Source organism: Quercus robur, chromosome 3 (assembly GCF_932294415.1).
Source record: "Quercus robur chromosome 3, dhQueRobu3.1, whole genome shotgun sequence".
In the NCBI taxonomy this organism is placed as follows: Eukaryota; Viridiplantae; Streptophyta; class Magnoliopsida; order Fagales; family Fagaceae; genus Quercus; species Quercus robur.
The window spans coordinates 11,817,878-11,889,545 of record NC_065536.1 but is presented as its reverse complement, the minus strand read 5'-3'; the positions used below and the strand labels follow the sequence as shown (position 1 = coordinate 11,889,545).

The window sequence follows — 71,668 nt, the reverse complement described above, 5'->3', positions numbered from 1 at the left end:
GTGTTTTGCATACAGCATGAGTGAGCTATTTAGTTTGTCTATGCATCATGGTGGATATTTTACTGATAACCCTCGAAAATATGTGAGAGGTAAAGTGGATATAGTGGACAATTGTGACCCTGATAGGTGGTCCAAGACAGAGATTGAGGGTATATGCAAGGAGTTTGGGTACACCTCTGTGAGCAGGATTTGGTATAAAATGCCTGGTAGTGATCTAGAGAGAGCTAATTTTCATTTGATAGTTGATGATGATGATGTAATGTTTATGACAAATTTAGTGATTGGTCATGAAGAAGTTCATGTGTTTTTAGAGCATCCTGTGGATAATCCTATACTAGTGGATGAAGATGAGCATGTTGGGGCAGATGTGCAGCCATTGGCAGTGGAACAAAACCTTTTAGGATGTGGCAGTAATGATGATGGCAATAATGATGAAGGTAGTGACAATAGTAATTCTGGTAGTGAAGATTATAACAGTAATAATGAGGATAATAATGAGGATCACATTGAAGTAAATGCTGAACAAGCCTACTCTAGGAAAGAAAGTAACACACCAATGGTTGAGGAGGTTGATAATGATGATTTTATTGAGGTTGATGCTGAAGAGGTGTATTCTAGGAGAGCAAGTAAGGAACCTATGACTCAGTACCCATCTGAGGATAAGGATGTAGTTGATAGCAGTGACAATGGAAGAGGTGATGGTAAAGGAAGTGGCCTAGAGGATGAAGATGTAGTGAATCCTGATAAGAGGGAGTTTGTGGAGGATAGTAGTGATAGTTGGGATGGTTCTAATGAGGATGTTACTGAACCAGTACAAATGGGTGCTGGTGTAATAAACTCTGATTATGAGAGTAAGGAGTTGCACAGTCTTAAGGAACTATCATCTGACGATAATATTGGGGATGATACTGATGATAGCTCTGAGGATGAACTGAAAACACCTGCGGGAAAGAGAAGGGGACAAAAGAGGACATTCCCAGTGTTTAAGCCAGTTGCTAAGGCTGAACATATCAGATTTGAGAAAGATATGTTGTTCACAACAACTAAGCAATTCAAAGAAGTTATAACTGATTATGCAGTTCATGGTGGCTAGGGGATTAGGTTTGCAAAAAATGATTTGCAGAGGGTAAGAGCAATTTGCCAGGAAAACTGCAAGTTTGTGGTATATCTAGCAAAGCTGCCAAGAGAGAAAAAAGTGTTACACAACCCAATCATATTTTATTACTTACGAATGAAAAGGTGAATACTAAGAAATAATTCATTCGTAAGGACACTTTTTTCAAAAGGTTGCGTAAATTTTATTATATATGTTTTACGAATTGATGTGTTACATATAATAAATTATTTCTTATGATTGGAATCACTTACGAATGAAAAGGTGAAGTGTTACACAACCCACTCTCATCTTTACAATATTCATGGAGCACAATCAGGTACACTTTTTTCGCTTTCCTATTCTTTGTTCCAAAATATCTAAACATGGCTTTGCTTTACTTTGCTTTTATATAGTTCCAGTGGTCGGGACGATGCACTGTGGAGTCGAACGTTGCTCATCCAAGAAGAAATTACAGACCTCCATTACGCTAAAAAAATTGTGATCCTTCATGTTCATGAACTATGGCTAGGTCGCTAGCTTTCTGGTATTCAGGCCGGGCCTATGACCCCCATAAGAGAAAGGCTTCCAAATGTCAGGGCAATAAATGATTTTTTTTTTTTTTAATGAGTTGTGCATATTTTCCTTCATTATTAAGAAAGCCAAAAATAATTGAGTAATGTAAGAGTAATTGTAATTTTTATTATATATGTTTTACGAATTGATGTGTTACCAATCATAAGAAATGATTTAAATTCGCATTTTTAACTTGTTAAAGTGCCAACAATCACATTTATTGTCACATAGTTTGAGCATCTACATCAGTCTATGTATTTTCTAAAGGACAAAACTTAGATACAATACTTCAGGTGTTGTTCCTTAAGTTTAGGGTTGTCCACGGGTCGGTCCAGGTCGAGTTTGTGCCCAACCCGGAACCAACCCGTCGGAATCGGGTGACAAAAAAATGCATTCGTCACTGACCGCCGGAATAATTGAGTTGAGCGGATCAAACCATCAACAGGTGACGGGCGGGTTGGTCGGAGTCATAGACCTAAGAACATGGCGAGAAAACGATGAAAAAAATACAGATCCGGTGAAAATTTCATCGGATTCTATGAGATTTCGCCAGATCCAGCGAAAATCTCACCGAATTCGATGAGATTTCACTAGACCCGGTCAAAATCTCACCAAATCCAAGTGAAATATCACCAGAATCTAGGTTTTTTCCCCGGAACCTAGAAAATTTGGCTAGAATCTGGAAATTTTTGCTAGAATCTATGTATCTTTCGATCGGTTCAGGTTTTTCGAGTTTTAGGGGAGGAAAACCAAAACTGACCTGCCGAAATCGATTTCTGGTGGTGAAGACTCACCGCCGACCGTCGAAGTAGTCAAGCTAGCCGGCGTCAGATCAAATCCGATCGGTTTCTTTGGGTGGGTCGGGTCTATGGATCATTCTGGACAGCCCTACTTAGGTTCCCCACTTAAGATTGAGTCATGTGACTACTTAACAAAAAAAATACACTTCCATCTTATGAGGAAAAATCCACATGGCAAAATCTTAAGAGGGAAACCTAAGGAACAACACCTAAGTACTATACCTAAGTCTTGCCCTTTTCTAAATACAGTTTTCAAAAAACTATATCCTATTTTACTAATTAAAACAGGATTTTGAAAATGGTTAAAGAAGTGTTTTCAAGATACAAAAAATGTTTTTAATGATATAGTTGTAAATAAATTGAAAACAATGGACCTCACATATTTGTCCAAACTCTTTCATCTCTTAAATTAAGGAGTTTAACCTTATCACAAAAAGAATTCTCACACTTCAAATTTGAAACTTATCATTTAAAAAAAAAAATGATGAGGTTTATTCCCTTATCATTATCTACAAAAAAAAAAATTCTACAGGTTCTACATGTTACTTTTTATAAATATTTTTTTTAATATCAAAAATAGAAATGGTCTCCGAAACAATTATTTTTGTTTTTAGTATTTTGAAAATTGTTCTTAAAAGTGGGAGCCAAACACATAAAATATAAAAATTATTATCTAAAAACTAGTTATAAGCTCAATGTTTTTAAAATTGTATTTATACTGTTTTGAAAACAAAAACAAAAATTCTCCTACCAATTAGACCCTTAGCCAAACAATAAATTCAAGTGTGGGATCCACCATTTTACAAATTGTAAAACAAAAAAATTATATTTAAATACTCTTACCAAATAGCCTCTTAGACAGAAATTTATGCATAAATTGATGTAAATGCTCTAAATATTTTGTAATAACAATTCACAGTAACTTTAATATTTTCCCACAAAAGTAGGTACAATTATTCAAATGAATTGCATTCATTTTTTCTTGGAAAACATGTGAACTTGTGAGGCAACTATTTTCCTTAACTTGAGAGGGGGGGAAAGTTGTAAAAAATGATGTAATGGTAAAATTTCTTTACAACCTTAATGGTTTGTTACATATTTAACTCAAAATTCATGTTACTGTCGTAAATGATAATTGCATGTATGTGTGTAATCTTTAGTTCTTTCCATTTCATATCTAATTAGTGAGCTCCCAAGATGCCAAGGCTGATGACAGGAGATAGCAGAACCAAACCTTCTTAATGACATAAAAGCTTAAAAAAATATTGCATAATCTCGCTAAGGAGGGGTTGATACCCGTTTTTGTTAAATCATGCCCAAAGGCCCAATGAAAGGAAAAGCCCAAAACCGGCCCAAGGAACAACTTAAAAAGGAAGCAAAGAAAAAACAATTGGGCCAAATTCAAGAGCCCAAACAGGTACCCATTGAAAATAAAGAATAAGGCCCAAAGTGGGCCCACAAGCCCTCTTTAGGGCAAAGGCAACGCATAGGAGTTAGTCATGGTAGAATGGCCATTCTTGAAGAGTAAAATAAGCCGTAAAAGGACCAAAAGCGCAAGAACAAATCCAGTAAAAAAATGGGGAGAAAGGACCAGCAGGTCCGGTCCAACAAGATATAAAATGGCAAGCCCAAAAGGCTCATACCGCGCTAATGCAAGAGGTGCAAATAAGCCTCAATTCTGCTAGGGTAAAAATAGTAAAATGCCACCAGGAACCGGCAGCAAAATATGCATGGGAAAGAAGAAGACAAAGGAAGAAAGCAAAGTGGAGTGGCCGGAATCCACTGTTGCTACAAAATGAAACATCTGTTATGCTTCCCACTGTTTTCTTATCATGTTCGGGGATGTCAAACCTGTGCTTTATTCTCCATCCGAAGCTTCACTGGTTGTTTTTTTCTCTGCACATACACAGAGAGCCAGGACTTGTTCAAGTAATACAAATTCTGGGATGTGATAGAGAAAATTCTAATCATGAGTAAATATGGTGGGAAGCATAACAGATGTCATTTTTCCAGCAAAATCCAGCTTGCTTGCCGAAGTTCCTTTCTCTATTCCTTGTCTCTATGCATACATTCATATGGAATCTTGATGGTGTACTTGAAGTTGTAGTAATAGTTACGTACACATGATTTTTTAGCAACTAGTTTCATTTATTCTTTGCTGGATTTTTGGGACAAAAGTTGCAAGTGATCTTATTATAGAAGGTTGGATATTCAAGCTTTTAATTGTACAAGGTGCACTCAATTACTCTGTTCTCCATAAAAAAATGAAGAATCAATCTTTCTCTGTGTGACAATTGTAAAACTGGAATCAAGCAGAATCTCCATTACAAATATTGACTCATATTGATTGTTTGCCGTATGGTGTCCTGAATGAATTCATGCAACTCTATTTTGCTGCAACTCAAGCTCCTTGGAAATTTTCAACTAGTGTAAAAAATAAGAAATTTTAAAACCTTTTTTTTTTTTTTTTTTGAGAATCACAAAAAAAATGTTGCTACATCTTAACTGCCTTTGCTTAATATTTCAACTCAACTTGACTACGCCTTAATTCTAATTAAATTGGCATTGGCTATAAATTCTCATCAAATAATCATTTAAGATATTCAATTGGTGTAAAATTTTAACTAATAAACTGAAAATCATATCTTTGATAATCATACAAGATATCAGGTTCAAATTCGTTACAACTTCAACTAAATTTAACTTTAATGTCAACTTCCTATGGTCTCAAGAAATGTGCTTTTGATTTGGCAAAAAAAAAAAAAAGAAATGTGCTTTTGAATGTACTATTATACCAAAGAAGCAATGGCAAACGAGACAATAGCCACTTTATTCAACTAGACAAACTTCCAGGAGGAACAAAAACTTTTTTATTATTAGTTAAATTTTGTTATGGATGTAGGGTTGATTTAATGGCATCCGATTTTCTTTCGTTATATTATGTTGCTCATTCCTCGGGAATAAGTGATGATATTGAACAAGGAAATCTAATAATGTATTGCCCAAAACCAAGGATTTTCTAAGCTTATTAATACAATAATACTTGCATAGTGGAAAGAAACTTAACTGATTTTCAAAAGCTTTGAATCCATTTTTCCACGGGTCAAAGAGTTTGCTACTCATGAAACATCTTCAAATCATGTGTAGCTCCCCCCCTTCTCTTTGCCTCTGCCTTTTTTGCAGTTCAATGAACTACGCATGATCATACAAGCTCTGATCTCATCCCTGTTGTTTTGATTGTTTGAATCTCTTTGATAAATTGATCCAATGAATGAAACATCTTCATACCACTAATTTTCAAGTCTATCTTCAAGCTTTGAGTTCTTAGCATTATTTTCTAGAACATTCAAGTACAGTACATCATCGCCAAACCAAAGTGCTTTTAGCTTTGTGCAGGCCATCTATGCAATGTCTTATGGAGCAGTGTAGCGATTTAATTAGCGAATGAGCTAGCTACCCAAACTAGCAGGCTCAATTGCTATCTGGAGCTACTCTTTAAGAAATCTATGAACTCAGAGAAGGACTAGAATTTATTTCTAATTTGCTGTAGGTTTGAACTTAATTATTTCATATCCACCACAACCATTGCTTCATTAATTAGGATATGATTGTGATATGGAGCGGATACTAGGACTTGTATGCAATTTGACAACAACTTACCTCGAGGTCAAAATATTTTTTTTATTTATTTTTTTTCAAATCAAGATTCAAAATTTTCTTAAACTGAAAAGAAGTCATTACAAACTAAGGCTTCAATCAGTCAATGCCTGGCGAACACCAGCCATATAAACCAGTAAATTAGAAGAGGCTACAGCTCTCCTAGCTTAGGCATGATCAACCTTGTTTCCATTTCTTCCCACATGAGCAACAGAGTAACAATCCATATTTTTGGCCATCAACTTAGCTTCCTGCGGAATAAATTCAACAGGTGACAGATTCACATCCGAGTCATTTAGAATTTTCATTACCACTACTGTGTCGCCTTCTATATCCGTTTTCCATATTCCAATTTTGAGAGCGAATTCAATGGCCCTGTTAGCAGCTAATGCCTCCACCATTGCTACAGAACCTTGGAAAGGAATTCTTTGCGAAAGCACCCCCACGACCTGACCAAGATGGTTACAAATCAACCACCAATAAGCCCATCTCATTAGTACCGGCCTTCTTGAGGTCAATAATGTTAGTAACAGTAAATGCTATTGTTGAATTAGAGCAAGATATGGAAATTCACTTAATGACATAACTGGCAAAGAGAAAAAGACTCTTAAAAGGTAAAATCTTTAACATGAATGATCTAATAAGGAATCAAGCACAGATGAGGAAAATCACTAATGAAAAACAAACGGCATGAATAATTTTCCAAATATAAAAGCAAGTTTTGGTCAATTCCTTCCACCTCCTTTCTTTCTTCTGCTTCAATTCTAGATCATTTCCATGATGAAGAAAATGGCAAGGGATGGAAGTGGCATAGGAGAAGATAGTAGCAACAAGGATAAGGAAGTTTGTAGCAAGTTGCCAGAAGATAGCAACTCTTGGCCATTTAGGATTAGACTTACAACAGATCATCTTTGTTGGCATAGCCTCAAGATTTCACCTTCAAAGGAATTTGAAGAACACATTTTAGGTAACATGAATGAGGCTAGCCGTAAAGCTCTGAAAGCATGGCTTCCTGTTGAAATATCAATTTATGATGTTGACACTTGTGAAACGTACCCTGGAAAATTGGCAAAGAAAGAGTCATTCTGGTTCAAACCAACACCATTTTCTTATGAGAAGCCAAGAAAAGAAAAAACAATGATAGAGCAGCCAACTTATTATGATTGGGAAGAGGCAAGGAAAGAGTTTGCTTATTCGATTGAGCCTTTTAGACAACTTGTAAATAAGAGGAATCTCAACTATAACTAAGAAATTGGATTGCGATGGTCAGGTACCAAAGCTGTTGAGAAGTTGGAATTTTCAGTTTTATATGTACCAAGGTTGTACTTAAGCAGCTTAAGAATTTGAAAGGTATGTGGAACAAATTTCAGACGCATGATAAATTTTAGTTTAAAAAATGAGAGCATACATAAGTGCTAGGCTGCTAGCTAGTGAGAAGTTTCGAATGAAAGGATTATGTTTCTGTACTTTGTGATTTCTGCTTTTACCATAAGTAATTTTGTTGATTCTTTGATATTTGGAAAAAAAAAAAAAAATCATTTTCCAATGTGCAGGTTATGCAAGTAAAAGAAAATTGTGTAAAATAGAATTAGTGTTCCTTCCTTTCTTTTTTTTTTCTTTTTTGGTAAAGAGGAGATTTCGTAGTCTAATAAATTGAGTAGATTTCGTAGTCTAATAAATTGAGTAATAGTGGCATTATTCAAAGAACACTAGAATTGATTCACCTTTATAACAACTATCCCTTTTATAAATTTGATTAAATTGTTTTTTTTTCCCCATTTGTTTTTAATGTACATTCTAGTATTTTATGTTTTTTTTTTTTTTAATTTAAAACTTTTATTCTTGCATAAACTTTACACTCATTGGCATTACAGCTATGCTACAACAAGAGCGCTTGGTACCCCCCCCCCCCCCCCTCTTTCCCTCTTTTTTATACCATTATTTTACATGTAAAGCTGTACTTTGATATAAACAAAGAAAAAGAAGTACTTATTTTTCAATCTGAAACTGGCTAAATTTAATTCTGGCACAAGTAAATGCAAATGCTTGAAACGCATAGCAAAGGCCAAAGATCCAACACAGCATCAGATTCGCAGTGCTTAAGAAAAAGCTGAACAAATTGGACTTCATGTGGTTTAGATTTTGTGCTACTTTATAATTGACGGTCCATCTTCATATTGGGGGACCAATCTCTTTGTCTCTGCAGATAATGACAACAGTTTGTACTTATTTTCAGCTTGTTGAACTGAATTTACCAAATAACTTTATTTCAGCTACCCTTGGGAGCCTGAAGTCTTGATTGGTTCTTGCAAAATTATATCTGTCTAGCCTGGTTGTGGTTGATGACTAATGATGACTAAACATATATGATGCTTTCCTTAATTGGGGTTTGAATCAGCATTTTTATTAGTAATGCATTTACATTGTGGGTTTTATTGCCTTATTCCACTGCACACCCTGAACCTCATCGCCCATTCTCTCATTTTGGAAAGCTAAGACAAGTGTGTGTGTGTGTGAAAAGCACTAGCATATGAAACAAGGATAATTAGTTTATCTGAATTTACTAAATATCTTATAGTTTTTGGGGTAAAAAAAAAAAACACAGATTTATTGAAGGTTTGAAAGTTATGTAGGAACGTAGGATTTAATCTTATTTTTGTTAAATCTCATAGATTTAAGAGGTAAAAGATGACTTCCATATATTGTATATTCCATATATTTAATCACATGACCCATTTAATAATAACTTGACTATATATATATATATATATATATATTGATAGATACAATCAAGCCTAAGACACCAATTGATTTTTTATGTACTCAAAGGTCGCCCAACATAATCTAGGGCCTAAGGCAAAAAACTTATGCGAGACCTTTAATATGTATATATTAATTAAACAATTTGGATATACACCACTATAAGTTTCTTTAAAAAACCTTCTCCCCTCTCCCCGTATGTGTGCGTTAAAATACTTAATATTCTAAGAAAAATATTAATTAAACAAAATTATTTAATACAAATCAAATCAAGGTTAATTTGATACATTAAATACATAATTTGATGAATAATAACAACTAAACTAATGTTAATTTCATATAGAGAATAAAATATCATAGTCGAACTATAAATATTAATAAAAATAAATAAAAATATTTACGATTAAAAGATATACTTTATTTTGGATATATGACGATACATGGTTAAGTAAAATTGTAATCTAATTTTTATTTTTATATCTTGTATTTAAGAGAGAGAGAGAGAGAGATAGATATTATTTGGTGTGTGACTTTGTCGGATATCATTTTACAAAAATTAAAGTCTCAAACTATTAAAAGAGATTAATCTATAATTGATTATTTAACACATTTGCAACATCTTTTTGAAACATTTTATGGTTTCAATTGGGTTAAGGTTTTACTGGTCTTGTATTTTGAGATTCTTAATAGAATTTTTTTTTTTTAAAAAGTGCTAATTAAAAACACTATAAAATGTACAAAATATAATGTGACATTAATTCTTATTGATGAACTTTAGTTTAACTAATGAATGTTTATATCACTTTTTGTGATTAATAATATGGCAATTTGTAAACCAAAAATAAAATTTGTAGTATCTTTAACATTACTAAAAAAAATGTACAACATTTAAAAAATATATATAATTTAATAAAAAAAATTGGACATTTAACCATGGATAGTGGAGCCTTTTTCCCTAAGGAAATTTTATTTTTTAGTGGGGCCTTAGGCCTAACTTGCCTAAGCCTTGGGCGGGCCTTAGATGTAGACTTGTCAAAACAAAATGTGACTATTAAATGGATTATGTGACTATGTATTAGAATCCTATGAGATTCGTGAAATCTTCAATTAAAAACTATTGACTATCATTTTAGGGCTACTCCCGATAAATTCTTTCTTGTAATTATTATGATATGAGATAAGATGACTGAGTACACCTGAGATCATAGTTAAGTACTCAAAAAACTTCTAAATACTCGCATTAGTTAATAAAATAAACTTTGTATTAATAATCTGATAGATTATAACTCAAATAACACTTGTTAGTATTTCTAATAGAGACATGCAGGATTCAAAAACTTCTCACTCGCCCAATTAAGCTTGAAGCAATGACACAACTTCAAGTAACTCGTCTCAAAACAACTAGATCCCAAACATAGAGGTGATAAATCATCTAACTCCTAGTCTAACAAAAACCTTTCTCACCTCTCATAAATCCCTATGTTACAAATCTTCCCCAAACCAATTCCATATCTATTTATGAACTAACTTAACAACTTCTATTCCAGTTGATTATCCTACGTGCTGCTCATGTTTAACTCACGTGATTTTTTTTTTTTTTTTCCTTTTTTGGACAAGTAACCCCTAGTAATTGTGTGGAAATGATTGTGTACGCTCAGAGTTCCATAAATGCATATTCTCTCCTCTCACATGAATAGTGAGTCTCACTAATTAAATTCATAATAAAACCTATTATTTATATGTGAGGAAAAAGTACGCATTTATAATACTCCGACACTGCTTAATAATTTTCCGTAATTGTGTACCTTTTTAACAAATACATATATGGGTTTGCTAAAAGATTGTACTTCGTACTTTGTAGCTTTGGCACTGAAAAAAAAAACACAAACAATGAACCAGGAGGCCAACAAGAGCAACTCTCACGCTTCAGGGGACCCTTCCAACCCATGTCCCATCTGCCTCGGACCCATCCTTCAAGATTCCTATCTTGACAAATGTTTCCGTACGTTTCTTCTCTACCTCTGTGTCTGTGTTTGGTTGCCGAGAAAATTACTAAAAGGAAAAAGAAAACATTTTGGTGTTTTGGGACTTTTTGCATTCCCTTCATGTTAGTTTCCAAATTGTGAAAATTTTACAAAGATTGGAAATTTGGGTTTCCTTAGCAATCAAATGGAGCATCGATTTTCTTTGTTATCAGTGTTATAAGCTAGAGGCTGTTCTTTTTTCCTTTCTTTGTTCGATTTCATGAGTTTGGTTTCTCCAAAACCTTACCAATTGTGATATAAAGAAACCCTTTTGAGCTTTCTCGTTGTTTTTTTTCAATTATCTTGTTGAAATTTGGTTTATATGAAATATGATCTAAAATTTTTGTTTAAGTTAATTGTCTGTTGCAGTTTCTTTTTTCCCAGGTGAAAGAATTGTGTGATGAAATAATCAGTGTAGTTTCATGAAATTGAGAGTCATTGAAACAATACTAAGATGATAGATTCATTCTCAAAAGCTATAATCTATATAGTAGAAAAGAATGCAATCCCCTCTCTTTATAGCATATACGTTTTATGATTTACATAGTTTGAAAGCCTTCTTATTGAAAAGAAACTAAGAGCAGCCAATTGTCGATTGGGACATGTAATGGTAAGTAATTTTAAGTATTGAAGACTAGGAAAACATTACCTATTTTTTTATGGTGATATGTTTGCAGCCGTTTTGTGAGTGTGGTGCTGATGGGGGTGGGGGTTTTGCCATTTTGCTCATTTGAAATCTAATGGTTTGGAATAATTTTCCTCTAAACTGATTTGAAGAAAAATTTGGTGCTAGAGAAAATAAGCACTTGGGAAACTAGGGTGGGATGGCTAATAATAATATATTCTTGGCAGGATTTTAACTATTCTCCAATTATTCTTTCTGAGCATAAGTTATACTTGCTTATTGTAACAAGGATAGTTATATGCAAGTCTGTTTGTATTCTGTGGGAGTGGTGATGTTGGGAAAATCTCAGTAAGCTTTATATATATTTATAGAAGTAATATAAGTTTTTTTGAAATGAAAATAGCATGCATGTTCACAGGCAGTGTACTAGGGACATGGGAAAATCTCAATAAACTAAAGAACATAAGCATTTGGGAGCCTAGGGCAGGGTAGATACTTACATCTCTGTAGAATTGTGACTGTTTACAGTTTATTGTTGGCTTCTTGGAAAGGGAATTTGGGAATATTTGGATATTTGGGTTACAACTCTGTCATGTATCATGTGGTGTCTTTGGAAAGATAGACATACTTTCAAGGGAAAGGAGTTACCCATGCCACATCTCAAGTTTCTCTATCTCAAGACAATATACAAGTGTACTTCCAATTCTTCCAATTTCTCCATGACTAACTTCTTGGACCTATTTTTTAGATGTTAATCTCTTTTTCTTTGGTCCTTTTCGTTTTCCTCACTATTCTTTTATGTAGACCTCATGTACTAAGATAGCACTTTATTTTGTGCTTTTTAAATGAAATTCTATTACATGGATGTAGTTGTACCTAGTGCCCAAAGCTACAACTTTTTGTGGGGCCAAGGAGAGGTCATGTAGGCAGCCTTTCCCCCAATTTGTTTTGGAGAGGTTGATTCTCTAAATGAAATTCTATTACATATTAAAAATAAATAAAGTTATTTTGAACATCTTTCCCATATATATATATATATATATATTTTTTTTTTTTTCTTTATTACGTTGCATACAGCTCAAGAAGTTAGAATGCTATATATAAATTTTCCAATTGTGCAGGGAATTAACACATGATGGTTTTTGTTTTTGGTAATTTCCTTTTGGAATAATGAATTTACTGCTGTAAATCATATTTAGTTATTTATTAAGCCTAGTCATTCCATTTTGTGTTTCAGATAAGTTTTGTTACAATTGCATTGTACAGTGGACCAAAGTGGTTGCACGCAAGCACTCTAGCCCACCTACTTCTGTAAAATGTCCTCTGTGCAAGGTTCAGTTTTTTTCTACTGTTCTTACAATTCTACTACATGCCAGTTAGATTTCTTCTTCTTCTTCTCTTAATTTCATTTTTCTTTTGGTTTTAATTCTTTTTCCAATTCAATTGCACTCCAGTCTTCTTCCCCTTTTTTTTGGTGGGTAATAGCTTCTGGGATTAACTATGATCTAAAAAATTTTCATTCAAAGAAAGCAATATCCACTCCAAATTTCCTGATCCAGATTTGACATGTCAAATAGATTTGAAAATCAGCCCTCAATATTGCAAAAAATTATATGCATGCTCTTGTCTGGGTGGAAAAGAATGCAAAGGGCTGTTTAGATTGTGTGTCAACAATATTATCATTACTTGAGACTTGAATGGCTATTTTGTCTAATTTGCAGACAGAAAATTTTTCTATACTACATGGATATGATGGAAGTTCATTTCAACGGCATTACATTAATCGAGATTTTGGATATAGGTATCGTCCTTTTGATTTCTTTTCTTTCAGTTTTTTTTCCTCCGGCAGTTATTATATTTCTATATTTATGTTACTTCATGTAATGATGTTGCAGCTTTCTCTTAACAAGAGCACACAAGTATAGATTACAGTGCTATTACACTGAACCAGGTCTTATGCTGCTTTTCATTCTATTTATTGGTTCTTCTTAATGCTACTGTTTGTAACATTATTTCCTGACAAAATCACTATTACCTGTATTTATGCTTTTCAGTTAACCATGTGTTCAATCAGGTATTGTAGATGACATATTCAATGTACTATGGTATTGGAAATCTCATAAGTATCTTCAGCCAAACCACTGGCTCCAAAGTTGGTTGAGAAGGGAAATACAAGCTCTTATACAGGTCTGCAAATTAACCAGTCTAATGTTTCCGTATGAACACTATAAATTGATTGTAGACTATGACATAGAACGCAAGCTGCATGTAATAAAACATGTTGCTAATCCTGAATGAAGCTTTCCAACCATTTATTATCATGTTAGCATCAGCCAATTTGCATAGGTTAAATTCTAGAGGAAAAATCTGTATATCCACCAACTCCATTTTTGCTGGGCATCCAAAGCTGACTATGGCTAATCTTATTCATTAAATTGAAAAGACAAAAACAGAGACATACCATTGTTGGTAAAAGAGCACTGAATCTCACTTAAAGTGCAAAGTGTTGAGGGTAAAGCAAAGTGGAACACTTTGAATTTGGTTGGTATTAGCCCAAACCTCAAATATTTACTTAATTTTAACCTTTTAATTATAGTGTTTTAAGTTAAATTTTTTTTTTCTATTATAATTATTAAGCAAATTCACCATTTTAAAAGGATGAGAGAGAGAGAGAGAGAGAGATTCAGGCTATGGTGCATTCATGGAGAAGTTCGTTCTACAACCAAGCCCATCAGCCCATGAGCTTCCTTTGAATGCACTCACCTTTGCTGTTAAAGACATGTCAGTCCTAATAACATTCTTTCACTTTTATTCCTCTGAGTTATTATACTATCTATCACTCTTCTTTGTCCTCCAACAATTCAAAGCTTTTGTACTTGTTTTCTTTTGCTTTTAACTACTGGGTTTTCTCAATTTTTTTCTTTGGAAGTGTGTTGGTGCCTGAAAAATCATTTACAGTAAAATTCAGAGTGAGATAGTCTTTTTATGAATTTTAACTATTGGATTTAAGCCATGCTCTTTTGAAGTTTTTGTATCTATATTCTTTAATTGTGTGCACAAGCTTATGCATCAATGTCATCTATTTTTTGTGATTACCAATGTTATTTAGAAGATTTCGTGTGTTTTTGTGTGTGTGGATAACAATATCAGTAATTGGGTATTTTTATGTGTTGGTCTGCAGATTGTGTGCGTGTATTAGATTTGTCTTTTAAGTTTTTTATTTGGAAACAGATATAATGTCGATGGATATGTGACTGGGTTTGGAATTCCTGACTTGGCAAGGACTCATCCGGCATTTTGTGCTTCTTTTTTTCTTTTCTTGTAAAGATAAATAACCGATTAAATGCATTATATCTGAATACTATATATATGGGCCCTGATTTGTTATATAAATACCAATCTTATGTTGTGATACACATTGGCCCACACCTCATTATAAATTCTAGTAGGGGAAAAATAAAAAATAAAAGGAGCACACAGTCCAATATCTTTGAAAGTTATAGATGATAAGAATGAGGGTTGACAGGGAGAGTGGAAGAAAGATAACCCAATAAATGTGCTGACAATGATCTTGCATTTGACGATTATTACTTGACGTGGTGTAATGTTGCTAGAGCTGCTGGAGTTGGAGAAGAAATTTTCAACATGAGATCAAAATTAAGGTCACTAGGAAGGACAATGGATTTAAGATCTAGTTCACAAATCTTAAGTCCTAATGAGGGAGAGAGACCATTAATTTAGATGAAGTAGATGAGGAAGATGATGAAGGTTCCTATGCTTAAGATTGCATTGCATTGGTTATGTTATTCATAAAAGTCACTATTTACCATTCTAGTGCTTTTTGTTATTTGCCCTTTGGGTATATTAGGGTTTAGGGTTTAGAATTACATTGAATTGCATTGCTTATGTTATTCATAGAAGTCACTGCTTACTGTTCTAGTGCTTTTGGTTGTTTGCCTTTTGGGCATATATGATTCAACCATGTAGTACATTTTTATTATGGCTATCAAATATCATAAGTTTGTATGTTTTTAAAGCACAAGAGAATTATATGACTGTTTAACTTTGCTATTTTGAATTTATTTGCCGATTGCAACCAATCATGCTCTAAAAGTAAAATGATGCTTAATGAGATGTCTGAATGAATTTTCCTTAATCTTCTTGTGGAATTTTTTTACAGTGAAACTACATATGAGGAGGTTGTACCATATATATTACCTGTTTTATAAGGCAACTACATATTGTTGACTCTTGTTTCCCTTTTGTGACTTTATGTCTAGGAGGAAGATGTTGACATTATCCTTCATCACATACTTGGTGTGATTGTAACATCCTTGACAAGGTGATATGCTATCACTGTTTGCGTCTTCAATTGAATATGAATGGATCATGAAAAACATTCCATACTCTTCACAATCTATTTTCTCGTTCTCTTGATATTTGTTTTTGATGGAAGACAACGTGGCTTATAGCTTAAAAAAATCATTTTATTGGATGATGATATTCTATTGATTTTCACTGTGCCTGAATTTGCACCAAACACTCATTTTTCAGGAATGACCAAAAATATCATTTAAAAAGGTCTGAAACAAAACAAGAAGAGTTCAAGGCTTTAGTCTCTGACGCAGCAAGGCGTTTTCTAGGAGCAAGAACAGACCGATTTGTAAATGAGGTGGAACTATTTCTTGCCTCAGGTTTGAACATTGAAGCCTATGATGCAGTTTACATGCAGCGGTTAGGATGGAGTTATCATGGAGTCACCAGTGAGGCTTCTGAAGGAGCAGCTATTGAACAGACACCTCTAATACCTTACTTGTATATCTTTGATGAGGACTCTGATGGACCTGATTGAATTTCTTTGCAATTAAAGCACTTAGAATTGTTCTCCTTCATAATATATTGTTACTGTGCTTTGTTTTTAAAATTAGTAAAGATTGAAGAGCCTTAACTTGCATATTTTTCAAGTGCCTCACTGCAAGTTTATTGGAAGTCTGATTGACTCAGATGAGTAAAGTGACATAACATTTTGGTCTTTTTTTTCTTTTTTCTTTTTTCTTTTTTAATATAAAGAAATGGTGTTCCGACCTTTGACCATATTATTTCACTCTCTACCCTGAGATATCTTGTAAACCCCATGGAACTTGAGATTTTTGGGTTTATGATATCCTTCAAGTCTATTTTGAGTTCACCCTAGCTTAATTTGCGATCTTGTATCTATGTAATAATATTTCTCTTCTTTTTCTTCATTCTTCCATATCATAGATGGAATATTCCTGCATCAAATTTCCTGTGGATGTGGTTTGCTGTAGAAATCTTTTTTACATATCCGACCTTGTCTAGTCTTTAAAAAAAAAATTAAAAAAAAGCCCACCGAAGCAATTGCCCCAATAAATAAAGGTAGTTCCAATTGAAATTTTCCATTGAAACATGATCATGAGACTTTTTTTTTTTTTTTTTTTTCATAACATACGTGGCTTCCACGCAGGTAGATCTTACATGTTTATTTTTATGAAATATCTCACATGTTGTGAGAGGGCACCTTCTCATCCCACACTTTTCGTTGTAGTCAAAGGAATCTAGATTTGGCCTTTCCTTGTATCAAAGGAATCTAGATTTGGCTACATATCAAAGTATCCATGTGTGTTTCTTGACTTATGTTGCAAATACCAAGGCAACTTCACCCCCACCAATTATTCATAAGATTGCTACGACAGCGTTTTAACCTTGTAAAATTTTCCTTGGCAACATTCATTTCTCTACTTTAAAACGTATAGATGAGCTTCAGTCAGTCTGAGAGAGCTCAGTAGTAAATGGTAAAGAACATGGCAAGAGACTCAGACTATGGAGCTTTCATGGAGAAGTTCCTTCTACAACCAAGCCCTTCACTTCATCAGCTTCCCTTACATGGCCTCACCTTTGCTTTTAAAGACATGTGAGTCCTATCACTCTTTTTTAAGAAGAAAAATCCCCATGGTATTGGTGGATACGTGAAACTTATAAGAATAGTACTTGTTTTCATTTCTTTTATGACCTTATGCATCAAATCAATTAATGGGTTTTAACCTTGCAAAAGTCATACATCAAATTTCATGTTGGATACATGAAATTCCAAAGTACAAAAGTACCTTACTTGTTTGTGTGTTCCATTGAACTCATTCATCAAGTTAACTATTGCCTTTAATCCATGCTCTTTGATGTTTGAAAGTGTGTGTTCTGTGCCCAAATTCGTATACTAATATCAGGTAGTAGTTTATCTATGTTCTTTAAGTGGGCTTGCAAGCTTATATATGCATAAAGCTATTGTTTTTGGTTATGTATGTTCTTTAGAAGCTTGTGTGTGTGTGCGCGCATTTTCTTTAACAAGTTTTTTTATTTGGAAATAGATTTGATGTAGATGGATATGTTACTGGGTTTGGTAATCCTGACTGGGCAAGGACTCATCCGGCTGCCACATCAACAGCCCCGGCTATTTTGGCTGTCTTAAGGGGAGGTGCCACGTGTGTTGGTAAAACTGTCACGGCTGAACTGGCATACAGGTTAGTATTGAGAATAACAATAACTTCACTATTTTAGTATTAGTTCTTTTTGGGAAGGGGGTTGAGTAGAAGATGTGTAGGTTGATTCCAAATAATAATTTTGGGAAATGATAACAATTCAATTGTGTTTATACAATTTTATCTCCATGTATGAAATATCTCTAGTCCAATCAATTGTTTTCTGTGATTTCCAATTGCTTCCTAAATGGGCTGGGGCTGTCACTTAGTGGATTAGCCATCTTGGAAAAATAGGTCCTTCGAATGATCATATCATAGTTGATGGGATGTAATTGAATGACCTGTTTTGGCAGTATTAATGGAGAAAACAAACATTATGGCACACCTACAAATCCATGTGTGCCTGATCGGGTACCTGGAGGCTCTTCTAGTGGATCTGCTGTAGCAGTAGGTGCAAAGCTTGTTGATTTTGCATTAGGTGAGTTTCTGTAAAGAAAATTTTTTATGTTTCTTGGCTTGCCTTAATAGATCTAACGAAAAGGTTTTTCCTATCATAGGAACTGACACTGGAGGAAGTGTAAGAGTACCTGCATCATACTGTGGAATTCTTGGGTTCCGGCCTTCACATGATGTCATTTCTACTGCTGGAGTTATTCCTTTGGTGCAAAGTTTTGATACTGTGGGTAAGGAACAAACTGTTTGATGGCTTGAGTCAAGTTGTATGTTATATTAAAATGTAGTGGGAAAAAAGTTCAACTCTGCACTTGAAAGTATAGCAAATGCTGATGATGTTGTTCAGATTGGCAGATTAGTTTATACTGTGATAGCAAAAAAAACTTTAGTCGTTTCAGTTTTTCCTTAAGATTTCTTGACCATGTTTTTATCGTTCCAAGTTGTTATGAAATATTCGTGCACTAGCTATCCGTGTCTGCTGTATGGCATGTGTGCACGCACACACACATTCATAATAACCTATGATACTTTTGAATGACAGAGTTTAAGCATTCAGAAGTGATTTTTCCAGAACCTTAAGGTCATACTGAAATGATGAAATCATACCAACAATGATTTTTTTTACACAACAAACCAACCAATTACTGCTCCTTGTTTAATAGTATGCTACAGAAATTTCTACAGCATTGGTTGGGGGAGGATCTGATTCTTTGACACCAACTTCTCATACAGGATGGTTTGCTAGGGACCCTGTAATTTTTAATAGAGTTGGACGAGTGCTTCTACAATTACCTGATGTGGATCTTGTCAGACCCAGTCGGATAATTATTGCAGAAGATTGTTTCCAGCTTTCAGACATTCCAAAGGATCGAGTTATTCAACCTCTCGTCAAATCAGTGGACAAGTTATTTGGGAGTAAGAGCATTGACCATATGCCTAATTTATTTGTCTAAATTCTACATATGGGAGTATTCAAACACTTCATAAATTTTAAAAAGCTCTATTTGGATTTCATAGCAATTCAAGGTATTATTTGGGGTGGATTTATTGAAGTAGAATGCTGTAATCCTGAAAAAGATGTTAATTAACTAGATTCCCCTTTTAGGAACACAACAAAAGATACATCTCAAATGCAGCAAAAAGAAAAACCTTTGCTCACTAGAAATCTTTCGTCATAAAGAAAATTTTCATTATTTTCTTTGTCAAAATACGTTTTATGTGTTTAGATCAATATGTTTCTCATTCAGTGAGATTTCTCTTTATGCTTCAAATAATAATGCAGGTCATCTTGTATCGCCTGCAATCCTTGAGGACTATGTCAAGGACAAAGTTCCAAGTTTGAAACAATTCTTCAATAAAGGAAATGCAGATCAAGAGTCTCATATACCATCTTTGGAAGCCCTTTCAAGTGCCATGCGATTGATTATAGGGTGCTGATTGTCACCTCTTAATTGATTCAACAATATTGAATGATAACTTTGATATTAGTCAAAATCTTGTTAGATGAAATACTGTTCTTATATAAACATTGCCAGATGAACTTATTAACCATTCAAATAACAGGCATGAGTTCAAGAACAACCATGGTGAATGGATCAATACTGTCAAACCTGATTTGGGTCCTGGGATATCAGAACGGGTATGGGAAGCCCTTATGACAACAGATGAAAATTTGGATATTTGTCACTCTGTGAAGAGCGAAGCCCGTGCAGCTCTTATTGATCTTATTGGGGTACTCTTTATCTTTCTCTTTCTTGTAATGTTTCACAAACCAAAGATTTGGCTATATGGAAATCTGATATTCCTAAAAAAAAAATTATTTTTATTTTTATTTTTTAAATAAAAGGAAAATGTTTCCTTTGAGTAAGTAGGAGCTTAATATGTGACAATGGATATGTCTATAAAATCACATTTATATGCTTGTATGCATGCATGTATTCATCTAAATAGTTTGTTATTATCTTTCATAAAGACAAACACCCTATTTTATAAGGGCACGATTGATGCTAGAAAGTCAAAGATTTTATCTATGCATTAAAGATGTATATACTTAATGATCTTTCCTTTCTATATTTATACTTATACACACATCTAACATTCTAACTCAAATTCTTGAGGAATTAGAATTCAAATGTAGGATGTTATTGTCAACATCTCTTTAGGTTCATCTCATCGATGACATAAACAAAACCCAGAAAAATTGTATTTACGTTATTGATGATAATTATGCCAGTATATCTAGCCTATTTCTTGGAGAAATGATCCCAAGATAAAATTGGAACTATATTCTTTAAGAATTACTATTTGTTTTCAATAAAATTACCTTATATTATTTTGCTGCAAAAGCAATATTAATGTTATTTTCCAATGTGGTTTTTGTCTTCCTTCCACAAGTACCAAAAAGAGTTTGGAAAGTTTTGCTTTAAATATTTAAGGACTGGTCAGGGTAGTGAGATTCGCATATGATTATGATAACTCATGTTTGCTTTCAAAACTGAGCAACTTTTAGGAAGTAAATACCTTAACTACCTCTCCTCTCCCCTTCCAGTCACAAGAAATCCTATAGTAGCAGAAATGGTGACACCATCTCTCATTTATGAATTCAACTTTTAGTCTTTTACACTTGCTTGACTAACAATGATGATTATTCAGGATTTTGGTGTCCTAGCAATTCCCACAGTTCTGGGGCCTCCATCAAAGTTACAAACAGATCCAACTATATCAGAAAATTTTTGTGACAGGACATTCAGCTTACTGTTGATTGCATCTGCATCTGGATTTTGTCAGGTTCTCTCTCTCTCTCTGTGAGACATGGCAATCTTTTTTTTTCCTTTGTTTGTTTATGTAAGATCACCTTGGAAAAACTTGTAATTTCTTTCTGCATTTCTACAGGTTAGCATACCACTAGGGTTGTATGATAATCTTCCTGTCTCAATTTCCTTGTTGGCGACACATGGTTCAGATGGGTTCCTGCTCAATCTTGTTGAGACTCTGTATGACACTCTCAAAGAAGAGGTTGGCATTGTTGAGAAAATGGGTTCCTGAATTTTGTCTCTTCCTAATGTTCTTTTTCTTACATGCCAAATAGGCTCTTTCTCTTTCTTCTGGAAACAAATGATACTCGAAGTGGCTCTGAAATGTTTCTTATAACTACTTCATTATCATTTTATTTCATTAAATAATGCAAATCCATTTCCACTTGAATGCCTTAACTTCAAAGGCCTGGACTTTCTCAGCTCTAACTACAATTTGAGATTATTAGAGCATGTTTTACATTGGAGATTAGAGATTAGAGATTCTTTTATGGTAACAGATACAGTTGCTGATTTAGTATTTGAAATAATAATTTGATACTGGGGATTATGTTGTATAATGTGGACCAAAATGTTAGCCATTGAATAAGATGGATAGGATGATGATAACTTGGTACATTGCAGATGTATCTGAAAAACCAACTCAAGTTTATGTTTTTTTTTTTTTTTTTTTTTTTTGGCTGAGAAACTCAAGTTTATGTAAAACGTATAGCAATCACACTTTAGTATAGAAAGAGTACCTGCAAGATCAGTTATGCTTCATTTGGTTACCAAGAAGAAAAGAAAGAAGTGGTGTGACACCCAGCAAAATAAAAGAAAATCCATATTTAACCAGCGATAAGACATTTGTATTTCAAATAAATTGTCTCAAAAACCAAATTGCATGTTAAGTCATCTGATCTCCCAAAATGACCAAATGATTAACATGAGAGATTTTATGGACCAAGAAATTCCAAATATTCATTTTATTCATTGTCAATTAGTAAGATTATTAAATCAAACTTTAAGATATATATAGATTTAAATTATCCTTGCCCTTGGTCACCTCACCCAATTGGATGTTCAAAACCTATTATAATGAGGTATCATACTTTGATAATTTCACCTTCAATTTGACATTAAAGTATTTAGAACATCAAAAGCCCAAATTTGGCCTAAGTCCTAAACTTAACAATTTTAATTATTTGATTATGTTCAAAATTATAATGTTTTCACCCAATTGGCATTATAAAACCCTAATCAGATGTAAAAATTACATATTATTTCATCCGATTTTATTAAACCCTTATTTGATTGAAAAATACTAATTTTATCAATAAACCTAATATTTAAACCCCCTTTTTTTGTTAAATAATTTCACTTCGATCAAACTCAGATCTAATTGGGTGTTTAAATATTGTATTGGAACTCTTAATATAGAGAGATCAATTTAATGAATTAACAAACGGATTACAAAATCCCCAATTTATGCATGAATGATGAAACACTAACCCTAAGATGCAATTTTTAAGAATTTGTTAACAAGCCACTATTTTGATCAATTAGTGGTTTAAATCTTCAATTTGGCTCCTCAATTTTATGATTTCGTAATCAAATGAAAGAAAACATAACTAGAACATAGAAATCCCTAAAGCATGTCTTAGACCTAACCTAACTTTCAAATTTCTCCAATTTTAATTAAAGAAATCTGATTTAAGTGACATTGATCTCAAATATAGAAAGATAAGCTTGATTGAATGAAATACAAGAAGGATCCAAAATTAGTTAAAAACATGAACTTTTTTTAAAATATTTTGGCGAGCTTTGTCAGAAGCTACTAGCAACGGCACTAGGAAAAGCAGGGAAAGGGTTGGTTAGGGGCAAGAGAGGCCAACTAACACTAGTTAGTTCTTGGTTTGATCTAAAAATGCTTCATTTATGGCATTTTGGTTGTTAAAAACAATTTTCTAATCAAAAATTTTCATTTTTCGGTGACTCTACTATGACGATCCTCCTAAGAGGGAGAATTGGGCTCTAGCGTTTCTACTAGAAATTAGAATTATGGGTTTATATATCCTAGGGTGCTAGGGTTAGACGAAATATGTTTTTTTTTTTTTTTTTTTTTTGAAATCTAAATTTAAAATTTTAATTTAATTTGTGCATATTACAAATGAAATTTTCTTAAGAGAAATGAAAGAAAAGTAAAATTTTCATTAGGTTTCCTAGGAGGAGGGAAAAAAAAAGTGAAATTTATAAAAACCCTCCAATATTCCTATGTGGTCTTACTCCTAGTCTCCTACCCTTAAAATAGTAGTGAGGTCTTAAATGTACTTCTATATCCCCTTAAAATAGTACCACTAAGTGAGTGAGCTGGATAGTATCTCGATACCTTAAATGCACGAGAACTCAAGGTCTCAGTTTGGGCAAATTTTGCAACAATAGACATGCAAGAGATGATATTAGTAATCAACGATGTTGTTAGCTGAAATTAAGTATGTCCACTGTCTTCTGTATCAGCCTGATTTCTCTATGTGAAAGATGCTACAAACAAAGATAATACCTAAAACTAGCAACAAACATAGAGGTGCTACAAACCTAGGTATTATCTCTCTCTTTATTTTTATATATATATATATATATATATATATATATATATATATTTCATAGAATATGTAACTACTAATAGTAATCAATAGTACTGTTAGCTGAATTTCTCAATTTGAAACCCTGAATATAAACCAGAAGCATCCATATACCGTGAGATGATTTATCACTGGATGTTGTCCTGTTAATCTCTAATTGCAAGAACCTTATGGCGCAAGCATAGACCATCCATCTACTTCACATATACCATGAGGCTAACGAATGTGAAGAAGCACTAGCTAAAAGAGGATGTCAACAATAGAACATTTTAGAAGTTTATGAACTCTTTTATATATAAATAATATTTTCCCCTTTTATCCACACACACACACAACAACAACAACAACAACAACAACAACAACAACAACAAAAAAAAAAAAAAAAAAAAAAAAAAAAAAAAAAAAAAACCAGAAGCATCTAGATTTATGAAGTACAAAACAACTTCAGCAGGAGAGACTGAATAAACTATAAAATCTACACACTGGTATTATTGAACTAGAAAGGCCTCAAGTTCCTCCTCCTACAATTTGGACATCACAAACTGAAATAGTTGCAGAAAGTCTTCCTTCACACCTCCACACTTCTGTATTCAAGCAATAGACCCAGCCCATACATCTTGTGTAGCACTACATTCCCAAAGTGCATGAATCACAGATTCCGGACATCGTTGACATAAACCACACCTGTCCTCCTTCAGAATTTGCCATCTAACTAAATTCACCTTTAATGGCAAAATATTAAGGCAAGCCCTCCAGCCAAAAACTTTTATTTTGCTAGGAACACGGAGTTGCCAAAGCCTATTCCAGACCCGGTGATTTGCCCTCTGTTCTGAGCTCTCTTCTCTTCCATTGGTGTCTCTAGCTAGCATTCGAGCAACATGATACCCCGATTTTACCGTGTACTTTCCATTGCGATAATGCATACATGCCATTTTATCTTGCACCTGCCTCCTGCTCAATGGAATTTTAAGGATTGCCTCTGCATCAAACCGATTGTATATCATGTAAATCTGCTCAAAAAAATAAAAAAATAAAACTAATTTGATTACATTTTCTTAAGAGGCAAATATAAGTTTTATGGTGAACCACTTAGGTTAGCCTATGCTTAGGACCGTCCATCAATAACCCGACTTTGACGAATTCGGCCGACCAATAAAAGGATTTAAACCAACTATTTAGATAGGGACAGATCTTGGGCTTTTGCTTTGGCGATGTGATGGTGAGTTTTTGGCCCAATACTTTAGAGAGGTGAGGTAGGCCCAAAATAATTTGTAAAGGATATCTATGATTCTGTGTATTTTTTTCGTTGATTGAGTAAGTCTTTCTTCTTCTTCTGTTTTGGGAAAAAGAGCAGACTGAGGGTGTGTTTGGATAGAACTTATTTTGCTGAAACTAAAAACTGAAAACTGAAAACACTGTAGCAAAATAATTTTTAAATGTGTGAATAGTACTGTGGGACCCATTTTTAATGAAAAAATTGATAAAAAATGAAATTTGTGGGTCCGTGAACAGTGCATATGTGCACTGTTCACTGCAGAAAGTCAACTTTTGCGGTTACTGTTCATTGAACAGTAACCGCAATACTCAAAACGCGTGAAAACAAAAAAAAAAAAAAAAAAAAAAAAAAAAAAGGAGCAAAACGCAGCTTGGAAACGCAGAAGCTGAATACAAACACACACTGAGTAGGTGAAATATAGTAAGGTTAAAACACGTGGCATGTGGAAAAAATTGTCTCTCAATAATATGCAATCATTCAAAATAGTCCTTATCTATTAATATTTCTTTCCTCAATCCAAGCTTTAGCAGGTAATTGGGGATTGTGCTTGAAGGGAGAGCTTAGGTAGTCAAAGAACTTGTACACCATGGTTCTTTAAATAGACAAAGAAGTTGATGCTCTCAGGTTCTGAAACGGGTGGTTGCAGCAGGATAATTTTGTAGTGTTTAACAATCCCCCAACGCTTGAAATTTCTTCTTTTGTTAACTCTGATGCTACTAGTGTGTATTATGTAAGGCGTTGTGCCAGAACTATGCCTAATATGGCTTTGTAGCTTTTGTGTTTTAATAAAATTTCCAAAAAAAAAAAAAAAAAAAAAAAAAGGAACAACGATATGGAAACACGAGAAAATACAATGTAAGAAAATTCGAGAATTGTTATGCAATCCCTTTATCAATTAAGGTCCTTGAAGAATTAGGAACCTTACAGTCCCCTTTATTGAGTGATTGGCCAAACTAAAAGCAACATGATTGATTTGATGGGCAATGAATGAAAGATAATAATGGAAAAAGTGAATATCGATTGAAGAGGACAAAAAAAAGGTGATTATGCCATAGTGTTTCAGATAAGAGAAGATATAGAATTATAGAAACAAAAAACAATGGTGATCACGTGGGCTTGGCCATTGCCTATTGGTTATTGCCTACCACTTTTGCATTATCTCACTATTGCCATGTCGAGAATCAAAAGTGAAATCATCAAAGATGATAAGCGCAAATTATTGTTTTCAAGTCAAAAAAGTTGCTCTCGTGCTTAGGCACATGGTAACGAGTGGGAGTCTTGCAGTTTTCTTGCAAGAAGTGGAGTGCCTCCCCTGGGTGAGGTAGTTGGTGTCTAACTATGTGGGTTTACTAAAAGGCCTACATAGGTAGACATAGAACGAGCTTGCTAACTATGGCAGAGGAACAGAGGAGCTGTGGAAGAAACTAACGTTTATGGAGGAAGAAGACAAGGGAATAGAGCTGGATAGCAGAAGCACAAGTGCTGCAAGGAAGGTGGGGAAGTATTGTGCTGTAATGAAGATCCTATCTCAAAGGAGCATAAATGTGGATGCTCTAAGAAAGAATTTAAGAATGCTGTGGAAGCCTAATAAAGGGGTCCAGATTTTTGAAATGGAAGAGGAACTGTTCTTGGTGGAGTTCGATGATGAGAAGGATAAGAAGAAAGTGCTGGATATGTGTCCTTGGAGTTATGAGAAGCAACTAATTCTCATCCAAGAATACGTAGGAGAGTTGACTCCGAAGGAGATTGAAGTTAAATGGGCTCCTTTTTGGGTTCAGATCTATAACTTACCCTTGAACAGCAGGACAAAAGAGACAGGATGGGCCATTGGGTCGTGTTTAGGGTCAGTGCTAGATGTGGATGTAACAGAGGCCGGAGTTCAATAGGGTAAGTGTCTCCATGTTAGAGTGAAAATTGATGTTACTAAGAAATTGGTGCGAGGGAAGAAAATCTCATTAGAAGGTGGCGAGCCAAAATGGGTTCATTTTAGATATGAGAGATTACCCAATTTTTGCTACAGATGTAGGTTGCTTAGTCACTCCCTAAAAGAGTGCAGTGAAGGGCGGACTCCAGGTGAGAAGGAAGGAGAAAGTCAGCTTCAGTATGGAGCATGGCTAAGGGGGGAGCCATTACGAAGGGGAAGGAAGGAAGTATTCACACAGGGAGTAAGAAGAAACACAAGGGATTATACAGAATTTGCTGAAGGAGGTCCGTCAGTCTCGCCGGAACAACGATACACGGCAAAGGGACAAAAGGAGGAAGAAAACACTCCTGTGATTGACATGACAAGTCAGGCGGTCAGCTACCCTTTACGAGACGTGGGGGCAGTAACCACTCCTAAGCCTGTGTCAGAGAAGTTACATGAGGAAGGTAAGGTCAAAGAGATGGAAAAAAAGATAGAGGAGAAGGTAACTGATTTAGGGATATTCGGTGAGGAAAAGTCAAGTGTCAAACCCGGTTTGGTAGAAGGAATGCAGTGGGAAACATATTCTTGTTAGGGGGTAAAGCTAATACCGGAAGAAAGCTTGGAGCCACAGATTGATTTAAAAATGACAGAGGTTGGGCCGAGTGCAGATAGTCCAGACATAGGCCCATTAGCGCTAAGCTTTGACAATAAAAAAGGCTGGATAGCCGAAAACTTGGGCCCAACAAGCAGGTACTGGAAGAGGCTGGCTAGGGAAAACTGTAAGCAGGCAACTCAAGCAAGTGAAAACCCCATCAAAGGAAAGAGGGACGGCCCAATACCACTTCAAGAGCTTGACCCAAACTCAAAAAATTTAAAACACAGGAAAGGAAGTAAAGGAGGTACTTATGATCTAAATGGTCAGGAGGAAAAGGTTGGCGGTGTGGCGGTGGCTGCGATGTAGCACCGTCGAGCCAAATGAGTTTGTTAGCTTGGAACTACCGAGGATTGGGGTCATCCTTGGCAGTTCGGACACTCGCCAATGAGGTGAGAGCAAAAGATCCTCTTCTAGTTTTTCTGTCGAAGACGAAAGCCGGAAAAAATCGGATTAAAGGTATTCAAAACAAGTTGGAGTATTCTCATGGTATTACGGTTCAAAGCAATGGGCGAAGTGGAGGTTTAGCTTTATTATGGAGAGAAGGTACTGATGTGCGTTTCAAGAGCTATTCTAATTCACACATTGATGTCAAGATTCACAATGGTTCCGCTTCAACCGTGGCGTGCAACTGGGTTTTATGGGTAACCCAACGCCGCAAAAAGGTATATTTTGTGGGAACTAATGGAGTCTTGAAGGTATAGAGCTCTTTACCGTGGGTTTTTTTTTGGGATTTCAATGAAATATCCCATCCCGATGAAAAGTTTGGGGGCCAAGAGAGAGAGGCCAGACAAATGAAGGATTTCAGGGAGTGCCTAAGCCGATGTGGTCTAGTTGATTTGGGCTATGTCGGTCAAAGGAACACTTGGTGCAATGGGAGGGCAGGGGAGCAGTGAACCAAACTTCGACTGGATCGGATAGTGGCAAGCGAGAGTTGGATGGATATCTTCCTGGAAGCGAGTGTTCATCATGTTTCTATGTCAATTTCTGACCATTGCCTGCTTTCACTATTCCTTCATCGAAGAAAGCCATGTAAGCTAGCTAGGAAGAGATTCCTCTTTGAGGCCATATGGGTGCGGGAGGCAGGTTGTAGAGAGATTATTGAGGAAGTTTGGGATCTAGTGAGGAGGGCTACTGGGAATACAATTTCGGACCGCCTAAAGAATTGCCAAGAGCAACTACGGAGATGGAATTGGAAGGTGTTTGGGAATGTTAACAACACGTTGAGGCAGGAAAAAAAAAAAAAAAAAAAAAAAACCAGCTTCAACAACTGGAAGCTGTGGATGGTATTATCAATAAAGCAAAGGAAATTCAGGGACTGAAAAAGGAAATCAATGAGATTCAAATTCGGGAAGAGATTATGTGGAAACAAAGGTCTAGGGTGTTATGGCTAAAGTGGGGTGATCAAAATACGAAGTTTTTCCACGCCACAGCCAGCCAACGAAGAAGGAAAAATAGAATTGATGGCCTGCAAAATCATCAAAGGGAATGGACAAATGACCAGGAAGGTATTGAAAATATAATCTTAGAATATTTTACGAAGATTTATAGATCAGATAACCCCTTAAATTTTGATGCTAGCCTGTGTGCAATCTCTAAGCGGGTCACTCAAGAAATGAATGAGAAGCCGGTGGCAGAGTTCAAGGTAGAGGAGGTATGGCAAGCTCTACAGCAGATGCACCCCACAAAAGCCCTGGGCCCTGACGGTATGTCGGCCATCTTTTACCAAAAATATTGGGATATAATAGGATATGATGCGGTAAATTGTGTTCTAGGAGCTTTAAACTCTGGCATGTTGCCCTGTTCCCTCAATGAAACTTTTATATGTCTCATCCCAAAGGTAACTTCCCCACAGAAAATTTCAGAGTTCAGATCGATAAGCTTGTGCAATGTAGTGTATAAAATTATCTCTAAAGTGCTTGCAAATAGGTTGAAAAAAATCTTAAAGGAGGTAATTGATGAATCTCAAAGTGCATTTGTACCAGGTAGATCAATAACAGATAATGTCCTAGTCGCTTTTGAGACGATGCACTGCATACACCAGAAGAGGAAGGGTAAGGAAGTCTTATGGCAGTGAAGCTCGATATGAGCAAGGCATACGACCGAGTTGAATGGCCCTAATTGGAAGCGATAATGCGAAAAATGGGGTTTCATGAAAGGTGGATTGCTCTTATGATGATGTGTGTCAGCACGGTTTCTTACTCGGTCCTAATAAATAGGAAGCCAAAAGGGAAGATTGTTCCCTCAAGGGGCCTTAGACAAGGGGACCCAATCTCCTCATATTTGTTTCTGCTATGCGCGGAAGGGTTGTCAGCTATGTTAAAGAAAGAAGAGAGCGAAGGGCATATTAAAGGAGTGGCTGTTTGTAGAGGAGCCCCGAAGGTCTCACATTTGCTATTTGCTGATGATAGTATTATCTTTTGTAGGGCGTCAGTAGCGGAGTGTGAAAGGGTTTTGAAGGTTTTGGAAGATTATGAAACGGATTCGGGCCAGAAAATCAATAAGGAGAAAATAGCTTTATATTTTAGCAAGACCACGAGTAGAGAAGTGCAAGACCAGGTCAAGCAAAGGTTAAGGGCCGAGATAGTCAGACATCATGAGAAATACTTGGGGCTTCCACCTCTAGTAGGAAGGGGAAAGAGAAAAGCCTTCAACTGAATAAAGGATCAAGTGGGAAGGAAAATTGCGGGGTGGAAAGGTAAGCTCTTATCCAATACGGGTAGAGAGATCCTTATAAAAGTTGTCGCACAAGCCACACCTACTTACACTATGAGTATTTTCAAACTCCCGGACTCGTTGCGCAAGGATTTAAACTCAATGATGGGTAATTTCTAGTGGGGTCAGAAAGGAAAGGAAATTGGCATGGGTTTCCTGGGAGAAATTATGTAAACCAAAGGCTGAGGGTGGTATGGGGTTTAGGGATCTTAAGGCCTTCAACCTAGCACTCTTAGTAAAACAAAGTTGGAGAATTTTGCAGCAGCCAAACTCACTAATTCATATAGTTTACAAAGCCAAGTATTTTGCAAAGGAGTTGTTCTTAAATGCTCAAGTGGGGAGGAGGCCTTCTTACGCGTGGCATAGTATTTTGGCAGCAAGAGATATAATTAAAAAGGGCTCTCGGTGGTGCATAGGCAATGGGCAAAGAATCCACATTTGGAACGACAGATGGATTCCAAGTCAAAGCTCGTCCAAAGCTCTCAGTCCCTGGAAACCCCAGTCTAAGGAAGTGATGGTATCTGACCTCATTGATACAGATAGAAGGAGTTGGGATGCAGCCAAGGTTAGAAGCATTTTAATCTCGCATGAAGCTGAGATAGTGTTGGGTATTCCAATCAGCTATAGGCTACATGATGATTCGGTCATTTGGGCTGGGACCTCAAATGGAAGTTTTACAGTAAAGAGTGCTTACAGAGTTGCGCAAAATTGCCTAAAGGAGGTGTCTTCAAGGCCTGACATGGGTAGCAGCTCTGACAATTCGAAAATGAAGGCGACATGGAAGATGGTCTGGCAACTGGAATGTCCAAGCAAAATAAAACACTTTATGTGAAGGGCATGTAAGAACATCCTTCCTACTAGAAATAGGCTAAAGGTGAAGGGAGTTGATTGCGAGGACTGCTGTGCTCTGTGTGGGGCCTGTAAGACATCAGGGCATATACTTTGGGATTGTACTTTTGCGAAGGAAGTTTGGAGTGGAACTAAAATAAAACTGCCTGCTCTACCTGAACCTGTGAATGTGTTCTTGAATCTAGTTTGGGAAATTGTGGATTCTTGTTCAAATGTGAAATTGGGTGCTTTTTGCTGTGACTGCGTGGAGTTTATGGAATAACAGAAATACTGTAATACATAATGGAAATAGCAAAGGAAAGGAAGGGCTTATTAAGTTAGTGGCTAGTTATGTTGAAGAGATCAAAAGTGAGAAGACAACACAGAGGAGAGTTCACTCAAGTGTTGCACAAAAATGGACTCCACCGAAACAAGGTTGGTATAAGGTTAATATGGATGGAGCAGTGTTCAAGGAAGCGGGTTGCTATGGCATAGGAGTGGTGGTAAGGAATGAGAAGGGTTAAATCATGGGGGCGCTATGCAGAAAACTGGAGTTGCCTCTGGGAGCGTTGGAAGTAGAGGCAAAAGCTGTGGAAGAAGGGGTCCAATTTGCAAGGGATCTTAGCCTTGGTAAAATAGAAGTTGAGAGTGACTCTCAAGTGGTGGTTAACTCCTTACGCGTCCCGGGCTTGACTCAGAGTTGTGTCCGCAAGGTTATTGATGGCACAAGACTAGATTTAAGCTGGTTTAATGCGTGGCAGGTGTCCCATACGCGAAGATGCTGCAACATTGCAGCTCATTTCCTGGCAAGATATGCCAAGTTTGTAACTGACTATGTCATTTGGGTGGAGGATACTCCTCCAATGATTATAGACCAAGTGTTAAATGATGTAAACTGTATGACTTCCATTTCGGTTTAATGAAATTTATGTTGAGAATCAAAAGAAGAGTCAAAAAAGTTAAGGCCCGTTTGGTATAGTAGTTTAACAATATGTTTTCGGTTTTTAAACAATATTATACGTTTTTTTACGTACTTTTTTATCCACACGTATTTTTAAAAAATACAAATAACATTACTAAAACAACATTACCAAATGGCCCATAAACTTCTAAAGTCTTTTTTTTAATATTAGTCTGGGTGGCATGTGCAAAGCACGTGCTACTTCTTGAGTGAGAAAGTTAAGATTAAATTTTTATTTGAAAAAGTATGAAATTATATACATAAAAAATGTATGTCATACAAAATTAATTTTATTTGTATAAGAATTTTGATATCTATTTGCTAAAAATAATATCCACTCAATAAAAACTTTTTAAAATAATAACAAATATCATCATTTTCCAACAATAAGCAACTGAGTTTTACTAAAATCTTGTCACAATATTTAAATTTTCATAATGTATGATGTCATATGCTATAATTGACTCTTCATCAAATACCTTCAAACATACACAATCAAAATTTTGTCATTCATACTTTCTTCTTTATCATTCTACGTGAGTCTAGGTGCAATCTTTAATTTAATTAGTTTTTGATGAACACTCATCAAAAACTAATTATCATTAGATAAATTATAATTTTCGAAGATTTAAATCTAGAAAATCAATGTTCTCTAAGAAACAAATAAAACACCTTATATTACCATTCCAACTTCCTAAGCATTATTACCATCTAAAACTTAAAATACGTAAAGAAAATTATTGAGATGTTAAAATTTAGTGAGAGTATTTTTTTAGACATTGCACAATAGAATATTTTAAGAATCATAAGCTTTCATTAGGTTTTAATTGAGAGAATAACGATATGAAATATTTGCTTTTTTCCAAAATATTAAGGCGGAAATTTCTTGATTTTAAAGTTTTAAGAAGGAATTGTGAACTACCCCAAATATAAAGGATGAAAAGTGTTTTAATCGTAAGTTTTTGTTTTTGTTTTGTGTGTGTGTGTACACAAATATGTATTTTTACTTAAAATGGTGCATAAAGAAAAAATATATATACAAAACAAAATACAAAAACTCAACCCAAGAAAATTGTAAGTTAAATAGTGAATTTTGGTTCAACAAAAATTGACTAATAAAAATAATTTCTAGAAAACAAAAAGAATGGCACAATATTTTCATAATACCTTTATAACTTTGTTATGTTTTAGTTTGAATTGTAAAAAATTAACACCTCAGCAGTTATGAAAATATTGTGATGACAACAAGATGTTTTAACATTTTCACAAGAGAAATGTTATGTCCATAACATTTTTATCACAAATCATAAGTAGTAAGTTATTACGAGTTGTTATTGGTAGACAAAAAAATAATTCCATTGTTAAATTTAAACTAGAATAACAATTTACTAAAATTTGTTATGAAAATGTTATAAAAAATAGTGTGGAAGTAATACTTTTTTTCACAATACATTTATTTTTAGTTGTAGTTAGTTCCAGTATGATATTTTATTATTTTATTTTAAAAGGAATTAACAACAATTGTGAAAATATTTTGACAATTTAATATATATATATATATATATTATAAACAAAAACAAAAATGTAGATCAAGCCAAGCTGGTGCACTAATTACTTCTCATTGTTCTCAAAACACAAAAGGCCAGTGTACTAATAAAAAAATATAAAGAGATATGTCAGCTCACCAAATTGAAGTGGTGCGTTTTTCCATTGAAATTTGACAAAACTAAAGCTATTTTTTTTTTTTTTTTTTGGGGGATATAAACAAAAGCTTTCTTCGAAAGTACTAAAACAGTGCGTTTTTAATAGCCAGTGTCCAAAACTTGACTAAACCAAAACTTGACTGTAGATAGAGCCATTGGCTCTTTATATATATACTAGTCAAGGCATTACGTGCAAGGTACTTGTTTGCTATAAGAAAAAAAAGTAGTGAATAGGATCAATTTTAGATTTTATTTGTATAACCAAATAAGAATATAAATTATTTGATTTTTAAAATACATAGAGATTTACATTAATTTAAAGAGACATTAATTTTAAGAATTTTGATAATTATATCATAAAAAGTTAATTTCATTTGTATAAGACTGTGACAGATCCTAGTCTAATATTTTATTATTTTATTTTGACCTATAACTTACACCTCAATAGTTGTGAATATATTATAATAACAACAAAATGTCATGACATTTTTAGCTGTGGTAGATCTCAGTATAATATTTTATTATTTTATTTTATTTTGACCCATAAAGAATTGACACATGCGTCACAACATTTTCATAATACATATATATATATATATATATATATGTATACATTATACTTGATTACAATGTAAATTTATATTGTAATTGGCAAATTTTGTACACATACAAAATTTGTACAATATTTACCATTTTTTGTGCAAATGTATATAATATTAACCACTTTTGTGTATTTACAATGTAAACTTGCATTGCAAGTACGAAGTAAACATATAAAGATCTTTAAAAAAAAACAAAAAACAAAAAACAAAAACAAAGCTCAAACCAACTGGCATACTTGAAGGGCAAAAAAAGAAAAAAAAAAAAGAAAAGAAAAAGTGCACCTCACTAATTGAATAGACCAAAAAAACACTATTCATGAGCCTTTGGCTCTTTTTATATAGTTAATAGATATGCCAGCTTACATAAATATTTAAAAGAAAAAAAAAAACACTTTAGGCACTGTAGAAATTAATGTTAAAAAGTTGTGGATTTAGCATTTTTTTATTTGATCTATAAGAAACTGAGATCTCAACAATTGTGAAAATATTGTGATAAAAATAAGTGTTACAACATTTTCTCAAAACATTTATTTTTAGTTGTGATTGGTCATAGTCTCATATTTTATTATTTTATTTTTACTTGTAAGAAATTGACATGTCAATAATTGTGAAAATATTGTGAAATTTGTTGTGTCAGACTAACAATATATATACCAGCTTACATAAATATTTAAAAAAAAAAACACAAACCTATTACTAAAAAAAAAAAAAATTAGGCATTGTAACTATTGTGCCAGTTGAATAAACCAAAAACACTACACAATAAATGTTGTAGCATTTTCTCAAAACATTTATTTTTAGTTGTGGTTGGTCACAGTCTCATATTTTATTATTTTATTTCGACTTGTAAGAAATTGACATGTCAATAATTGTGAAAATATTGTAAAATTTGTTGTGTCAGTATAACAATATATATACCAGCTTACATAAATATTTAAAAAAAAAAAAAAAAACCACTTTAGGCACTGTAGCTACCATGCCAGTTGAATAAACCATTGTGTCAGTATAACAATATATATATCAGCTTACATAAATATTTAAAACGAAAAAAAAAAAAAAAAGTGGCTCACGAAACCAAAACCCTATAGCTACAGTGCTTTAGCGCATTCACGCACATCAATAATTTTGAAAATATTGTGAAATTTTTTTTGTTAGTATAACACTATATATATACCAACTTACATAAATATTTTTTTAAAAAAAACATAAACCGATTATTGGAAAAAAAAAATTGTAGCTATTGTAGCTACAGCGCCACTTGGTACTGTAGTTACTATTCAAAACTTGGGGAAAAAAAAATTGCTAACGAAACCAAATAGTAAGATGAAAGCTTTTCCCCAGAGACATGCGCACAAACCAATCTGGTAACAACGAGCTTCACGGGGTTGATCCGGATATTCAGCCAAAGTTTGCGGAGGGTATCGCGCAAGTGACTAAATGCTTGGATCATAACGTGCCGACTTTAATGCATGGAGAGGATAGTGAATGCATGGATAGTAACATGCCTAAGGCGCTGCAAGCAGGGAATTTTGAAACAAATTTGAGGGTGGACACGGACTATGGGCCAAAGGAAGGAAATAAGGAGGTGGGCTTGCCTGCTCCACAGCCCATTAAACAAATGGGTAAGTGGACTAGGATCAACAGGATGGAGGTTGGCCCGAATGAGTTAAATAAATCCACTAGCATGCCTACGTTGGGAAAAAGGGTTGTAGAAGATGCTCTGTTCGTGAGCGGTGAAACAAGGGAAGCTGCGTGCTCTCAAAAAAGAACCAAGGTTAGACTTGAGGATGGTAAAATAGACTCTACATCGGCGGGGGTGATTGATCACCCTTGCTGGGAACAATGAAAATCCTCAACTGGAACTGCCAAGGGCTTGGGAACCCTTGGACAGTTCGAAACCTTCGCAAAATCGTGAAGGAACAAGCTCCCTCTATTTGTTTCCTCATGGAAACTAGGCTAGACAGAGAAGGTATTAATTATTGGTGCAAGGAACTACCTTATAAGAACAGGTTTGTTGTTAAGAAACCGGGTCTTGGTGGTGGACTTGCGTTGATGTGGAAGGAAGACGTCGGACTAGATGTTTTTAAATTTTCGGACAACCAAATTTCAACTAAGGTGACCGAAAGTGATGGATTCCAGTAGGTACTGACTGGCTTTTATGGATGGCCAGAAACACAAGACTGGTATAAATCCTGGGCTCTCCTCTCCCATATTTGCTCTCTAGTTGATGGTGCTTGGATGTGTATAGGTGATTTCAACGAGATGTTAAACTCATCGGAAAAACTAAGTTGCAGACCAGCCCCACCACATCAACTGGATGCATTCCGTGCTGCATTGGAGCATTGTAATTTGGTGGATTTGGGTTTTATTGGATATCCATACACTTGGAATAATAGGCAGCCAGGGACAGCCAACACACAAGAACGTTTGGACCGAGCAGTTGCGAACCAGATGTGGAGGTCTAAATTTCCTAGAACCTCTGTGAACCACATTGTCTCACATACATCGGACCATCTGCCACTAATTCTCCAGAATAAGGAACCGCAGAAACTTAGCCACAAGGGGAGGCGTGGATTTAAATTCGAAGAAGCTTGGTTGTTGTGGGATGGGTGCGAACAAGTAATCCAGGAGGCTTAGGATAATGGAGGATGGGGTAATTCGGCCTTAGAAACAGTCCACAAGAAAATTGGTGGATGTGCTTCGGAGTTGCTAGCATGGGGTGCCTCCAAAACTCATCCAGGTGTAGAAGAAATAAAACAATTGCAAAAAAGAGTTGAGGCTCTAAACCGGGCTCCACCAACACAACAGAATAGAAGTGAATTTCTTCTAGCTAGCAAAGAATTGAATGAGTGGCTCAGAAAGCAGGAAATTTTTTGGGCCCAGAGATCAAGAGTTAATTGGATCAAACATGGTGATAAAAATTCAAAATTTTTTCACTTGAAGGCTTCCCAACGTAGGCAAAAAAATCTTATCCAAGGCATCATGGATACAGAAGGTTGTTGGGTGGAGGATATGGACGATGTGGCAGGTGTGGCAGTGCAATATTTTAATAATTTATTCTCCAGGAGCCCGTGTTCAAGAATTGAGGAGTACCTTGAAGCCGTTCCGCATAAGGTGACTAGTGAAATGCAACAGACCTTGACTAATGAATTCAATGAGGATGAAATAAAAGCAGCTTTATTTCAAATAGGACCCACTAAGGCGCCTAGACCCGATGGTATGAATGCCCTTTTTTATCAGAAATTTTGGCATATTGTTGGTGATACTGTTGTGTCTGCTGCTCTTGAATTTCTCAATAATGGTCATATGTTGCCTGAGCTAAATCATACGTATATTGTTCTCATTCCAAAAATTAAAAATCCTGCTAAAATGTCTGATTTTAGACCCATTAGCCTTTGTAATGTTATTTAAAAAATTATTGCAAAGGTTTTGGCAAACAGGTTGAAACAGGTCCTACCTCACATTATTGCCCCAACATAGAGTGCCTTTGTTCTAGGAAGATTGATCACAGATAATGTTCTTGTGGCATATGAAGCTTTACACACGATGCATGGCCGGAAAAAGGGTAAAACAGGGAATCTAGCTTTGAAGCTGGATGTGAGCAAAGCTTATGACAGGGTGGAATGGAGTTTTTTGAAGCAGATTATGCTTAAATTGGGCTTCCCAGGAATTTGGGTCGATAAAGTGATGAGTTGTATTTCTTCAACCTCCTTTTCTGTACTGATTAATGGCAAACTTTATGGAATGATTACCCCCACAAGAGGACTCCGGCAGGGAGACCCCTTGTCACCTTACCTATTTTTGTTATGTGCAGAGGGCTTTACATCTCTTTTGCAGAAAGCATAAATGGAGGGTCATATTCATGGTGTGTCTATTTGCAGGAGAGCCCTAAAAATCTCGCATCTTTTATTTGCTGATGACTCCCTTGTATTTTGCCAAGCTTCTGAGAAGGAGACTCTGGAGGTATTGGAGATTTTGAAGTTATATGCAGAAGCCTCGGGTCAGTGCATAAATATGGAGAAATCCTCTGTCTATTATAGCAGTAATACGCCACATCAGAAAAGGGAATTGATCAAAGGCATGCTTGATGTGAGTGAAGTGCAGAGATTCGAGGCCTATCTAGGGCTACCAACTTTGGTAGGGCGGAGTAAGTACCATACTTTTTCTTTTCTAAAAGATAGAGTGTGGAAAAAGTTACAAGGGTGGAAAGGAAAAATTCTCTCCAGAGCAGGAAAAGAGATTCTAATCAAAGTAGTGGCTCAATCAATTCCCACATACACTATGAGTGTATTTCAGTTGCCGGTTAAATTATGTGAGGAACTCCAAGCTATGTGTGCTCGGTTTTGGTGGGGACAAGTTGGGAATGAGAGGAAGATTCACTGGCTAAGTTGGGACAAACTAGCTAGACCAAAAATAGAAGGAGGGATGGGCTTCAAGGATCTACACCAATTTAATATAGCAATGCTTGCTAAACAAGGGTGGAGGTTGATGCAAGACCAAGATTCACTGCTGTTTCATTGCCTGAAAGCTCGGTATTTTCCACGAAGTCATTTTCTTGAAGCCACTGACTCACCAAATAGTTCCTACACATAGAAGAGCATCATGGCAGCTAAGCATATTCTGCAAAGGGGGTCATGTTGGAGGGTAGGGAATGGGCGCCACATTCGGGTTCTTAATGATGCTTGGCTCCCAAACTACAATACAAACAGAGTGCTCCATCCAACACCAAACATTGAAGAAGAAATGACAATTGCAGAGTTAATAGATTCGGAGTCTAGGGGGTGGGACCGAGAATTCATCTGGCAAAATTTCCACCATGAAGATGCTGAAGCCATATTGCGTGTACCATTGAGCTTTAGAGATATCTCTGATACAGTGGTATGGATCGGTGAGAAATCAGGTGAGTATTCTGTCAAGTCGGGGTATCGTGTAGTGCAAAAGGCATGAAGGGAATTGAACTATGCTGAATGCTCTAGGGGAGCTGTGGGAAGAGAGGTGTGGAAAACTTTGTGGAAACTTAAGGTGCCAAACAAGATTAAGGTCTTTGGCTGGCGAGCTTGTAGTCGCATCCTGCCAACTCGGGTAAATCTGTCCAAGAAGCGGATTATTGCAGATAATCGCTGTGAAGCTTGCAAGACGGAACCGGAAACTGAAATCCATGCACTATGGAATTGTGGTGTGGCGCAGGACATCTGGGCTGGTTGCTCAGCTAGATTGCAGAAGTGCCATGTGGGTCCGGAGGATATGCTACAACTATAGGAGGAACTGATGGCTAAGCTCACCTTTGATAAGCTCGAACTCTTTCTTGTGCAGGCTTGGTTAATATGGAATCAAAGGAATGCATTGATCCATGGGAAACAGTTGCTAGAACCTGGTATTCTGAATAGAAGAGCTGAAGATTATTTGGCAGAATTTCGACATGCTCATTCCCGCTTAGTCACAACGCCCCCAAGCTCGAACCCGATTAGCTAGAGACCACCACCCCCGAACTGGTTCAAACTAAACTTTGATGCGGCGATATTCAAGGAGGAAGACGCTTCAGGTGTTGGAGCCATTATTCGGAATGAACGAGGTGAAGTTATGGCTGCCTTTTCAGGTAAGGGACCACCGGCGGCTTGCAGTGAAGAAGCTGAAATCCTTGCTTGTAGACGTGCAGTGGAGTTTGCGTTCGAGTGTGGCTTTAGGGAGATGGTGGTTGAAGGAGACAACCAATCGGTCATGACCGCGTTGGGGAGAAAGAGGGGTCTGTCTTCACGGGTTGGCCATATTCTGCAAGATGTGCTTTGTCTGCTTAATGATTTTCGTTGGTCACAAGTTAAATTTGCTAAAAGGAGTGCTAACACAGTTGCCCACTTATTAGCTAGGCATGCAAAAGGTGGGTCACATGATGTAATCTGGTTGGAGGAATCCCCTCCACCTGTAGTGCAAGCCTTGTATCTGGACTCTATTTCTATTTAATGAATTATGAGGATGGTTTCCTCTTCAAAAAAAAAAAAAAAAAAAAGATGAAAGTTTTTCTTTTAAGCCCATATATGCCCAAATAAAGCAATGATAAGCCCAATAATAATAAAACAATAAAATAATGATAAGATAAACATAAAGCAGTAGAGTGTAGATAGCAGAGTTCAGCCCTCCACAAATGGACAAAAAAGAAGGACTCACGAAACCAAAATGCACAATACAAAGCACTGTAGCGGCATAGCCGCTTTTTATATAGTTAATAGATATATATATATATATATATATATATATATATATATATATGTACCTATTAACTTGGTATTTCGTATTATGGAAGGCCCACAACTATAAAGCTTTTTCTCCTTGTTTTATTTATTTATTTATTTTTATGTGGACCACCTTATCATAGATGGTGGATATCCCTGCGTGATTGAAACATTTGAAAACGACTGGGCCTTGTAGCCTGGTGGTACCCAATATCATGTGTATCTATGAGCTCAGGAATTCTATCCCCGCAATTACCTAGCCAAAAAAAAAAAAAAAAAAAAAGAAACAAGCTGTGGATGTGGTTGCTCTAAAAAATCCTTGTTCACATCTCAATTTTTGCCCTCTCATTTATTTCAATTTGAAATACCAAGGTATTGTTTACAGTCTGAAATAACTAAAGGGTAGTAAAGGCAGTATTTATTAGGGGTGGCAATTCATGTTTACGGGTCAGGTTCATGTCGTATCCAGCCATATGTATTCGGCTATATGGGCTGACTCAAACCCGACCTATTTAGTAAACGTGTTAGGAATCTTCAACCCAAACACAACCTGTTTATTAAACAGGTCAACCCAACCTAACACGTTTAATTCATTTAATTAACAAATCATATAGAGGTCAATACAAATGACCATTTGATAATTTATTTGATTAATAGGTTATACCAAATCTATATAATTTTTATCAATTCCCATATATTTAAAATTAAAATACAATTATAACTATAAATATAGTAATAAACATATAAAAACAACCATTAATTAAGCAATAATATCAAAATATCTAATAATTTTATAAGCTAAACAGGCCAAATGGGTTAGATGGGTTCGCATGTTGAACACGAACATGACCCGTTTAGTAAACGAGGTAGCCATGTCAACCTGAATATGACTTGAACACGTTTAGCCTCAACCCATGACCTGTTTATAAACGGGTTAATCGTGTCAAGTTTGTAGGTCGTGTCAGATTTTGCTACCTCCAATATTTATTGCATATACTGTGTGTAAATACACAATGTCCAAATATACTTTAAAATGTGTGTTTTTACAAAGAATAAAATCTTTCAACTTTTTCCTCCCACACATATTTCAAAATAGTCGCTAATCAAATTATGAATGATGGATGCATGCTTATCCTTTCAAAAGTTTTGTTAATCAATTAATTTTTTTTTTTTTCAACTAAAATATTTAGAGTTCAATTCACCCCAACCCTTATTATTAACTAATTAAAATGACCCTTACCAATGTTCTTAAGTGTAACTGTTGTATCATGTATGATTTGGAGATTGTACACTTATATATTTGTAAAATCCAATCTGACAAGGAAATAACTAAATGAAGAAGATTTGAAATGGAGTTAATTTTACTCTAAAAAACTTTTTAATTATAGTAAAATATAGTTAACACCTTTGATATTTGAGTTAATGCCAGTTAAATTTAAGACTTTTTAAAACTGACCAATTTGATCTCTAATCACTGTGAGAAAGAAGAGAAAATGGGTAACGTTTGAGTGATTAAGAGCATTCACATCCGATTTCTATAAAAAATTTCATTTTACCATCTGAAAAGCTAATTTATCATTTATAGTATACCATACTATTTTACAACATACTCAACATCCCAACTTTTATTTTCCTATTCAACTCATTAAAATGATATATACTACTCAATAAAATAATATAATCCAAGCTTGCTACAATGCTAGAGTGCCATCCTACCCAATAAAATATAATAAACATTATACAATATTTGTTATAGTGTCATCCTATATTTAGGATGGCACTATAGCACAATTACAATTTTTTTTGCAATTACAAGACTGGGTAATGTGGGTTTTGGGGGCTTTGTTGCTAAATTTCACCTACATATAACATATAAGAGAACCAGTACTAAGAGCATCCACAGTAGTGGAGCTAAAAATTTAGCTCCACCAAAAGTTACTTTATCTATTATACCTACACACATTTTGCAGCAGTGGATCTATTTTAGCTATCAACACAATAAAATAATATAAACATCACAATAAAATAATATATCCCCTACAATAAAATAATATATCTCACTACCTAAAAAAACATCCCAGCACCAATCACAACCACCTCTACCATCAGCCACACCCACAACCACCACTACCACCACCACCAACACAAACAACCAAACCCACAAGCAAAATAAAAAACCAAACCACCATCATAGTCACCAATCCACCACCACAGCCACCAAACCCATAGGAAAAAAAAAATCAAACACCGTACCACCAAACCATAGCCACAACAACCACCATCGCTATTAAACCCACAGAAGAAAAAAAAAATCAAACATCATTCCACCACCATAGCCACCAAACCCACAGGGAAAAAAAAAATCAAACACCATACCACCAAACCATAGCCACAACGACCACTATCGCCACCACCACCGCCATTAAACCCACAAAAGAAGAAAAAAAAAAATCAAACATCATTCCTCCACCATAACCACCAAACCCACATCCACAGCACCAACCACAACCACCTCCACCATTAGCTTGGGCCGGTGACGTTGAGGCCGACGAAGGCGTGGATCGGTGGCTTGGGGCTTGGGTCGACTTGGGCCAATGACGTTGAGGCCAGTGGAGGCATGGCTCGGAGACGTTGATCGACGGCGTGGGTCTGCAGCGTGAGCCGGTGGCATGGGTCGGCAGTGTGGGGGTGGGCTGGTAGCGGTGAGAGAGTTGGGAGAGAGAGAGGTGAGATGATCAGAGTTGAGAGAGAGAGTTAATATTTTAATTAGGTAGGGATTAAGATAGATGTGCACTGTAGTAATGGAACTAAAATTTTTAGATTTAGCTCCACTGCTGCAGCAAGATTTTTGTATTTAAGGAGCTAAATTTTAGCAATATAACAATATGTCTCCACTACTGTGAGTGCTCAAATGCCCTAAGTAGAGTTTAGGAACTAAATCAATCAGATTTGGACCACATTCGTCCAAACCTCACAATGTTTACTACCATTATCCCTTTTAATTAAATATTTTAAGTTAAAATAAAAAATTATATTCTATTACAATTACTTAGCAACATTTTCCACTTTAAAAACACGTGAGTGAAAGAAAGAGACAGAGAGAAAGAGGGCTCAGACATGGCAAAAGATTCAGACTATGGTGCGTTCATGGAGAAGTTCGTTCTACAACCAAGCCCATCAGCCCATGAGCTTCCTTTGAGTGGACTCACCTTTGCCGTTAAAGACTTGTCAGTCCTAATATACACTCTTTCACTTTTATTAGTTTTCAGTTATACTATCTATCACTCAGCTTTGTCCTCCAAAAATTCAAAGTTTTCGTACTTGTTTTCTTTTGCTTTTAACGACTGGGCTTTCTCTAATTTTTTTATTTTGAAGTGTGTTGGTGCGTTAAAAATCATGCACAGTAAAATTCAGAGTGAGATAATCTTTTATGAATCTTAACTATTGGGTTTAAGCCATGCTCATTTGAAGTTTGAAGTTTGAAGTTTGTGTATCAATATTCTTCAATTGTGTGTGCAAGCTTCTGCATCAATGTTATCTATTGTTTGTGATTTTGTGTTTTTTGTGTGTGGATAACAATATCAGCAATTGGTTTTTTTTTTTTTTTTTTTTTTTTTTTTTTTTGGTGTTGGTCTGCAGACTGCAGATTGTGTGTGTGTGTATTAGATTTGTCTTTTAAGTTTTTTTATTTGGAAACAGATATGATGTGGATGGATATGTGACTGGGTTTGGAAATCCTGACTGGGCAAGGACTCATCCGGCTGCCACGTCGACAGCCCCAGCCGTTTTGTCACTCTTAAGGGCAGGTGCTACATGTATTGGTAAAACTGTCATGGATGAAATGGCATACAGGTTAGTATTGAAAATATCAATAACTTGATTACCATCTATTAACCTTTTTTTTTTTGGAATTGATAACAATTCAATTCAAGATTATCAACATGTCTCTATGTATAACATAGTCTAAACAAATTTTTTCACATGGAAAATGACATGAAATATGATACTGAAAAAACACATGTCTGCCTAGTTTCTAATTGCTTACTAAATAGTTGAGGCCTCACTTAGTTATTCATCTTGAAAAAAAAGGTCCCTTCAATATTCATATCATAGTTGTTGGGCATATCAATGAAGGGACCGCATATTTTTCACAGTATAGAAGGAGAAAATATACATTATGGCACACCTAGAAATCCATGTGCACCTGATCGGATACCTGGAGGATCTTCCAGTGGATCAGCTGTTGCTGTAGCCGCAAAGCTTGTTGATTTTGCCTTAGGCAAGTTTCTTTTGTGGACAATTTTTACGTTTCTTGGATTTTCCTCAACAAATTTAAACAAAAAGTTCTTTCTATCATAGGAAGTGACACTGGAGGAAGTGTAAGGGTACCTGCATCATACTGTGGAATTCTTGGCTTTCGGCCTTCACATGATGTCGTTTCTACAACTGGAGTTATTCCTATGGCACAGAGTTTTGATAGCATGGGTAAGGAACTGACCATTTGATGGCTTGATTTGAAATTTCTAAAATTAATATTGTGTATATCTAAAACAAATTCAACTCTGCACCTGAAAGGTATCGCCATATGGTGATGATATTGTTGACATTGGTACATTGGTTTAGACAATGATGCAACAAGAAACTTCTGTTTTTTGAGTTTTTCCTCAATGTCTAAGGACCAAAATTGCTGCTATTTTGTTTAATAGTGTGATTAGTGATTCCTCATCTATTTGGTCCTTTTAATGGCATACACTTTTTCTAACACCAATTTCTCATCCAGGATGGTTTGCTAGGGATCCTGTGATTTTGAACAGAGTTGGACGAGTACTAATGCAATTACCTGATGTGGATCCTGTCAACCCCTCCGAGATAATTATTGCTGAAGATTGTTTCCAGCTTTCAGCCATTCCAAGTGATCGTCTTACTGAACCGCTTTTTAAATCAGTGAACAAGCTCTTTGGAGGTTAGTGCATTGACCATATAAATTGTTGGTTGTATAATTCTATATGTGGGACGAGTTCATACATCATATAGATTTAAAATAATTCAATCCTGTTTCGTTAGAATTTTAATTACAAAAGCCCCGTCTAGAGTGGATTTATGCAGTATCACCCTAAAAAAGATAATAATTTACTAGAGTGTCTCCTTAATCATGTGGCGAATGAGACCTCTCAAATGCTACAAAGAGAAAGAGAGAGCTTAGATCTTTATCTATTTTATGCCATATAGTATTATTTCATTGTTTTTCTGTTTCCAAACACATCCATGTTTGCACAATTATTTTTTTCACTGAATGAGATGTCGCATCATGCTTTTCACAAATAATGCAGGTGATCTTGTAAAGCATGCAATCCTTGGGGACTATGTCAAGGAAAAAGTTCCAAGTTTAAAACAATTCATGACTGAGGAAACTGCAGATCAAGAGAACAATATACCATCTTTGGCAGCCCTTTCAAGTGCCATGCGGCTGCTTCAAAGGTGCTGATTTTCACTATCTTAATTGATTCAAACGACTTGAATGATAACTGTGATATTGGTGTTTATCTTTCTAGATGAAAATACTGTTCTTATATAAACATTGTCTCCTGAACTTACTAATTTTGCAAAGCTTAGGTATGAATTCAAGAAACACCATGGTGAATGGGTCAGTACTGTCAAACCTGATTTGGGTCCTGGAATGTCAGAAAGGATATGGAGAGCCGTTAGGACAACAGATGAAAATGTGGTTGTCTGTCACTCTGTAAGGACTGAACTACGTGCTGCTCTTAATGCTCTTCTTGGGGTAATCTCTCTTTTCCTATGCTGCTGAATGTTTTAACAAAACTAGGATCGTCTATGTGGAAATCCCATAATCCCACAATTGTTTTTTTATAAATAAGTTTGGTGCTTAATATGTGATCGTGGATGTGTCTATGAGATGACAATATGTGCTTGTATGCCTCTATAGGACACACCCTCATCTTCCATAAAGAGACACCCTTGAGGCAAAAGAGGCACTAAAAAGTAAAAGATAATTTGTATGCATTAAAAATTAATTTCTACACTTAGACATTTGTTCTTTTAATCTTTTTATCTTACAAACACATCTCAATCAAATTCTCTCTAATTCAAATTTTAGATCTAGGAGTGATGTGATTGCAGTTGTTCAGTCTATTTAGCTTCAATTTATTTATGTGTGAAACACAATTTGAAAAAGAAAAAACGAAAGTGTTTTCATGTTATTGACACAAACAAGATGGAATATCAGGCCTATTTCTTGGAATTACATCCCAAAGTGAAAGTGAAATTATTTTCTTCAAGAATAACAGATTGTTTTAAACAAATTACATATGTTGCTTTTTTTTTTCTTTTTTCTTTGTCAAAAAAGATATATATATATATATATATATATTTTGACTGGTGTTTTCCATTACAGTTGTAGTCATATTCTTTCTACAAGTACTAACTGGAGTTTAAAATTTTTGAAAAGTGGTGAGGGTAGTGAAAGTTGCATATAGTTATGACATGTTTGTATTTCAAAATTGAGTAAATTTTAGGAAGTATAGAACACCATATCTGCATCTCTTTTCTTTTTCTCTCACAAACAACCTGTAGCAGCTAAAGAAAGTGGTATCATCTCTGATAAATGAATTCAACTTTCCACAATTTTGAGTTACTCTTCTGGATGACGATTTTTCAGGATTGTGGTGTCCTGGCAATTCCCACGGTTTTAGAGCCTCCACCAAAACTACAATGTGATCCAATTCGATTAGAAGCTCTTTTAGTCAAGACTTTTAGCTTGCTGTCAAATGCTGGATTAACCGGATTCTGCCAAGTTCTCTCTCGCTCTCTCTCTATGTGTGTGTGTGTGTGTATTGTGAGGCATGACGTTCTTACTTTTTCCTTGTTTGTTTTAAGACCTTTGAAAAACCACGTAAATTTGTTTCTGCATATCTACAGGTGAGCATACCACTAGGGCTGTATGATAATCTTCCTGTGGCAATTTCCTTGTTGGCAAAACATGGCTCGGATGGGTTCCTGCTTAATCTTGTTGAGTCTCTGTACAAAAATATCCAAGAAGAGGTTGGCATTGCTGAGAAAAAGGGTTACTGAATTCTCTCCCTAATGTTTTAATGTAAGTGTTAGATCCTACTCAAAGAAATAAAATTGGGATAGGGCTTTCTGCTTGCACTTTGGTGCCACAGAGGCCATTTAATCCCAAAACACTTTAATTCTCCAAGTGACTCTGAAATGTAACTAATAACTACTTGATCATCGTCAATATATTGTGCTATTTCCAACTCAATGGATTATACTTCATAGCCAGACCTTGCTCCAGTTTTATATTCAGTTTGAGACAATCAAGGAATTTTGCGCTAGATATACCTTTTGATAATAGATTTAGGTTTAAAACAATTACTTATCCCAGTTTATAATTTAATACTGGAGATTAGATAGTATAACTTGGACAAAGATTGGAGGCATTGAATAAGATGGCTAGTATTGACAACTTTGTATGCTGTTGATGTATCTAAAAACGAACTCATGTTTATGTAAACATAAAGCAGTCACATCCAGGATGATTCCTCCCTGTTGCTTTGATCTGGTTATAGTTTCCCAGGAGATGAGATGTATGTGTTTTTGATGCTCCGTGTCTCCCCATAAATAATTTCTAAGGGCTTGTTGCAATGCGGTCCATTATATTGGCAGGAATTAAGTGGTTTCCATGTGGTAGTTTTGCATTGGCAAAAGAACTGATATGATGAGTGTTTTGTCTTACCATCCATGGATAAGAGTCTGTGTTGTCATACCCGAATTCGACGAGTGCTTTCCACTTGTTTTATTTATTTTTATGTGGGCCACCTTATCATAGTTGGAGGATATCCCTGCATGATTGAAACATCTGAAGCTGTGGATGTGGTTGCTCTAAAAAATCCTTGTTCGCATCTCAATCTTTGCCCTCTCATTCTTTTCAATTTGAAATTCCAAGGTATTGTTTATAGTCTGAAATAGCTATAGGGTAGTAAGGGCAGTCTTCATTGCACATACAGTGCGCAAATACACAATGTCCAAATACACTTAAAAACGTGTGTTTTTCCAAAGGGTAAGATCTTTCAACTTTTTCTTACCACACATTTTTCAAAACAATCGAGGCATGCTTATACTTTTTTGTATTTTCAACTAAAATATTTAGAGTTCAATTCACCCCAACCCTAATTATTAACGTATTAAAATAACCCATACCAATGTTCTTAAGTGTAATTGTTGTATCATGTATGTATTGGAGACTGTACACTATTATATTTGTGAAATCCAATTTGACAAGGAAATAACTAAATGAAGAAGATTTGAAATGGGGTAGATTTTAGTTTAACAAACTTTTTAATTATAGTAAAATACAGTTAACATCTTTGGTATTTGAGTTAATACCAATCAAGTTTAAAAAATTTTAAAATTGACCAATTTGATCTCTAATCACTATGAGAAAGAAGAGAAAATGAGTAACGTTTGAGTGACTAAGAGCATTCACATCCGATTTCTATAAAAAATTCTATTTTACTATCTTAAAAGCTAATTTATCATTTATACCATACTATTTTACAACACACTCAACATCCTAACTTTTATTTTCCTATTCAACTCATTAAAATAATATAATCCAAGCTTGCTACAATACTATAGTGTCATCCTACCCAATAACATATAATAAACATTATAAAATTTTTGCTACAGTGCCATCCTACATTTAGGATGGCGCTTTAGCACAATTGCAATTTTTTTTTTCAATTACAAGATCGGGTAACGTGGGTTTTGGAGGATTGTTGCTAAATTTCACCTACATATGACATTCAAGAAACCCAATACTAATGCTCTAAGTGAGCGTTTGGGGAGAGCTGAAAGTTGCGTTTCACTCCTGCGTTTTCATGCCTTTTTTTTTTTTCCTCTGCACGTGAACAGTAAAATCACTATGCAGGGGACAAAAAATACTATTCATGCATTGTTCACGCACTGTTCATGGGTCTCACGACACTATTCACAAATTTAAAAATTATTTTACTACATTGTTTTCAGTTTTCGGTTTTCAGTTTTCAATTTTCAGTTTCAGCAACAATAAGTTCAATCCAAACGGACCATCAGTATCCGTTTTGATACAACATTTCTCCCCCAAGTCTGCGTTTGCGTTTTAGTGGTCCCCGTAGCAATGTTCACGTAGCCGCAACATGCGAAAAACGCACTATTAAAATTTGCTACAGTGTCCAAAGCCATACAGATAGCCTACGCCTTTTATACTTTTGTTCATTTAAAAGTACCTATTCTACCTTTTTTCGGTCCCAAAAAAAAAGTTTGGTGTTTTTATTTTAAAAATTATTTTATTATAGTATTTTTGATAATAAATTTTTAGTTTTTAAATAAATAAACCGATCCAAACAAAATTTAGTAACTAAATCAATCAGTTTTGGACTACATTAGTCCAAACCTCAAAATGTTTACTATATTTTACCCTTTTAATTTTATATTTTAAGTTAAAATAAAAAATTCTATTCTATTATAATTACGTGGCAACATTTTCCACTTTAAAAAGATGTGAGAGAGAGAGATAGAGGGGGAGAGAGAGAGCTCAGACATGGCAATAGATTCAGACTATGGTGCATTCATGGAGAAGTTCGTTCTACAATCAAGCCCATCATCCCATGAGCTTCCTTTGAATTCACTCACCTTTGCTGTTAAAGACATGTCAGTCCTAATATACACTCTTTCACTTTTATTAGTTTTCAGTTATACTATTTATCAATCATCTTTGTCCTCCAAAAATTCAAAGCTTTCGTACTTGTTTTCTTTTGCTTTTAACTACTGGGCTTTCTCCAATTTTTTATTTTGAAGTGTATTGGTGCGTGAAAATCATGTGCAGTAATATTCAGAGTGAGATAGTCTTTTTTGAATTTTAACTATGGGTTTAAGCCATGCTCTTTTGAAGTTTGAAGTTTGTGTATCTATATTCTTCAATTGTGTGTGCAAGCTTCTGCATCAATGTCATCTATTGCTTGTGATTTTGTGTGTGTGTGTGTGGGGATTTAACAATATCAGCAATTGGGTATTTTTTTTAATGTGTTGGTCTGCAGATTGTGTGTGTATTAGATTTGTCTTTTAAGTTTTTTATTTGGAAACAGATATGATGTTGATGGATATGTGACTGGGTTTGGAAATCCTGACTGGGCAAGGACTCATCCGGCTGCCACGTCGACAGCCCCAGCCGTTTTGTCACTCTTAAGGGCAGGTGCTACATGTATTGGTAAAACTGTCATGGATGAAATGGCATACGGGTTAGTATTGAAAATATCAATAACTTGATTACCATCTATTAACTTTTTATTTTTTTGGAATTGATAACAATTCAATTCAAGATTATCAACTTGTCTCTATGTATAACAAATTTTTTCACATGAAAATGACATGAAATATGATACTGAAAAAACACATGTCTGCCTAGTTTCTAATTGCTTACTAAATAGTTGAGGCCTCACTTAGTTATTCATCTTGAAAAAAAAAGGGGCCCTTTACTATTCATATCATAGTTGTTGGGCATATCAATGAAGGGACCACATATTTTTCACAGTATAGAAGGAGAAAATATACATTATGGCACACCTAGAAATCCATGTGCGCCTGATCGGATACCTGGAGGATCTTCCAGTGGATCAGCTGTTGCTGTAGCCGCAAAGCTTGTTGATTTTTCCTTAGGCAAGTTTCTTTTGTGGACAATTTTTACATTTCCTGGATTTTCCTCAACAAATTTAAACAAAAAGTTCTTCCTATCATAGGAAGTGACACTGGAGGAAGTGTAAGAGTACCTGCATCATACTGTGGAATTCTTGGCTTTCGGCCTTCACATGATGTCATTTCTACAACTGGAGTTATTCCTATGGCACACAGTTTTGATAGCATGGGTAAGGAACTGACCATTTGATGGCTTAAATTGAAATTTATAAACTTAATATTGTGTATATCTAAAACAAATTCAACTCTGCACCTGAAAGGTATGGCCATATGGTGATGATATTGTTGACATTGGTACATTGGTTTAGACAATGATGCAACAAGAAACTTCTGTTTTTTGAGTTTTTCCTCAATGTCTAATGACCAAAATTGCTGCTATTTTGTTTAATAGTGTGATTAGTGATTCCTCATCTATTTGGTCCTTTTAATCGCATACACTTTTTTCTAACACCAATTTCTCATATAGGATGGTTTGCTAGGGATCCTGTGATTTTGAACAGAGTTGGACAAGTACTAATGCAATTACCTGATGTGGATCCTGTCAACCCCTCCCAGATAATTATTGCTGAAGATTGTTTCCAGCTTTCAGCCATTCCAAGTGATCGTCTTACTGAACCGCTTTTGAAATCAGTGAACAAGCTCTTTGGAGGTTAGTGTCTTGACCATATAAATTTGTTGGTTGTATAGTTCTATATGTGGGACGAGTTCGTACATCATATAGATTTGACTTAATTCAATCTTGTTTCGTTAGAATTTTAATTACAAAAGCCCCGTCTAGAGTGGATTTATGCAGTATCACCCTAAAAAAGTTGATAATTTACTAGAGTGTCTCCTTAATCATGTGGCGAATGAGACCTCTCAAATGCTACAAAGAGAAAGAGAGAGCTTAGATCTTTATCAATTTTATGCCATATAGTATTATTTCATTGTTTTTCTGTTTCCAAACACATCCATGTTTGCACAAGTATTTTTTTCACTGAATGAGATGTTGCATCATGCTTTTCACAAATAATGCAGGTGATCTTGTAAAGCATGCAATCCTTGGGGACTATGTCTAGGAAAAAGTTCCAAGTTTAAAACAACTTATGACTGAGGAAACTGCAGATCAAGAGAACAATATACCATCTTTGGCAGCCCTTTCAAGTGCCAGGCAGCTGCTTCAAAGGTGTTGATTTTCACTATCTTAATTGATTCAAACGACTTGAATGATAACTGTGATATTGGTGTTTATCTTTCTAGATGAAAATATTGTTCTTATATAAACACTGGCTCCTGAACTTACTAATTTTGCAAAGCTTAGGTATGAATTCAAGAAACACCATGGTGAATGGGTCAGTACTGTCAAACCTGATTTGGGTCCTGGAATATCAGAAACGATATGGGCAGCCGTTAGGACAACAGATGAAAATGTGGATGTCTGTCACTCTGTAAGGACTGAACTACGTGCTGCTCTTAATGCTCTTCTTGGGGTAATCTCTCTTTTCCTATGCTGCTGAATGTTTTAACAAAACTAGGATCGTCTATGTGGAAATCCCATAATCCCACAATTGTTTTTTTTATAAATAAGTTTGGTGCTTAATATGTGATCGTGGATGTGTCTATGAGATGACAATATGTGCTTGTATGCCTCTATAGGACACACCCTCATCTTCCATAAAGAGAGACACCCTTGAGGCAAAAGAGGCACTAAAAAGTAAAAGATAATTTGTATGCATTAAAAATTAATTTCTACACTTAGACATTTGTTCTTTTAATCTTTTTATCTTATAAACACATCTCAATCAAATTATCTCTAATTCAAATTTTAGATCTAGGAGTGATGTAATTGCAGTTGTTCAGTCTATTTAGCTTGAATTTATTTATGTGTGAAACACAATTTGAAAAGGAAAAAAGGAAAGTTTTTTCATGCTATTGACACAAACAAGATGGAATATCAGGCCTATTTCTTGGAAATGCATCCCAAAGTGAAAGTGAAATTATTTTCTTCAAGAATTACAGATTGTTTTAAACAAATTACATATGTTGCTTTTTTTTTTCTTTTTTCTTTGTCAAAAAAGATATATATATATATATATATATATTTTTTGACCAGTGTTTTCCATTACAGTTGTAGTCATATTCTTTCTACAAGTACTAACTGGAGTTTAAAATTTTTGAAAAGTGGTGAGGGTAGTGAAAGTTGCATTTAGTTATGACATGTTTGTATTTCAAAATTGAGTAAATTTTAGGAAGTATAGAACACCATATCTGCATCTCTTTTCTTTTTCTCTCACAAACAACTTGTAGCAGCTAAAGAAAGTGGTATCATCTCTGATAAATGAATTCAACTTTCCACTATCTTGACTTACTCTTCTGGATGACGATTTTTCAGGATTGTGGTGTCCTGGCAATTCCCACGGTTTTAGAGCCTCCACCAAAACTACAATGTGATCCAATTTCATTAGATGCTCTTTTTGTCAAGACTTTTAGCTTGCTGTCAATTGCTGGATTATCCGGATTCTGCCAAGTTCTCTCTCTCTCTCTCTCTCTCTCTCTCTCTCTCTCTCTCTATGTGTGTGTGTGTGTGTTGTGAGGCATGACATTCCTACTTTTTCCTTGTTTGTTTTAAGACCTTTGAAAAACCACATAAATATTTTTTTGCATATCTACAGGTGAGCATACCACTAGGGCTGTATGATAATCTTCCTGTGGCAATTTCCTTGTTGGCGAAACATGGCTCAGATGGGTTCCTGCTTAATCTTGTTGAGTCTCTATACAAAAATATCCAAGAAGAGGTTGGCATTGCTGAGAAAAAGGGTTACTGAATTCTCTCTCCCTAATGTTTTAATGTAAGTGTTAGATCCTACTCAAAGATAATAAATTGGGATAGGGCTTTCTGCTTGCACTTTGTGTTAGGATTAATGCTCTTAAATCCTATTGTATGATTCTATATATGATATTATGTATGACTTAATGTTGTGATTTATAAAGTTGTTTTATTATTATCTAAAATAATGGTAACTTGAATATTTAGACATTATTATATAGCCTATGAGATGCATAGTATGTGATTTATATGATTTAGTCACAAGTTCTTTGTAAACTCAAAATTTTAGTTTGTAGTCGGTGATGAAATTGGACATTTCATCTGTGAAGACTATAACATATCAACTAAGATGATTTGTCTTGATCATGGAAGTGGAGACTTCTAGTTGATATATTTTAAGAGTTAAGACATACTGAACTGGACCGCTATGAGATTTATTATTCTCCTAACGACTATCAAATGAATAATAAATCTCATGACTTCTATTTACATGAACTCTTAATCCTAAGAGAATAATAGACCTGATCATGAAGTGTAGGTTGCTTTGATATATCAGGAGTGAGATCTAAAGTCACGATCAAAACCTCAGTATGTTGGACAGCCACATTTAGTGTTGATGGAACATATATTCTCAAGATAGAATTCATTGTCTCTTAACGAAAATATAAAATATTCTCTTGAAATAAGTTTAATGAGTTTGGTTATTCAGAATGTTAGGCCTAACTACTTTAGTAAGAAGTTACTAAAGTATATATTTATGAAATTGGATTTCATAAATATATGATGAATAACTTAAAGGATTAAACCGGGTACTCAAGGATTAAAATGTAGTAATCTACAAAGTGACAGTCTACATTAATGACTTTGTATTACTACGAATATTTAATGAAGAGGTTGTATGTACAATAAAGTCTTGGGATATAATTTATTAATAAGGCTTAGAGTGCAATTATATTTATATAGTAGTATTAAATATAATTAATATTAACTTTAGACTTGTCAAAAGTTGACAGAAAAGCCCAAAGCCCATTAGAGCTAGAGTCTTATTTGTTCTTTTTTGGTCCCACTTCAAGCTACATACTAAAGCCCAATTGGAAAGGCACAAAAGGCTAACCCAATTAGATAATCAGTTATAGAAAGAGAAACATATAGAATCTTGTAAGAGAATGAAATGGTTTGTATGTGAGTGTTAGACACTCTAATTCTCCCTTGATCACATTCATAGAAACTAATTGAGAGACCACACTTCTTGTGTACAAGTGGAATTGGAGTGAAGATTAAAAGTGTTCTCAAGAATTTCTGATCTTTGGTTTTGAATTTCACCGCATCAAGGTATACTCTCTTATTCTTATATTCTGAAACTTACATAGTACATGTTATTAATTGCGTATGAAGTAGATCCGTTAATTTTCCGCTGCGTATGTTTTGTACGCGATACAAACATGTGTTTTCCATCACTTTGGTGCCACAAAGGCCATTTAATCCCAAAACACTTAATTCTCCAAGTGACTCTGAATTGTAACTAATTACTACTTGATCATCGTCGTCAATATATTGTGCTATTTCCAACTCAATGGATTATACTTCATAGCCAGACCTCTCTCCAGTTTTATCTTCAGTTTGAGACAATCAAGGAATTTTGCGCTAGATATACCGTTCTATAATAGATTTAGGTTTAAAACAATTACTTATCCCAGTTTATAATTTAATACTGGAGATTAGATGGTATAACTTGGACAAAGATTGGAGGCATTGAATAAGATGGCTAGTATTGACAACTTTGTATGCTGTTGATGTATCTAAAAACGAACTCATGTTTATGTAAACATAAAGCAGTCACATCCAGGATGATTCCTCCCTGTTGCTTTGATCTGGTGATAGTTTCCCAAGAGATGAGATGTATGTGTTTTTGATGCTCAGTGTCTCCCCAAAAATAATTTCTAAGGGCTTGTTGCAATGCGGTCCATTACATTGGTAGGAATTAAGTGGTTTCCATGTGGTAGTTTTGCATTGGCAAAAGAACTGATTTGATGAGCGTTTTGTCTTACCATCCATGGATAAGAGTCTGTGTTGTCATACCCGAATTCGATGAGTGTTTTCTCCTTGTTTTATTTATATATTTATTTTTATGTGGCCACCTTATCATAGATGGAGGATATCCCTGCATGATTGAAACATCTGAAACTGTGGATGTGGTTGCTCTAAAAAATCCTTGTTCACATCTCAATCTTTGCCCTCTCATTCGTTTCATTTTGAAATACCAAGGTATTGTTTACAGTCCGAAATAGCGAAAGGGTAGTAAGGGCAGTCTCTATTGCTCATAGAAATAGTCGCCAATCAAATTATGAATTATGGAGGCATGCTTATACTTTTTTTGTATTTTCAATTAAAATATTTAGATTTCAATTCACCCCAACCCTAATTATTAACGTATTAAAATGACCCTTACCAATGTTTTTAAGTGTAACTGTTCTATCATGTATATATTGGAGACTATACACTATTATATTTGTAAAATCCAATCTGACAAGGAAATAACTAAATGAAGAAGATTTGAAATGGGGTAGATTTTAGTTTAACAAACTATTTAATTATAGTAAAATACAGTTAACATCTTTGGTATTTTAGTTAATGCCAATCAAGTTTAAGACTTTTTAAAATTGACCAATTTGATCTCTAATCACTGTGAGAAAGAAGAGAAAATGAGTAACGTTTGAGTGACTACGAGCATTCACATCTGATTTCTACAAAAAATTCCATTTTACTATCTTAAAAGCTAATTTATCATTTATACCATACTATTTTACAACACACCCAACATCCTAACTTTTATTTTCATATTCAACTCATTAAAATAATATAATCCAAGCTTGCTACAATGCTATAGTGTCATCCTACCCAATAAAATATAATAAACATTATAAAATTTTTGCTACATTGCCATCCTACATTTAGGATGGCGCTTTAGCACAACTACAATTTTTTTTTTTTCAATTACAAGACCGGGTAACGTGAGTTTTGGGAGATTTGTTGCTAAATTTCACTTACATATAACAAACGAGAGACCAATACTAATGCTCTAAGTATCCGTTTTGATACAACATTTCTTCCCTAAGTCTGCATTTGCGTTTTTTAGTGGCCCCCATAGTAATGTTCACGTAGCCGCAACTAGTGAAAAACACTCTATTAAAATTTGATACAGTGTCCAAAGCCATATAGATAGCCTACACCTTTTATACTTTTGTTCATTTAAATATACCTATTCTACCTTTTTCCGGTCCAAAAAAAAAAGAGTTTACTACGGGTGTTTTTATTTTAAAAATTATTTTGTTATAATAGTTTTAGTAATAAATTTTCAGTTTTCAGACAAATAAGCGGTATCCAAATAAAGTTTAGAAACTAAATCAATCACTTTAGGACTACATTAGTCCAAACCTCACAATGTTTACTATATTTTACCCTTTTAATTTTATATTTTAAGTTAAAATAAAAAATTCTATTCTATTATAATTACGTGGCAACATTTCCCACCTTAAAAAGATGAGAGAGAGAGAGAGAGAGAGAGAGAGAGAGCTCAGACATGGCAATAGATTCAGACTATGGTGCATTCATGGAGAAGTTCGTTCTACAACCAAGCCCATCAGCCCATGAGCTTCCTTTGAATTCACTCACCTTTGCTGTTAAAGACATGTCAGTCCTAATATACACTCTTTCACTTTTATTAGTTTTCAGTTATACTATTTATCAATCATCTTTGTCCTCCAAAAATTCAAAGCTTTCGTACTTGTTTTCTTTTGCTTTTAACTACTGGGCTTTCTCCAATTTTTTATTTTGAAGTGTATTGGTGCGTGAAAATCATGTGCAGTAATATTCAGAGTGAGATAGTCTTTTTTGAATTTTAACTATGGGTTTAAGCCATGCTCTTTTGAAGTTTGAAGTTTGTGTATCTATATTCTTCAATTGTGCGTACAAGCTTCTGCATCAATGTCATCTATTGTTTGTGATTTTGTGTGTGTGGGGATAACAATATCAGCAATTGGGTATTTTTTTAATGTGTTGGTCTGCAGATTGTGTGTGTATTAGATTTGTCTTTTAAGTTTTTTTATTTGGAAACAGATATGATGTTGATGGATATGTGACTGGGTTTGGAAATCCTGACTGGGCAAGGACTCATCCGGCTGCCACGTCGACAGCCCCAGCCGTTTTGTCACTCTTAAGGGCAGGTGCTACATGTATTGGTAAAACTGTCATGGATGAAATGGCATACAGGTTAGTATTGAAAATATCAATAACTTGATTACCATCTATTAACCTTTTTTTTTTTTTTGGAATTGATAACAATTCAATTCAAGATTATCAACGTGTCTCTATGTATAACATATAGTCTAAACAAATTTTTTCACATGGAAAATGACATGAAATATGATACTGAAAAAATACATGTCTGCCTAGTTTCTAATAGCTTACTAAATAGTTGAGGCCTCACTTAGTTATTCACCTTGAAAAAAAAAAAAAAAAGGCCCTTTAATATTCACATCATAGTTGTTGGGCATATCAATGAAGGACAGCATATTTTTCACAGTATAAATGGAGAAAATATACATTATGGCACACCTAGAAATCCATGTGCTCCTGATCGGGTACCCGGAGGATCTTCCAGTGGATCTGCTGTTGCTGTAGGAGCAAAGCTTGTTGATTTTGCCTTAGGCGAGTTTCTTTCATGGACAATTTTTATGTTTCTTGGATTTTCCTCAATAAATTTAAACAAAAAGTACTTTCTTTCGTAGGAACTGACACTGGAGGAAGTATAAGAGTACCTGCATCATACTGTGGAATTCTTGGCTTTCGGCCTTCACATGATGTCATTTCTACAACTGGAGTTATTCCTATGGCACAGAGTTTTGATCGCATGGGTAAGGAGCTGAAGCTAATCAATGGCTTGATTTGAAATGTCTAAACTTAAAATTGTGTATATCTGAAACAAATTCAACTCTGCACCTGAAAGGTATGGCCATATGGTGATGATATTGTTGACATTGGTACATTGGTTTAGACAATGATGCAACAAGAAACTTCTGTTTTTTGAGTTTTTCCTCAATGTCTCAAGACCAAAATTGCTGCTATTTTGTATAATAGTGTGATTAGTGATTCCTTATCTATTTGGTCCTTTTAATGGCATACACTTTTTTTTTTAACACCAATTTCTCATCCAGGATGGTTTGCTAGGGATCCTGTGATTTTGAACAGAGTTGGACGAGTACTACTGCAATTACCTAATGTGGATGCTGTCAACCCCTCTCAGATAATTATTGCTGAGGATTGTTTCCAGCTTTCAGCCATTCCAAGTGATCGTGTTACTGAACCACTTTTTAAATCAGTGAGCAAGCTCTTTGGAGGTTAGTGCATAGACCATATAAATTTGTTGTTTGTATAGTTCTATATGTGGGATGAGTTCATACATCATATAGATTTGAAATAATTCAATCTAGTTTCCTTAGAATTTTAATTACAAAAGCACTGTCTATAGTGGATTTATGCAGTATCACCCTGAAAAAGATGGCAATTAACTAGAGTGTCTCCTTAGTCATGTGGAGAATGAGACCTCTCAAATGCTACAAAGAGAGAGAGAAAGCTTAGATCTTTATAAATTTTATGTCATAGAGTAATATTTCATTGTTTTTCTGTTTCCAAACACATCCATGGTTGCACAAGTTTTTTTTTTTTCACTGAATGAGATATCGCACCATGCTTTTCACAAATAATGCAGGTGATCTTGTAAAGCATGCAATCCTTGGGGACTATGTCAAGGAAAAAGTTCCGAGTTTAAAACAATTTATGACTAAGGAAAATGCAGATCAAGAGTACAATATACCATCTTTGGCAGCCCTTTCAAGTGCCATGCGGCTGCTTCAAAGGTGCTGATTTTCACTATCTCAATTGATTCAAACGACTTGAATGATAACTGTGATATTGGTGTGGATCTTTCTAGATGAAAATACTGTTCTTATATAAACATTGGCTCCTTAACTTGCTAATTTTGCAAAGCATAGGTATGAATTCAAGAAAAACCATGGTGAATGGGTCAGTACTGTCAAACCTGATTTGGGTCCTGGAATATCAGAAAGGGTATGGGAAGCCATTAGGACAACAGATGAAAATGTGGATGTCTGTCACTCTGTAAAGACTGAACTACGTGCTGCTCTTAATGCTCTTCTTGGGGTACTCTCTCTTTCTATGCTGTTGAATGCTTCAACAAAACTAGGATCGTCTACATGGAAATCCCATAATCCCAGAATTATTTTTTTTTAAATAAGTTTGGAGCTTAATATGTGATCGTGGATGTGTCTATGAGATGACAATATGTGCTTGTATGCATGCAGGTATGCCTCTATAGGACACACCCTCATCTTCCATAAAGAGAAACACCCTTAAGGCAAAAGAGGCACTAAAAAGTCAAAGATAATTTGTATGCATTAAAAATTAAGTTCTACACGCAAACATTTGTTCTTTTTATCTTATAAACACATCTCAGTCAAATTCTTTCTAATTCAAATTTTAGAAGTAGGAGTGATGTGATTGCAGTTGTTCAGTCTATTTAGCTTCAATTTATTTATGTGTGAAACACAATTTGAAAAAGAAAAAAAGGAAGTGTTTTCATGCTATTGACAAAAACAAGATGGTATATCAGGCCTATTTCTTGGAAATGCATCCCAAAGTGAAAGTGAAATTATTTTCTTCAAGAATTACAGATTGTTTGAAACAAATTACATATATTTCTTTTTAAAAATTAAAAAATAATATATATATATATGGTGTTTTCCATTGCGGTTTTAGTCTTATTCTTTCTACAAGTACTAACTGGAGTTTAAAATTTTTGAAAAGTGGTGAGGATGGTGAAAGTTGCATAAAGTTATGACATGTTTGCATTTCAAAATTGAGTAAATTTTAGGAAGTATAGAGCACCATATCTGCATCTCTTTTCTTTTTCTCTCACAAACAACCTATAGCAGCAAAAGAAAGTGGTATCATCTCTGATAAATGAATTCAACTTTCCACTAGCTTGAGTTACTCTTCTGGATGATGATTTTTCAGGATTGTGGTGTCCTGGCAATTCCCACAGTTCCAGGGCCTCCACCAAAACTACAATGTGATCCAATTCCATTAGAAGCTTTTCGTGCCAAGGCTTTTAGCTTGCTATCAATTGCTGGAGTATCCGGATTCTGCCAAGTTCTCTCTCTCTCTCTCTCTCTCTCTCTCTCTATATATATATATATATATATATGTGTGTGTGTGTGTGTGTGTGTTGTGAGGCATGACATTCTTACTTTTTCCTTGTTTGTTTTAAAACCTTTGAAAAACCACATAAGTTTGTTTCTGCATATCTACAGGTGAGTATACCACTAGGGCTCTATGATAATCTTCCTGTGGCAATTTCCTTGTTGGCAAAACATGGTTCAGATGGGTTCCTGCTTAATCTTGTTGAGTCTTTGTACAAAAATATCCAAGAAGAGGTTGGCATTGCTGAGAAAAAGGGTTACTGAATTCTCTCTCCCTAATATTTTATTGTAAGTGTTAGATCCTACTCAAAAATATAAAATTGGGATAGGGTTTTCTGCTTGCACTTTTGTGCCACACAGGCCATTTAATCCCAAAACATTTTAATTCTCCAAGTAACTCTGAAATGTAACTAATAACTACTTGATCATCATCAATATATTGTGCTATTTCCAACTCAATAGATTAAACTTCATAACCAGAACTTTCTCCAGATTATCTTCAATTTGAGACAATCAAGGAATTTTGCACTAGATATACTTTTTGATAATAGATTTAGGTTTGGAACAATTACTTAACCCAGTTTATAATTTAATGCTGGAGGTTAGATAGTATAACTTGGACAAAGATTGGAGCCACTGAATAAGACGGCCAGTAATGACAACTTTGTATGCTGTTGATGTATCTAAAAACAAACTCATGCTTATGTAAACATAAAGCAGTCACATCCAGAATGATTTCTCCCTGTTGCTTTGATCTGGTGATAGTTTCCCAGGAGATGAGATGTATGTGTTTTTGAAGCTCAGTGTCTCCCCAAAAATGATTTGTAAGGGCTTGTTGCAATGCGGTCCACTACATTGGCAGGAATTAAGGTGGTTTGCATGTGGTAGTTTAGCTTTGGCAAAAGGACTGATTTGATGAGTGTTAGTCTACCAGCCATGGATAAGCGTCTGTGTTGCCATACCTGAATTTGAGCAGTGATTCAGTCTAATAAAGGGATGAATGAGGTACCAAGTTTCCTGGAGGTGATGAGGGGTAGACCTAAATATTTTCCTTACACACAATTTATTTGCACAACATTGTGTGTAACATGATAGTATGTAATAGAGCTAGCTTTACCATTCCGTAACAAACTCCTCTGAAAGTTGTGAAGGGAGAGGTAACTTTACCATTCCGTAACACCGAGATGGAGGAAGAGGTTAGAGAAGCCATGATAAGATCAATAGTTTGTTGTGGGAATTGGAAGAATTGTAAGGTATATTTTATGAAGGGCCACTCAAGGTCATTATAAGCTATTTCTAAGTCAATTTTGGCAGCTATGAGGCCCTTTTGTCCTTTTGTTTGTTGATAATCTTCAATATTATTCAAAGAGAGGCAAACTACATAGCACTACAATCAACCTCACAGGCGGTCCTTAAGACCAATGGAAGACTGAGTTTATTGAAACAAAAGAACAAAAGGACTCACGAGAATTAAGGGAGAGTTTGGCAGCTGAATGAGCAGCGTTGTTACAAACTCTTTTGACCCAACAAAAACTACAGCTAACAAAAGACTCTTTAAAATTTAAGATGTTACTGATGATATTGCTAATGGTCCAGTCAGGAGTGTATAGGGTGGAGGAGAGTGGATCAAAGCAGTTTTTTGCGTCACCTTCAAAGATGACATGACTCAATTTTTCAGCTTGAGCGAGTTGAACTGCCCAAAGGATGGAGTGAGCTTTGGCTCGGATGGGGGAGCAATGAGGAAGAATTCTGGTCCATACCTTAATGATTTGGCCTTGTTCATCCCTGGCTATCAATGCTAGAGCACAGCTGTGGTTTGCATCAACGTTGAGCTTAGTGTATCCTTGGGGTGGTGGGTGCCATTTGGGACAAGGTCAACTGTCTTGTTGTAGTCTTGTAGATGTGCCTATGCTTATTCTAAGAGAAGAGTATTCGGCCACATTTTGCCCTTGTTTCCTCTAAATAAGATGAATCGTTTCTTGGACAATGATTGGAAGAAATTTTCTTAGATGCAAAACAAGAATTTTTTAGAGCAATTAGTACAGCGGATTGCACAAGCTAATAGGACGCAGTTGGTGCACAGTTTCTTGGCTTAACTTTTGGAATCAAGACCAGATTAATTCTAGCAGTAATAAAAATGGTTTGGATAAATTTAGCTAGATCTACTTCCATAATGTCCCATGATTGTTGAAAAATTTGTGCATGAGAAAGTCCCTAAAATTTTTATTATTATATATGACTTCGAAGAATTAATAGACAATTTTTTTTAATAAATTATTTACTTTTCTTATTATTTTGTAGTATCACACCTTTTTTTATTAAATAAAAATATAATTTTAAAAAAATTAAAAAAATCTATATATACTACATCATATACTATATTATATAATAAAAGTTAGACTTAGAAGTCGGTGTTGCACCAAATTAAGTTAGGCTTAGAAGTTGTGATTGCATCAATAATAAGTAGTAATACACATTTTTCGAAAAAGAAAATACACTTGTTAATAATTCATTGGCTTATACAAACAAATTCATTGTCATTGTGTGTGTGTGTGTTTTTTTTTTTTTTTTGGATGTATATGTATTGTAAGGACACAATTTTTAACGATCCAAGGATGACGTTAGGCTCGCATGTAAAGGACCAACAATATGATTTGTAGAGAGTGGGTTTGGAAAAGCCTGCCCTTGGGCGCTGGGCATCGGTCTGATCCTGATTTCAGGATAGCTCATACAAAAATAGGTTTGGACTGTATAGCTGAGCCTTACATCGATGTAGTTCGAAAGGTTTGACTCCTCGGAATTAGTCCGAGGAGCATTATATTCTCACCATTCTTCCTCCTTTTTTCGTCCCCTCTCTTTTTTTAGCTCTCCTTCCCTTTTATACTAGTTTTCATTTCCCGTTCTTCATCTACGTGTCAGTTTTTCCTTGTTTGGGGATAATTACTCGTCCTATCAATCCATACGTCAGAATGGTTGGGAAAAGCTGGATAGCATGGTATGGAGTATGGGCTTGTCAGGCGCTGGGCTCCACATTATGGTGTTGGTAGCTTTCTCGTTTGTACTGCTCTTGTACTGAGTTTGTCCTTTTCTTCAGGCGCTTTGTGAGGTGTTGAGCGTGAGATCGTCCTCGGCCACATTCTTGAGCCATTAAGGGGCTTTCATCATACGTCCTCGGCAGTAGGGCTCCTCGGCTTGGGCCTTGGGCCTTTAATGTGAAGTGGGCTGGGATTTCGAATTTCAGGCCTCACATGTATAATTTAAATTTATTTTTGAAAAATATTTAAAAATTTAAAAAAATATAAAATGCATTTTAACCACTGCTTTAGGACATTCACTCACAAAAATCCTTTATTAATATGTTGATTTGAAATGATCATGTATAAAATCCATAATTTCACAAATATTTCTATTAAAGCAAAATCCTCAAAACTCAAATCTATCGTTTGTTGTTAAATTCATATAAAGGGGAGTAATTTATATTAACAAATTTTTTTTTTTTTGAGAAGATAACAATTTTTTTAAAATCTATCATCAATTCTCCATTTTTCCCCTAAATTTATATATATAATATGAGAGGTTGTCCAAACCAAATTCACTGTGGTCCTTATCAAATAAAAATAATAAAAATTTATCAAATAATAATTAAATAAATAAATAACACAACTTACTTAGTCGGACTCAAAATAAACAAGCTCTAAGTCCCGGTCGGATAAACTTGACCCGATCTACAAGTTTCCCTTCCTATTTAGAAAACGAATCCAACCAAACCCAAAGACCGAATCTTGGATTCGCAAGCGAGCGAGGCAAGCAAGACTAGTTAGTGGCAGGCTGTGTGTTTTAAAGGTACAAAGATTTTAGGAGTTTCATGTTCTAATTTTTCATTCTATTTATGTTTATTCTCGTTCACTGTTAATCTTTTTATGTGGGTGTGTTTGTTTCAAACAAAGGTTTTGACATTGTGGCTACTTTGGTTTGTTGCTGATTATGAAGCTCAATATTACAGTTTTTGAGTGTGTCTTTCATCTGGGTTTTAATGTATCTATGTAAATTAACACATATTACTGAGTTTTTGAGTATTTCTTTCGTCTGGGTTTTTATGTATCTATGTAAATTAACACATATTACAGTTTTTGAGTATTTCTTTCATCTGGGTTTAGTTTATCTATGTAAATTAACACTTATATGTAGTTTTTTGAGTATTTCATTCAACTGGGTGTGTATATTTCTATGGAAATTATGTATATGCGTGTGTGTATAGCTCAATAGCATTGCCTAATCTCCTTTATGAGGAGAACTGGGCTTCAAATCCCCCCCCCCCCCCTCTTCACTTGTTGCAACAATTGAATTATCAAATATATATGTGTTTGAGTTTGGGATTATCAATTACCAAATGTATGTAGCAGATTATTGTTGTTTGGTTTTTACAATAAGTTCATGAGAGATGGGATGAAGTACATATCTTTACAATTGAGCTTGGGAGAGCGAGGGTTAGAGTCTTGTAATTTTTTATAATAACTTATTAACTTTGTTGTGATATAACATTGTAGGAGCAGGATGCTTGATACTACATTTCACTGCTATTCAAGTATAGTAGAATATTTAAGTCACAAATTAGTTATGCTAAGTGAAAACCCAATCAAAGCTTTCTTTTTAAGCTTGTTTTTTTCTCCTGTGAGCTGTTCTCTTTGTTGTAGTTGTTCATCTTCTTCAAGGGAAGGCAATTGGGAGATAACTGGTTTTGTGCTTTTAAAATGATCAATTTATTTGAATGTGATCTGGTGAAATTTGTAATATTTCTTTATGAGGAAAAAAAATTTTGAATGAAAAGAATTTGCTTTTCCTCAGATGATGCATGTAAATGGATCTTTTACCGATATTCAATCAGAGTATCAGAAAAGCAATATTCGTGTGTGTGTGTGTGTGTGTGTGTATGTATAAGCCTACTGTAATTATTTTATGTTCTGTAGTAAGCAGCATTATAATAGGTTATATTGTGAAATTGAGGATTGTGTTTCCAAAATTTGACACAGTACAAATAGTCTTGGTTGATTCTTAAGTAGTTGGGACTGTTTATGGCCATTGATCTGGTTGTTTCTAACTTTCTGCACTGAACTTCCATTTTTTACCCTCATCTTTTTCAAATATGTACACATTTATTACATTTTCAAGTTTTAAATCCATGATATGACTTTTTATGCTCTTAAATTTCTTGACAGGGAAGATGTCAGGTTATGAGAATGTCGTTGGGGGTAAGCTGAAGCTTAAGGGAAAAGCCCTGGATGTCAAGGCTGGTGGGGTGAAGAAGAAAAAGAAAAATAAGAAACGTCAGGATCAAATTTTAGAGGTTACAGAAAATGAACTTCCAGCAGGTTTGTTGTTCATCTCCAATTAAGGCATGGAATTGTTTAATGAAGCTCTTTAACTCATTTCAGTCTTATTGCATGTACCTATTGTCATAGTTATTAAGATAATAACTTTCCATTATTATCTTTAATTCACTCTAAATGTGTTTCTGTGCTTAAGATAAGTAAATGACAAATTGAGAAAGTATTTTATTTTGTGACTGGGATTCCTTTTGAGAATAAGCTAGGGCTCAATTACCACTTGCTTCCCATCAGGTGCATGTGTAGCAAGAGAGTGGGATTCCATTCATTTTGCCTTTGATGATTGTGTGAAAAATCTTTGGAAATTGTAGGTGCCAGGCTTTTGATTCACTATGGTAATATTGAACAGACTTCTCCTGGTTCAACAACAATGATACGCTGACCTTGATCATGATTCTATATTTGATACTTACCATTTGCATGAGAATAGTCTATGATTTTAACTCTCTATTCCATTTATTTGTAGTGGTGGGGGTGCACTAATCTTTCTTGTTTAATACTTCAGAAACCCTGGGTGATGCCTGTATGAAGACGGAAAATTTGAAGGAAAAAAGTACCTAAAAGCAAATTTAATAATTAATAGTTACAAATGTAAAAATAAGTAAATGTGATAGTTTGAATATTAAAAGCAAACAGATTTACATGAGTAAATTTATTTTTTGATTGGTAGATTTACATGAGTAATTGCTAATTTGCTATATATGAATAGTGCATATAGGTTTTGCTGCATGTTATTAGTATAGATTATTGTTGGACCAATGTTTATAAAAATGCACTTTGTTACTTGTTAGCATAACTAGAAGAATGAGTTTGGTGGCCTGAAGTTCCTGTAATTGGATTTGATGCTAATTATGCTAATAATAGAATGGGAGAACTGTTAAATGTATCATTTTAGCAAAGATAGTTCCACAAATTCAGTCATATTGTAGCATGGGCATATAGTTCTATTGCTAAGTGGCATTGGCCCATTCTATTCATCTAGTAGCACATGGAACCAGATTATTGGAACTATAAAATTAGACAAATGTGGTGTTCATTTTTAATGGGCTGGATAAAAGCCAGTTACAGTAAATCTTAGTCACGACCTTGATTACAAGGCTTTAAACTCTACAACCATAGGTAACCATGTGCTCAGTTACTACCTCTGGTTCTGGTGCTGAAAGTAGCTTTCTTTGTACTGTGTACATGGTAATGGTAGTGGTCAACTACTTGGTATTGCTGCATTGAAGTCTTCAAAATGGCAGACTTGAAATTTGCTGCAATTTTGATTTCTATATATTTCGAAGAAAGGTCGTTCTTGTCTTGTTCTGAGATCTGGAAACTCTCACTGTTAACTTGATTTGATTGAAAATACTAAAATTTGCTATGAATTGGACAATATATGTTATCTAAAGAAGACAAAGAGGGAAAAGAATGGAGCAGAGGCTGCTGTAAAATCCAGAGATTGTTTGAACACTATAACCATTTTGTTTGGTCCAGATCCTTTCCACATTCCATCCTAATTGTTGAACATCATGACTGTATATATGTTGTTCATTTTTCTTATCAATTGGTGCAGGTGGAAGTGCAGAGCTATCCACTGATCCTAACGAGGAAGATGTAGATGATGCCAAAAAAATGAGTGGCGATGGGAAGACTGTTCATTGTGACGATCATCTCACTCCTGCAGAAAAGCGATATATTGAACAGAGGGATCAAATTGATGTTCATAGATTGGCTAAGGTAGCTAATAAATCTCACCGTGACAGGATTCAGGATTTCAACCAGTATCTTGCAAACATGAGCGAGCATTATGACATTCCTAAAGTTGGTCCAGGATGATTCAGGCAAGTTTATGAGTATGAAGAAGGATCAACCTTTTATGTCAATGCTATATGTATACAAGGTGGTTCTTGTCAACAGTATTTGTGTTTTATTTGATCATATTGTGCCATATAGCTGATGATTTTTTGTTTGGTGGTTCCTTTCTGTTCTGGAACTTGATTAAAAGTTGCTCTGAAATTTGCATTTGCAAGAAAAACTCGTACATGTAAGTTATAACTATCTTAATGCTATTTAGTGCTTGACTATCATCTGTTCCTACTCCAGGTTTTCCACTAGTTATAAATATTCCTAAACCATGTCAGTTAAACAATTAGAATTTAGAATTCTCTGATAAAAAAAAAAAGAGAAAAAATTGAACTCACTGTCGTTGTAGATGTAGCAACCCGATACTAAATATTGATACTATGGTTGTCAAAATCGTGATCTAAATCATAGGATCGCACGATTTTACAATCCTACTTCACCAAAACGTTTAGAATCGCATTAGGATCGTAAAAATAGTAGGATCATTTAGGATCTTACTGATTCTACCGATCCAATCAAAACATCAGATTTTGGTGTTTTTATTTTTTTTAATTTTTTTTTCATTTTTTATGTTGGGATAGTATGGCTTTTTTTTTTTATTTTTTATAAAATTATGTTAACCTAAGCAAATGTTTTCTAGTTTTTAGTTCGCTTGTAATAAAAATGAAGAAATGTTTCATCGTTTCAAAATGAAGAAATTATATTGGCTTTGCTACTTTTTAAGTTATAATGTTGTTAAATTTGTTTGATCAATATACTAATTTGTGTTATAATATTACTAAAATGTTTTTCTTATATATAATTTTATTAGTGTACTTGTATTTGTATATTGATTAATTGATTTTTTTGAACACGCTCTGTAATTGTTGCTGAGCGGCACAACTTAAATAGTTGATTGTAAAGTTGCATCTTGATCTTTTTTGCAGCTCTAGTATACAAATATACAATGTTTACATAGATGATAAAATGGTTGATGATGATTAGGACGATCGTCATAAGAACCCTATAATGAGAATAACTAAATGTTCATTTTACCTTAATATCACAAATAAACCATACATGGCAAAAATACCAAAATAAAAATGGAAAAATAATTAAATACAATATATTAACCTAAACAGAGTCAAACAAAATCAAAGAACATGTGAAAAATGATTAAAATAATATAAACAAGATTTTTCTCTAATTTGGGTTTGGGGTACATACGTGTACTCAACTATTGTATGCATGGTTGAAACTATGCGCACGCATACTCAATGATGCGTACGCATACTCAATGATGCGTACACATCCTTTGACATAGATCTGAAAAATCACATCTTTATTGATTTAATCAAACAAAGATATAAACATAGAAATCAAACAAGCATGTTAGAAACTCTAAAAACTAAACTAACATAAAATAAATAGCACAAAGCATCAACATAAAAAAATAATCAAGAAACAAATCAATAAGTATAATAAACTACATTAAATAAATAAACATGTTAAACTTTACGTGAAACTAAAATAATAAAACAAGAAAAAACAAAACAAATTATAAACAACCTAAAATCAGATTAAAATATGGATAAAAAGATCATAACATCAATCAAATATGATAAGAACATTTAAGATAACATCAAACAAAGAACCATGTGAATCCTATGTAACAAAGTGAGAAATCATGGGAAAAAGACTCACCTTGCTTTTGAATCATAGAATTGAGATTGTTTAGCCAACCCCTCAATGCCTACAATACTAAGATTAGATTGAGAGAATAATGATAATCAAAGAACACAATAGAACTTAGTAATCACAACTCAAGAACAAAGTTTAATTAAAAAAGGTTTAAAAAAATTCAATTAAGAACAAGTTTGTCTTAAAACTAACTAAAGAGGGGTTTTGAATCTGTAAAAAAAATGTGCTAAGGTGCTGTGTATGAGTTTTAGAAAAGAGAGCTATGGTTTTAGAGAAAATGGAGGCAAGATATAAACTCTCTCTAGCTAGGGTTTTGAATGGAGACATAAGGTGAGTATTTGTAAGTTAAAATTAGGGGTTTTAAGGCTTTTTAGATGTTCCCAAGGGTCTAGGGGCCAGCCCATATCAAAAAATGATGTTTTGGGCCCTTAAAAATGAAGTTCCACTACCCAGAAAATGAGTGGGCATACGCATATTTCAGGTGTGTGCACACACACTTGATTCATGCGTACGCATACCCTAATTCCTAACAGCTCTGATGGCCCAATTTCAAACAGTCATAACTTACTCAAAAGAAATATAAATTAGGAAAAATTGATATTCAAATTGAAGCTCAGAATGTCTTCTTTCCAATTAAATAAATCTCACTCAAATATTCTTTGTGAATCAAAAGTTATGATCAAAATAGTGAGCAAATGTCATTTTTCAGTGTCGATTTCAAAGCGATTTGAGCACTTTTAAGTTGTGATTACTTCCAAATTATTGTGAACTCTTTAATTATCCTTGGTTGACATATGTCAAACTCGTCATTGGGTTCGGGGACCAAAATTTATTAATGGGTACAAAATAAGGTGTCTACACATATACAATATCAATTCACAATTGTTCTCTATGAAATTCTACTAAATACAACACAAAATAAAAGAATAAATTGATCCAATAATATCTTCTAAATTGAATGGGGTTAGGTGTATGGGATCACTCAACTCAATTACAATTTGTTATATTTAAGATTTTCACATACAAAATATCTAAATAGAAAAAAAATTCTAAAAAAAATTCCCATTAGTACAGAGAAAAAAATAACAGAAACATCATTACAAAAGTCTTTGGATGCTTACCATTACCCAAT

The 71,668-nt window shown here is 34.7% G+C and overlaps 5 protein-coding genes and 1 pseudogene across 10 annotated transcripts; all 6 read left to right on the top strand.

The window, feature by feature from the left end:
* The first annotated feature begins 10,687 nt into the window (after positions 1–10,687).
* LOC126717077 (uncharacterized) lies at positions 10,688–16,491 on the top strand. The gene is made up of 7 exons (XM_050418295.1): positions 10,688–10,888; positions 12,773–12,867; positions 13,257–13,336; positions 13,431–13,486; positions 13,610–13,722; positions 15,816–15,877; positions 16,090–16,491. The coding sequence occupies exons 1-7, from the start codon at positions 10,711–10,713 to the stop codon at positions 16,385–16,387; spliced, it is 882 nt and encodes a 293-aa protein (XP_050274252.1). The 5' UTR covers positions 10,688–10,710; the 3' UTR covers positions 16,388–16,491.
* Positions 16,492–17,097: 606 nt separating this feature from the next.
* On the top strand, positions 17,098–21,694 carry LOC126717073 (amidase 1-like). Of its 2 annotated transcripts, none has more exons than XM_050418289.1 (9): positions 17,098–17,467; positions 17,930–18,071; positions 18,383–18,507; positions 18,587–18,712; positions 19,215–19,397; positions 19,765–19,912; positions 20,046–20,214; positions 21,135–21,269; positions 21,375–21,694. In XM_050418289.1, the coding sequence occupies exons 1-9, from the start codon at positions 17,377–17,379 to the stop codon at positions 21,525–21,527; spliced, it is 1,272 nt and encodes a 423-aa protein (XP_050274246.1). In that variant the 5' UTR covers positions 17,098–17,376; the 3' UTR covers positions 21,528–21,694. The 2 variants fall into 2 exon arrangements, with proteins under 2 accessions (XP_050274246.1, XP_050274245.1); XM_050418288.1 differs by having other exon boundaries at positions 17,104–17,467; positions 17,919–18,071.
* Positions 21,695–43,851: 22,157 nt separating this feature from the next.
* On the top strand, positions 43,852–55,941 carry LOC126717076 (amidase 1-like). 5 transcript variants are annotated; one of them, XR_007652412.1, is made up of 10 exons: positions 43,852–44,013; positions 44,486–44,638; positions 44,941–45,065; positions 45,146–45,271; positions 45,567–45,749; positions 46,117–46,264; positions 46,400–46,568; positions 47,466–47,600; positions 47,726–47,972; positions 55,821–55,941. XR_007652412.1 is itself a non-coding variant. In XM_050418292.1 (9 exons), the coding sequence occupies exons 1-9, from the start codon at positions 43,904–43,906 to the stop codon at positions 47,876–47,878; spliced, it is 1,302 nt and encodes a 433-aa protein (XP_050274249.1). In that variant the 5' UTR covers positions 43,852–43,903; the 3' UTR covers positions 47,879–48,071. The 5 variants fall into 5 exon arrangements, 4 of the variants coding, with proteins under 4 accessions (XP_050274249.1, XP_050274248.1, XP_050274251.1 ...); XM_050418292.1 differs by lacking the exon at positions 55,821–55,941 and having other exon boundaries at positions 47,726–48,071; XM_050418291.1 differs by lacking the exon at positions 55,821–55,941 and having other exon boundaries at positions 44,941–45,069; positions 45,150–45,271; positions 47,726–48,071.
* On the top strand, positions 50,336–54,535 carry LOC126717075 (amidase 1-like; annotated as a pseudogene).
* Positions 55,942–57,870: 1,929 nt separating the features above from the next.
* On the top strand, positions 57,871–62,083 carry LOC126717074 (amidase 1-like). Its single transcript, XM_050418290.1, has 9 exons — positions 57,871–58,037; positions 58,464–58,616; positions 58,930–59,054; positions 59,135–59,260; positions 59,561–59,743; positions 60,115–60,262; positions 60,398–60,566; positions 61,440–61,574; positions 61,736–62,083. Exons 1-9 carry the CDS (start codon positions 57,928–57,930, stop codon positions 61,886–61,888), a joined length of 1,302 nt encoding a protein of 433 aa, XP_050274247.1. The 5' UTR covers positions 57,871–57,927; the 3' UTR covers positions 61,889–62,083.
* Positions 62,084–65,299: 3,216 nt separating this feature from the next.
* Positions 65,300–69,080, top strand: LOC126717078 (uncharacterized). Its single transcript, XM_050418296.1, has 3 exons — positions 65,300–65,467; positions 66,841–66,993; positions 68,567–69,080. Exons 2-3 carry the CDS (start codon positions 66,846–66,848, stop codon positions 68,827–68,829), a joined length of 411 nt encoding a protein of 136 aa, XP_050274253.1. The 5' UTR covers positions 65,300–65,467; positions 66,841–66,845; the 3' UTR covers positions 68,830–69,080.
* Positions 69,081–71,668: the final 2,588 nt, after the last annotated feature.

Bases quoted from the DNA above. Each gene is read 5' to 3' on its own strand.
- LOC126717077 (XM_050418295.1), top strand. From the start codon at position 10,711: ATGGGTTTGCTAAAAGATTGTACTTCGTACTTTGTAGCTTTGGCACTG. The intron at 13,337-13,430 runs GTATCGTCCTTT...ATGATGTTGCAG, and splicing joins AATCGAGATTTTGGATATAG to CTTTCTCTTAACAAGAGCAC. The intron at 13,723-15,815 runs GTCTGCAAATTA...CTTTATGTCTAG, and splicing joins AAATACAAGCTCTTATACAG to GAGGAAGATGTTGACATTAT.
- LOC126717073 (XM_050418288.1), top strand. From the start codon at position 17,346: ATGGTAAAGAACATGGCAAGAGACTCAGACTATGGAGCTTTCATGGAG. The intron at 17,468-17,918 runs GTGAGTCCTATC...ATTTGGAAATAG, and splicing joins ACCTTTGCTTTTAAAGACAT to ATTTGATGTAGATGGATATG. The intron at 20,215-21,134 runs GTACTCTTTATC...ATGATTATTCAG, and splicing joins CTCTTATTGATCTTATTGGG to GATTTTGGTGTCCTAGCAAT.
- LOC126717076 (XM_050418292.1), top strand. From the start codon at position 43,904: ATGGCAAAAGATTCAGACTATGGTGCGTTCATGGAGAAGTTCGTTCTA. The intron at 44,014-44,485 runs GTCAGTCCTAAT...ATTTGGAAACAG, and splicing joins ACCTTTGCCGTTAAAGACTT to ATATGATGTGGATGGATATG. The intron at 46,265-46,399 runs GTGCTGATTTTC...TGCAAAGCTTAG, and splicing joins GCCATGCGGCTGCTTCAAAG to GTATGAATTCAAGAAACACC.
- LOC126717074 (XM_050418290.1), top strand. From the start codon at position 57,928: ATGGCAATAGATTCAGACTATGGTGCATTCATGGAGAAGTTCGTTCTA. The intron at 59,261-59,560 runs GTAAGGAGCTGA...TTTCTCATCCAG, and splicing joins ACAGAGTTTTGATCGCATGG to GATGGTTTGCTAGGGATCCT. The intron at 61,575-61,735 runs GTTCTCTCTCTC...GCATATCTACAG, and splicing joins GAGTATCCGGATTCTGCCAA to GTGAGTATACCACTAGGGCT.
- LOC126717078 (XM_050418296.1), top strand. From the start codon at position 66,846: ATGTCAGGTTATGAGAATGTCGTTGGGGGTAAGCTGAAGCTTAAGGGA. The intron at 66,994-68,566 runs GTTTGTTGTTCA...CAATTGGTGCAG, and splicing joins AGAAAATGAACTTCCAGCAG to GTGGAAGTGCAGAGCTATCC.